Source organism: Dermochelys coriacea, chromosome 7 (genome assembly GCF_009764565.3).
Source record: "Dermochelys coriacea isolate rDerCor1 chromosome 7, rDerCor1.pri.v4, whole genome shotgun sequence".
Lineage (NCBI taxonomy): Eukaryota > Metazoa > Chordata > Testudines > Dermochelyidae > Dermochelys > Dermochelys coriacea.
Genome location: NC_050074.1, coordinates 57,184,478 through 57,256,566, shown reverse-complemented (window position 1 = coordinate 57,256,566; position 72,089 = coordinate 57,184,478). Strand labels below are relative to the sequence as shown.

Genomic DNA, 72,089 nt, shown 5'->3' with positions numbered 1-72,089 from the left:
AGAGAAAACCCAGGCACAGATCCTGCGGAGGTTCTTCTGGCCAGGAGTACATGAAGATGTCCGGCGATACTGCACCTCTTGTCCAGAGTGTCAGTTACATAGCCCTCGCCTGCACTTGCGGGCTCCTTTGATACCTCTTCCAATAATAGAGGTTCCTTTCGAATGGATAGCCATGGATCTGGTAGGGCCCCTAGAGAAGACAGCTCAGGGCCACCAACATGTGCTTGTTGCACTGGACTATGCAACCCGGTACCCGGAAGCTGTTCCCCTGCACAACACAGCTTCCAAGACAATAGCTAAGGAGCTAGTACAGATCTTTGCCCGGGTTGGGCTACCTAAGAAGATATTGACTGATCAAGGGACACCTTTCATGTCCAAGTTGATGAAAGATCTCTGTTCATTGCTCCATGTACAAGCCCTACGGACCTCTGTATACCACCTGCAAACAGATGGCTTTGTGGAAAAGTTCAATAGGACCCTTAAGGCCATGATCAGGAAAGTGGTGAGCTGGGATGGGGAAAGATTGGGATATCCTATTGCCTTACCTCATGTTCGCCATCTGGAAGGTTCCACAAGCCTCCATGGGTTTCTCTCCATTCAAACTACTATATGGGCACCACCCTCAGGGCATATTTGATATAGCCAGAGAAGCCTGGGAAGAGGAGCCAAATCAAGGAAGGAACATAGTTGAGCATGTACTGCAGATGAGAGATCGGATAGCCCGAGTTACATTCATTATACGGGAACACTTGGAGAGAGCACAGGAGACCCAACGAACCCATTATAACCACCAAGCGAAGCTTCGACGGTTCCAACCAGGGGATCGGGTGATGGTACTGCTGCCCACAGCAGAAAGTAAACTGTTGGCCCAGTGGCAGGGACGCTACGAAATAATCAAAGCCGTGGGAGAGGTGAACTATAAGGTGCGGCAGCCAGGCCGCTGGAAATCGGAGCAAATTTACAACATCAATCTTCTAAAACCTTGGCATGATCAAGAGACATGCTTAGTCATGCAGGAGACCTTTCCCCAGGAGGATAACTTACACGAGCAAGTGAGGATATCATCCGACTTGACGCCGATCCAAAAGATCGAGGCAGCCGACATGATTAATCGCAACATAGATGTGTTCTCTACAAAACCAGGGCGGACGACTGAGACCTATCACCATAGCCGCACGATCCCCGGAGCCAAGGTAACATTGAGACTCTACCGAATCCCAGCAGCCAAAAGAGGCCAAAAGAGAGGAAATCAAGGCCGAAGTAAAGAAAATGTTAGAATTAGGGGTTATTGAAGAATCTTACAGTCAGTGGTCCAGTCCAATTGTTCTAGTGCCTAAACCTGACAGAACCATGAGATTCTGTAATGACTTTCGCCGACTGAATGAAATATCCCAGTTTGATGCATATCCCATACCACGCATCGACGAACTGGTTGACCGACTGGGTAGTGCCCAATTCTTGACTACACTGGATCTGACAAAAGGGTATTGGCAGATTCCTCTGACCAAAGAAGCTAAAGAAAAGACAGCATTCTCCACCCTGGATGGGCTATTCCAGTACACCGTCCTTCCTTTTGGGCTACATGGGGCCCCAGCCACAGTCCAGCGCCTCATGGATAAGCTGCTGCGCCCCCATACTAGTTATGCAGCTGCATACCTGATGTCGTCATCATCCATACACCAGACTGGGGAACCCACTTGGAGAAAGTTGAGGCAGTACTGCGCACCGTAAGGCGGGTTGGCCTCACTGTTAATCCCGCTAAATGCGCCATAGGGCTAGCAGAGGCTAGGTACCTGGGATATATTGTGGGAAGGGGCATAGTGAAGCACCAAATGAATAAGCTAGAGGCAATTCAAAAGTGGCCCCGGCTGACCCGAAAGAAGCAGGTCCATGCGTTCCAAGGTGTGGTAGGCTACTACCAATGGTTTATTCCCCACTTCGCCACTAGGGCAAGTCCCCTAACAGACCTGCTGAAGGCCCAAGGTCCAGACATGGTAAAGTGGACTGACGCAACAGAGGGGGCATTTACAGACCTTCAGACGCTCTCTGTAATGACCCCGTACTTATAGCCCCAGACTTTAACAGGGAATTTATTTTACAAACAGATGCTTCTGAGGTGGAATTGGGAGCAGTTCTGTCGCAAATGGTGGGAGAAGAGGAACACCCCATCCTCTACCTAAGCAGAAAGCTTCTCCCAAGAGAACAGAAATACGCAGTAGACGAGAGAGAATGCCTTGCTGTCAAATCGGCTACGGAGACACTGCGTTATTACCTCTTAGGTCAGCAATTTACTCTTGTGATGGACCATCCACCCTTCCAGTGGATGCAGCGGAATAAGGAAAAGAATGCAAGGGTCACCAGGTGATTCTTATCCCTCCAACCATTCCAGTTCCGCATACGGCAAAGGGCTGGATGCCACCATGGCAATGCTGATGGTCTGTCACAATCATACTGCGTGGTGTCTCAAGTTGCCCAACTCTATGGTGTTGAGCGGGGGGGGGGGGATGTGTGACAGGGCAAGGCCAGATGGCTATAGAAAAGTAGTGGGAGATAGATACATTAGCTCCAGGCTAAACAAATCCCTGGTACCAGGTTAAGTGAAATGGAAGCTGCTCCAGGTCAATTAAGATACCTGGGACCAATTAAGAACTTTCCAGAAGGCAGGGAGAATGCTATGTTGATTGGGACACCTGAAGCCAATCAGGGGCTGGCTGAAACTAGTTAAAAGCCTCCCAGTCAGTCAGATGGGGGTGCATGTCAGGAGCTGTGGTAAGAAGTTGCGCGGTTGGAGAGGCTGAGTAGTACACACCATATCAGGCACAAGGAAGAAGGCCCTGAAGTAAGGGTGAAGAGGAGCTTGAGGACTGCTGTGGAGGAAGTAGCCCAGGGAATTGTACATGTCATGTTTCTAAAAGGTCAGCTACCACAGCTGATACTATTAGGGTCCCTGGGCTGGAGCCCGGAGTAGAGGGTGGGCCCTGGCTCTCCCCCCACACACACACACACACCTTTGCCCCCTGTCTAATCACTGAGACTGGGAGACAACAGAGACTGTGCAAGGAATGATAACTTCTCCTCACCTCCCTTGCTGGCTTATGATGAGAATGGCTCAGTAGACTGTGACCCTTGTCTCTAGAGAAAGAAGGGTTACGTGGAGGGTCACAGTGAACCTCTGAGGCTAGCGAAATCTGCCAGGAAAAGCGGGATTCACGTAGGCAAGGACTGAGCTTTGTCACACTGTTTCAGAGTAGCAGCCGTGTTAGTATGTATTCGCAAAAAGAAAAGGAGTACTTGTGGCACCTTAGAGACTAACAAATTTATTTGAGCATAAGCTTTCGTGAGCTACAGCTCACTTCATCGGATGCCTTTTCTTTTTGTCACACTGTATAGATCATTTTTGCAACCAAGGTCCTATAGTTGCACCAAATCTTTTACAATGGAGGTCAAGTAAGGTGTCTATGAAAAGTTTGTAATTTGCTGGTTATGATTATGCTGTCTGTATGTGTGTATCATTTTTATATTTGAAGTTATGAATATTGGCTATGTACTTGTATTTCAATGTGTTTGATTCTAAGTATCATCAGTGAAGCATTTAGTCAGCTTCTTGAGAAAGAACTATTCTGAGAAAGTTCCCAATCAAGAAAAACTTAACTGACAATAGACCCTGGGAGACTCCAATCCACATTTGAGGAGCTTTCCTGGGAACATTCAAGGTAACATGTGAGCAATGGCTGCCGCCTGCAAACTGAATCATGCATGGAGATGTGACTTGCCCATGTGACTCCAAACGCCATCTTTTTGCCGTGATTTTCCACAGTAAGAACAAAGGGGTTTCCTTCCACATGTCAGAGGATATAAAAGGCCCTGGAAACCCCTCCATTTTGTCTTCAATCCTGCTTCTGACCTTTGGGAGAACTGTGCTTAAAACTGAAACTCTGAACAAAGGACTGAACAACCCATCCAAGCTGGGATGTTTGTACTCCGGAGACTTGATTGGTTTAAATCAGCAGTAATCCCATCAAGCCTGAACTAAAAAGTTTGCAAATGTTGTATGTATTTGATTCCATTTAACCAATTTTAACTCTCTTCTATATTTCTTTCTTTTTATGAATACAACTTTAGATTTTAGATTAGAAAGAATTGGCAACAGCATGATTTGTGGGTAAGACCTGATTTGTCTATTGACCTGGGTCTGGGGCTTGGTCCTTTGGGATTGGGAGAACCGTTTTTTCTTTTACTGGGGTATTGGTTTTCATAACCATTCATCCCCCTAAGGAGTGGTGCTGGTGGTGATACTGGGAAACTGGAGTATCTGAGGGAATTGCTTGTATGACTTCTGCTTAGCCAGTGGGATAAAACCGAAGTCCTTTCTGTTTGGCTGGTTTGGTGTGCCTTAGTAGTAAAGGATCCCCAGCCTTGGGCTGTGACTGCACTGCTCTAAGCAATTTGTTCTGAACTGATACTCTCAGTAGTGTCCGGCCAAAGGCCGCTTTATTACACCCATCAAGATCAGTTGTCATTGTAAAAAAGTGTCCTGTAATTCCTTGCACTCATACAGCAAGCAGTTTACCTAAGGCAATAAAAAGAACGTTAAGAGCAACAGCAGTGTTCTTTCATAGGAGATACGAAGTTTGTTGGCCACGTGGTAGGATGAGAGAGAAGCAGATTCTATGTTCATATTGAGCCCAAAGACCGTGCATGCAACTCCTACTAATACTAATGGAGGTTGTGTGCAGAATAAGGGCACAATGATGGACAGATTTAGAGGGAAGAGACTTATCAGGCCACTTACTCTATCTCCCTGCCAATGCAAGTTTGTCCCAATGTTATGTCATGATTGCTTTGCCCAGTTAAAAAAGCTAGATTGACTCAAGTGGCAGGCCTGCCAGAGCTTTCTTTAAGAGATTTATATAGATTCCTAGATTTTAAGGCAAAAAAGGACCTTAGATCATCTAGTCTGACCTCCTGCAGAACACAGGCCAGAGAATTTCATTCAGCTCCCCCTGCACTGAAACAAATAACTTACCTTTAGCAAAAGAAAGAAAGAAAGACATCCAGTCTGAATTTGAAGCCATTGAGAGATGGGAATCCACCCCTTCCCTTGGAAGTTTATTCCAATGGTTAATCACCCTCCCTGGGAAAAATGTGTCTTGTTCTAATTTGAGTTTGTCTGTGTGACGCTCTATACGTTGGGGGGACCCCAGCACCCCCATGTTCATCCTTGTAAAATGACTGTGTGGTATCCAATGCAAAGTTTGTCATACCGGGTATCTTTGGAAGGTTCATGATTCACTGAGCATGGTTGTTATAGTAACATTATAGTTATGTTATAGGTTATAATTTCATGTATATAGTTATGAGGCTGAATATGTATCCTCATAGCTAAAGCAAGCCCAGTCAAAAACTCTCCAGAAGCAGAGGGGTAGTTCACACTCCATCGGAGCATGGATGGGACAAACCCAGCCCAGCCTCAAAGGAACAATGGATGCTGGCCTAGGCACCAATAAAAGAATCTGTTAGACTCTCAAGGGAATCACCCCCCTTCCTTTGGTCAGTTTGAAACTGCGATGAGGTAATGCTCATGTGACTCTGAAGCGGGGGGTGGGGAGCAAAGTCAAGAGGGAAGATAGGACATAATAAAAGGGAGAGACATTTGTCATGCTCTCTTTCTCTCTCTTCCACCTACATCTACAGACACCACCACCACCAAGCGACTGAAGCCTGATCAAAGGGGAGAGTCTGACTGAAAAGCAACCTGCCAGCCTGTACTGAGAAGCATCTAAGTTTGTAAGGACACTGAAAGTGTTAAGATCAGCTTAGAATGCATTTTGCTTTTATTTCATTTGACCAAATCTGACTTGTTATGCTGTGATTTATAATCCCTTAAAATCTATCTTTATAGTTAATACATTTGTTTGTTTATTCTACCTGAAGCAATGCATTTGGTTTGAAGTGTGTTAGAGGCTCCCCTAGGGATAACAAGCCTGGTACATATCCATTTCTTTGTTTCATTGACGAACTCATATAAACTTGCAGCGTCCAGCGGGCATAACTGGACACTGCAAGACAGAGGTTCCTAGGATTGTGTCTGGGACTGGAAATATTGGCTAGTGTCATTTGTTTGCAAGTAGCTGGGAGCAGCTTACATGCCAGAGGCTGTGTGTGAACAGCCCAGGAGTGGGGGGAGGGGGAGGGGGTTCTCACAGCAGAGTAGGGTAAGGCTGGCTCCCAGAGTCAAGGATTGGAGAGGCCTAGCATATCACCAGTCCAGATAACACCAGAGGGGAACATCACAGTCTGGCTTTAGCTTCCAGCCCTAGGCTCTTGTTATACTTTTTCCAGCGAGGCTGAAGAGACTTTTGGTACTTTGTACGTTCTTCACGTGAAGGTACCTACACACCTTAATCAAGTCACTGCTCAATCTTTTTTGGAAAGCTGAACAGTCTGTGCTCTTTAAGTCTGTCATTGTAAAGCATTTTCTCCAGCTCTCAAATCATGTTTGTGGCTTTTTGCTCTACCCTCTCTAAATTTTAAAATGCAGACATCATAACTATATGCAGTATTCCTGTATTGGTCTCACCAATGACATATACAGACGGAGAATTATCTCCCTGCTCCTGTAATTGACATTGAGGGCATATTCTTCCTCTTGTCGAGGCAAGTGTCCCTATGATCATCTTCATCGCTCTTCTTCTAGTTATTCTTCTCTGATCATCATCATCAACCATTCTTTTTCCTTTAATTTCAAATCCATCCAAGCATTTATAAACTTAGGAAAGATTTTCAAAAGCACAAATAGCAGTTTGGCCCCTAATGCCACTGCCATTTGTGCCATTGAAAATCTCCCTTATTAATCACATATGTAGCCATGTTTTCACCACTTATGGCTGGAAGTCTGTGTGGCACCTCTGGGTGTATAGCCCAGAGAACCAAAACCCAAGGGAAAGTGGGACCAATGTGGCTTGGAGCCAGCTTTGCACCCCCAGGACTCTAGGCTGTGCTGGAGGCCAGTGTGGATCCCAGTGTAGATCAATCCCAGAGTGCTCTAGTGTATGGACACCCTCCCAGGGGATGCCTGTGGCCTGCTCTTCTGCATGCCATCTGCCCCCAGCATGGCCCTGGAGGTTGAATGCATATGCTGCTATGGCAGCCCAGTGCAGTATCTGCGCTGGGGAATTCTCCCTAGTCCACTGCGGACCTTTTACAGCCCCTGTGCATGAATGTAGTGGCATATGGGGGCCATAGGGGAATCCTGTTCTGAGTGTTTAGTTTTTAAACTATCCTTGTTAGTCGTTTCTTCTAAAACCTCAACCATGTTTGTTATGTCCTTTGACCACAATCTTACTTTAGGATGCTATAAATCCCCAAACACTTTACAGACATTTCATTTTTATATATAAAACTACTTCCTCCCCTTCTCTCCCCCCTAAAATGATATTCTGCCACCCTTGGGGTGGAATAGGGGAGCTTTTCATCAGTACAAAACATTGAACAATTCAAGATAAGAAATAAAGACAGCTACTCAACTGATATTACAAAGAGAGTTAGACAAAATATACTGTAATTACCAAAACTGAAACTTGGGCAGGACACCTGGACTAACATTTCTTCCTTTTGCTAAAGTTTCAGCAAAGGAAGCTTTCCAACCACACAGCCCCTGTTCTGGGGTGTTTAAGAATTGGCAGAATGCCAGCCATTGTATCCCCAACACCAGTTCTCGCAGCACCTTTGGAAAGCTCCCATCCAAGGACTGACCAAAAACAAGTTTGCCCAGCTTGCGATAACTGACAGGATCAACAGGCAGATATGGTTTTAGATTGTGAAAAAATGTCTTCACATATTATGTATTTATACAACAGAAATGCACACATTGGTCACATGATTGCTATACAGAGGGATTATTACCTTCTATATATGTTAGACTATGAGCACTGAATTGAAAATAGTCATTTTAGCGGCTTAACAGTATTGTATGTATATTTTCCCTATTAAGTCCACTTTCATGTTATAGTGTTACACATTTCCATGTAAGGAAGCCAGCAGGTTCTGTATCTGTTTGTTCACTGCCTAGCTCTATTGGTCTGAACTTGTTTGGCTTCTAGACACTACTGCAATGTTGTTGTTTTTTTTAAATAAGGTATTTTGTTTTAAAAGGGGCAATGTTATCCCACAAAGGTCTAGTTATTTCTGTTAAACTGTAGAGTTTTCACAATGTTTTTTTCTCTTTCATCTTCACTGCCTCTAGTTTCTTTCTCCTGGACTCAATTTTCAATTTTTTAAAAAGTAACCAAGGGGAGCTAGCAAACAGGAGGTTGAGAGGAGGCCCCCTGCTGAAGGAAGAAGGTGTGAGTACTAATCTCGGGGTGAGTGAGGCTGTTTGTGCTTTTCTTTCTCTTTCAGGTTATTTAAAGTTACAGGGTCAGTTGGAATTGTGTGTTTGGGGACTGTAGGAGTATTTGTTCCCTGGATCATCCTTGATCACCTTTGATCTGCCTCCATCAATCAGCCTTATCACCCTCTTCCTGTGTGATTAATGAGGGTGCAGAACTGACCTAGGAGAGAAGGCCTTAAAAGCCAGATGCTATGGTTAAGAAACGCCACATCACCAGTGCCAACGCTGCTCCTCCACCTGCACCTGTATCCAGAGAACCTAACCATGGATCCCTCTACTCAGATTGGTTGGATTTGCAGAGACTGTGGCCTGCATTTCCCACTCTCAGAAAGCCAGGTTGGAGGGATCATCCAGTCTGAAAGGTGTCTGCTGGTGGATTCTCTCAGGAAGCAGGTAGGAGAGCTACAGGAGGAGGTGGCTAGGCTGAAGAGAGAGTACTGTATCCATATGGAGATGTCCAAGGTTGAGGAAGCTATCCAGCTAGAGACCACTGCCATCAAGCCACTGGGAGAGGAGGATTTGGCTCTGGCTCTGTTAAAGGGAGGACACTGACTGCTGGTTATTTCTGGCAGCAGGTAGTGCTCCACTCCTACTCCCAACCTATCCACCATAGTAATGAAGAACCCCTGGCAATGAGCAATGAGAAAATTCCCCCAGAGGTGGAGAAGGAGAAGCCATATACCCTCAAGGCTAGGAGGATCACAGGCACCAGTCCCAGAAGCAAATGTAGGGTAGTAATGATTGATGACTCTTTTGAGGAGGACGAGGCATCCATCTGGTGGCCTGAAATGGCATCCCAGGAGGTATACTGCCTGCCAGGGGCCCATATCTGAGACATTATGGAGGGATTCTCGAAGATCATCTGGACCTCTGACTATTACCTCATACTCCTCATCCATGTGGGCACTAACGATACTGTGAGGTATGACCTGAGCAGATCAGAAATGACTACAGGGATCTGGGAGTAAGTGTGAAGGAGTTGGGGGCACAGGTGGTGGTTTCTTTGATCCTTCCAGTCAAGGGTAGGGGCCCAAGCAGAGAGATGGATCCTGGAGGTGAATGCCTGGCTATACAAATTATTTTACCAGGAGGGCTTTGGCTTCCTTGACCACAGGATGCTGTTTCAGGAAGGACTGCTGAGCAGACACGGGGTTCACCTATCAAGGAAGGGGAAGAGCATATGTGGATACAGACTGGCTAACCTAGTGAGGAGGGCTTTAAACTAGGTTTGTTGGGGGATGGTGACAAAAGCCCACAGGTAAGTCAAAAATATGGAGACATGGGAGAAGGGTCAGTATCTGGGGGGAGCAGGGACCGTTATAGCAGGGATAAGGAAGAGATGAGAGAACATGGGGGGGGGGATCAAATTAGTATCTGAGGCGTCTGTATACCAATATACAAAATACAGGGAATAAGCAGGAAGAACTTGAAATGCTAGTTAACAAAACAACTGTGACATAGTTGGCATCACAGAGACTTGGTAGGCTAATGTGCATGACTGGAATATTGGTATAGAAGGGTACCGCTTCTTCAGGACATACACGCAAGGAAGAAAGGGAGGAGGTGTTGCTGTATGTATTAAAGTATGAACTTGCATTGAGGTTGAGATGGAAATAGGAGACAGATTTGTTGAAAGTCTCTGGGTAAGGATAAAAGGGGTAAAAAATAAGGGTGATGTCATGGTAGTGGTGTACTATAGACCACCTAACCAGGAAGAAGAGGTGGATGAGGTTTAATAAATAAATAAACAAATCATCCAAAGCACAGAACTTGGTGGTGATGGGGGACTTCAACTACCCAGGCATCTGTAGGGAAAATACAGCAGAGCACAGAAAATACAGCAGAGCACAATACATTCCAGTAGGTTCTTGGAATATATTGGAGACAATTTTTTACTTCAGAAGGTACAGAAAGCTACTAAGGGAGAGGCAAATAGGCAAGAACTGCTTGAGAATTTGAAAGTGGAAGGCAGTTTAGGTAAAGGTGATCATGAAATGGTAGAGTTCATGATTCTAAGGAATGGTAAGAGGGAAAACAGCACAATAAAGATAATGGATTTCAAAAAGGCAGACTTTAGCAAAGCCATCAGGTTGGTAGGCAAGATCCCATGGGAAGCAAGTTGGTGTGGGAGGGAACTAGTTCTAGAGAGTTGGCTGTTTTTCAAAGAGACATTATTAAGGATACAAGAGCAAACTATCCCATTGCACAGGAAAGATAGGAAGTATGGCAAGAGACCATCCTGGCTTAGCCAAGAAATCTTTAATGATCCGAAACTCAAGAGTCCTACAAAATGTAGAAATTAGGTCAAATTACAGAGGATGAATATAAACAAATAACACAAGTATGGAAGGACAAAAGTAGAAATGCCAAAGCACAACGAGAGATTAAACTAGCTAGAGACATAAAAAAAGTAACAAAAAACAAACATTCTACAAATACATTAGAAGCAAGAGGAAGACAAAGGTCCGGGGAAGGGGAGGGGGAAAACGATAACAGAAAATGTGGAAATGACAGAAGTGATAAAAAGCTTTTTTGTTTCGGTTTTCATCAAAAAGATTAGTAGCGATTGGATTTATTGTGATGGATTCAGTCACAGAGACCCCCTTGGGACTGTCACCTGATGTGCTGAAATTACCTCAGAGCCCATTTTCCCTGCCAGCTTGGGACTCCAGAACCCTGCCTTGTTCAGCCAGACTCACTAGCCTACTGCAACATAGACCCAGGTCTGGTCCACACCCCAAAGCTGCAGACTTTAACCCAAAACTGCTCAGCCGGTTACTTATCTCTGGGTAAATTATTACACATTCATTGGGCCAGAGAGTGAGGGGATTAGGTCTCAAGGCCAATACCCCATCCACAGTTTGTACACCATCACACCGACACTGGTCTGCAGCTCCTCTCATTCCAGGACCTGCAAAGTCCTCTGAGTGACTCAGCCCTCTGGCCAAGTCACTCAGTGGTTTCCCCCCCCTTCAAGGGTACAGTCCATCAGTAGGCTTTTTTTGTTTTGTTTCAGACTGTCTTTAATAGGCTCCGTAAAGCCAAAGAACTGAATACAGGAATTCCTTCACCACTTCAAAAACACAGTATCAATGGAATTATGAGCGCTTCTTCAAGTTAAAAAAAGGAACAATATAAACATTTGAGTACCTCTGGCGGAAAGCTTTTGCAAATCTAAGCTTGGGCTCGGTTACATCTCACAAGAAAAATACCTTTTGCATACGAGTTGAGAGTCTCCCTTTGTTCTACTTGAGAGATTTGCCTCTCCCCTTCCTACACAGTAAAGAAAATTTACAAAAGTACAAAGGTGTTATTAAAAAAAAAAAGTGAAAACTCCTCCACAGCTCATGCTCTACAGGTCAGTCAGGCCCCACCTCCCATTCTGGCTAATTAAAAGAAGCAGAATTGAAGAGAACAGATAAACAGATCCCCAAATGCTTAAGAACTCCTGAAACCAGCCTGATCTTTGCTTTGCGGGGGAATGGGAGGTGGACAGGAGGAGGGCCCCTGGAACAGGCCTCTCCTCTTGGGGCTGCATGTGACCAGGCTACAAAAGGGAAAGCACAGGTGGATGTAACTAAACAGGAAGATTCAGTGAAGCTCCAAAAATCTTTATAAATATGGCTATTGGAAGGACTATCTCGGTTCAGGAAGGGCTGTTGTCGTAGCTGTCTCCATAGGAGCCTCCGGAGTAGCAGTCCCCATAGCATCCCTGATTCCGGCTGCCATAGTAATCCCTGGGCCCGCCGTAGCCTCCACTTTGGCTGTCGTAACAGCCGCCACCATAGCCTCAGTCCCCGGGGTAGTCCTAGGCAGTCTTCCCATTCACTGCCTCTGTTCTATGCCACACCTTCAGTAGCTGATAGGGGAACCCAGACCCACCCTCTTCTCTGGGTTCCAGTTCAGGGACCCTCAGCTCAACAGTTCTGGGCTCTATCTTCTCAGCCCTCACTGCTCCTTCCCTGCACTGCTTTCTGAGCTCCACCCACCCCCACACCTTTCCCTGGAGAGACTGCAGAATACCTTCCTGCAGCCCCCAAACACTCCTTTCCTCCTTCCCATAGAATAGCTGCTTCCTGCAGCCTTTTCCAGTGGCCCCTGCCTGTTTCCAGCTACCTGGCTTTATACAGGCCCTGCCTGTTCCTGCACAGCTGAGCCTGCTTTCAATTAGCTGCCTCCAACCTAAAGCGCCCCTCTCAGCAGCCTAATTAGCTGATTGGGCCCAAATGGCCCAATTCAGCTCTTGCAAGGCCAGTGTGGGGAGCACTCCCCATCACACCATCTATCAACTTTAGCAGTTCTTAATTTTAAATATATCAGCCCATAGGTTGCCACAATTAATTCCAAAAGACAAAAAAGGGTTAATCTATTTCAATACTTAGTGAAGCAAGATGGACACTTCCCTGGAGTATGTTTCAGTTTATGTCCTCCTCCACATGAGTTCCACAATGGCTTTCAGACTCACAGCAAAATATATGTTCTTCAAGGAGTGCCATTTTCTCCATGTCGCATTCTGTATCGGCAAGTGAATTAGCGTTCAGCGCCATGTCTTGCCTTTTTGGTTCTGCTTTAGTTGTTTTACACACGGTTTTGTCTGTGCTGCTCCAACACAGTTTTGGCTTGTCCACTAATCCACCATCTTGTACAGAGCATATGCAAATGTTTCTATCTTGATGTTACTGTGGTTAGCTTGCATCTGGACCTGTACAGCTGATTGTGGTAGAGTCTCAGGACATGTTATGAGACTATATGTGGAGGATCCTAGAAAATCACACACAAAGAAGGGTCAGCTATTTTATCATTGTGCACCATTTTGCTGCTTGATTTAGGACAAGAAATTTATTGAGCTATGCTAAACATAGATTTTTCTTTAATACATAACTAGGGCCCTACCAAATTCACGGCCATGAAAAATGCATCATGGACCGTGAAATCTGGTCTCCCCCTCACCACCCTGTGAAATCAGTTCTTTTGTGTGCTTTTATCCTATACTATACAGATTTAATGGGGGAGGCCAGCGTTCCTCAAATTGGGGGTCTTGACCCAAAAGGGAGTTGCGGGGGTAGGGGGGAGAGGTTATTTTAAGGGGTTGTGGTATTGCCACCTTTACTTCTGTGCTGCCTTCAGAACTGAGTGGCCGGCTGTTGGCCAGGCATTCAGCTCTGAAGGCGGCGCTCCGACAGCAGCAGCGCAAAAGTAAGAGTAGCAACACCATACTATGCCAACCTCACTTCTGTGCTGCTGCTGGTGACAGCGCTGCCTTCAGAGCTGGGCTCCTGGCCAGCAGCCGCCGCTCTCCAGCTGTCCAGCTCTCAAGGCAGTGCCGCCACCAGCAACAGAGCAGAAGTAAGGGTAGCAGTACTACAACCTCCCTTGCAAAAACAACCCACAACTCCTTTTTGGGTCAGGAACCCTATAATTACAACACTGTGAAAATTCAAATTTAAATAGCTGAAATCATGAAAAGTACAATTTTTAAAATCCTATGACCATGAAATTGACCGAAATGGACAATGAATTTCATAGGATCTTATACATAACTATGGAAATATTTGTCCCATATATGTGCTGAAATGCCACTTCCGGGCAGTTTAGTATTATTTCAAAATTAGCACTGAAAAGCAAGTGAAGGTGCAGATGTCAATCTCAATGGAAAGCATTAAGAAAGTGAAATAGCTTTAACAAATGTATTAGAAAATATTTTAAATAGAGCTCATTTCTTCCACAGAGAATTGGAGTGCAATGATTTCACTTACAAACACCAAACAGTAGTCTTTTTGTTGCTAACATGAATTTTCTAGTCAGTAAAGAGTATTGTGTGTAAACCTACTAATATTCCTCTAGTCACACAAGAGACCTGCATCCCCCTCTTTTAAGTTGCCATGTATTCAGTCTGTAATATGATTTCTGTGTGGGTCCTGCCACATTCTTTGTGAAAAGGATGAGTGAGAAGATATGTATTTTGATGATCGAGCTCTTAAATAGTGTTCAATATTTCATGCACCTCAACAGGAATGAGGTAGAGTTAAGCTATAAGTTCAGCCAACAGCAAAACAGCAGTTTTATAAAAGCCAATATAAGATTAAACCCACACCACAGTTATCTTGCAGCCTGAATGCTCCCCAAAGCACCACAGGATGTGCATTGTTACTGAAGATACCTGCTCACAATTCATATGCAGCCTAGTTTAATGTCAGTATAGCTACAACAGCTGCTCTTCAGTAAACAACTCAATATTAGTCAAAAGTAAAAAACGTTCCATGCTATGAAGGAAATGCTGAGAAGCAAAAATTGTGTAGTTACTACTGCTGATATCTTTGCCTGCATATAATCATTTCAGGGTGGATCCTACAAGATAAAACAACACAAGAGTTAGAGGCCAGACTAAATATGACAGGTCTGATGGACAAGAGTCTGTATGTTTAAGCAATCAAAAACTAATCATTATGCAAGGAGAAGCAGACAGAAAGTCTGCAGTTTCAAGTGAGAAAAGGTAAAGTTCAGTCACAGAAAAACGTTAAAAGGCATAATGGTTCGCCAAGAGTGAGATTCAGTAACTTGAATATGCTTTTTTTTAAAAATCACCTTAGCTTCCAAAGAGGGGGCTTTGATTCCTACTCAATTTAAGCAGGAAATGTTAATGTACTTCATGATCAGATGCCAACCATTCTTTCAGGAACAAGTAAAGCTAGCCTGGCTGCAAAGACCAACTGTAAAACAACTTCAAAAGTCTTGTTCTACGTGTCTAAACATATATATTGTTCTGTAGGCCTGAGCTCAATTTTTAAATTAGTTTCTTAATAGGATTTGTGTCTGAATGCAAAAGTCTGAATTGAAAAAAGTGACTAACTAGTTTCCCTTTTGTGTCATTTCAAGGTGCACAAAGACAGTCCAGCAGAATAGCAGTTCTCATTTACTCACAATATGTATTTTTCAGTATCACCTTATTATTATATTCTCCTTCACTACTGTTACATGTTCAGCTGACTATACCTCAAATAATATCAGACATGTACAGGTAATCCTATTTGAGTATTAAGATTTTGCTAAACATGAGCATGATTTCCTATCTGAGTGTCAAGGTTCCTCAAAGATATCTCGGATTTTGGCCTGAGGAAAAATCTCATTATCGTATGCAACGGGCTGAAACTGGGCAAGGGGCATGTGAAAACTTACTGCTGAGGAGGATTTCAATATACAGTATAAGCAAGTCCAGGTCAGAGCTGAAACTGAGACACAATGTAATTCTCCTGCCTGGTGGCATGGTGTCAACACTATGATATCGTGTATGAGACCCAGCTGAAGCTCAGAGTTCTTGGTTCCAAGATAATGGCAATTCTGAGTTCGAAAAACAGACAGGAGACAAAGTCAGAGGACTGACTGTTTTCACTGTCCAGACATTATTAGCCTGTGACAAAGCGTGGCTTTTGTAGCAACAGACATTAGAAAGCCACTCAACTGGCTTTTGTAGCAACAGACATTAGAAAGCCACTCAACTGGCTTTTGTAGCAACAGACATTAGAAAGCCACTTAACTGCATTTGAAACTCAATAAAGGCTCTTCTAACAATAAAGGTTGAATCTAACTGAGGGAAGGAGGGTGTTTGGGCTCCAAGGGGGAGTTGTTATATTTATTCAAGGGATAACTGGAATACTATGTTCTTAGACAAAAGATCATTGGCTGGGGGTGCAGATGCCCTACATACCTTCTACTGTAAGTAACTATAAAGACACTGCAGCATTTTCCCCTCACCGGCACAGCTGGTGTCACGCACCTACTTTTTCAAAATATAGAAGGGTCAGGGATGAGTGTAAGGCCACGGTTAGTCCGATATTTTGTTTATGTCCCTCTATCCCTCCTAAAGGAGAAAAAGAGACTAAAAAAAAAACCTCTTTAAAGCAAAGGCTGCCTCTCATTCTGTGTCTATGCTGTGCTTAGCACAACAGATCTGTACCCTCAACTGAGGTCACTACGTGCTACTGTGCTATAAATAATAAAAATAAACACTCCAACTCCCTAACTCTGCTCAAATACCTTTTCCCTGCCCCCAAACTGGAGGCCTTGGTGCCACAGAGCTCATTAGTGCAGCTGCGCCGATACAGCATGTTAAGTGTAGACCTGCCGTAAGCGACTGCTGCCCAAGTTGAGACTGAGAAAGGGGGACTTGGCTCAGAAGTTTCCATTTGTAGGGGAGTGATATGTATTATTTAAATTATTTCCTGCTGTGACCCCCCCAAAGTTCTAATAGCTTCATCTGTTCCTGTCCCATTTTATGCCCTTCAGCTGGTCATGTCTGTATGTGATACACGCAGGGCTGTCCTGAGGCATACACAGCTGCATAGGGCACGGCAGAATTTGGGGCACCACCGGGACCATAGATGCCATCTTCTCATCTTGCCGGGGGGTGCTCAATCCCCACCTCTGCTCCAGGCCCTGCCCCCACTCCACACCTTTCCCTAAGTCCTGCTCCTCCCCTTCCCCCCCCCAGTACACCCCATCCCCGCTCCTCCCCCTCCCTCCCAGAACTTGAACGCCACAAATCAGCTGTTCGTGGCGCTCCAGAAGCACTGGGAGGGAGCGGGAGGAGTTGGTAAGCATGGGGCTGCCAGCGTGCAAGAGGAGCGGGGGAAGGGGTGCAGGGTGGGGAACTTGGTACCAGTGGGTGTTCCGCACTCATTACATTTTCTCCATGGGTACTCCAGCCCCAGAGCACCCACACACGGGGTCTGCGCCTATGACCGGGACAGCAGGTAAAAGCGGGTCGGCTCCCACACACCCAGCGCGTGCCACTATCTCCTTACTAGGCAGAAGACAGGGGCCGTATTCACAGAGCCAAATGCGCCGGTGTAGGAGCACCAGTTGCGCTGGCATAGGGGCACCAGTTTAATAATACTGCATAGGGCCCCACATATCTTAGAAGCAGGGAAACTTCAAAGTCTGTTACATTGAGATATGCCAGATGCTACAGGTGGACCGGATATTCTTAGACTACCATATCAATACGCAGTGTATATATTTTTGTGTTCCTGGCTTGCTGAATGGGTTTCTTGTGGAATCTGGAATCATTAGAAGTTAGTTAGTCCAAATCCCTAGAACAAGTAAACAAGTCAGTAGAAATTCCAGTTGTGTGGGTGAGTGCATACTGTAGTTTTCACCTATATAGCGTCAAAGTTAAGCGTCAGCCTAAATTGACTTAGAAGTGAGGCATTCTGGCATAAAGGACTGACATTTTATGTATAGACTTACTAGGATCCCATGAAGCTGATGGGTAATACCTGGTAACGCTAGCATGTGTGTACACTCTTTATTGTTTTATGGAATGTTTTCTCCATAATATTTTTGTCCTAAGTGCTCTGTGCTTTCTGAAAGATGGCTGGTCCTGGGTAAACCCTGTCATAGCCCCTAGGAGACAGCAGAACTGCAGGCGCTGGACTGAAGTCAGATGTGCTGGGATAAGTATAGCGAATTACAGCTTAAACCTTCGGTCTGGGAGGAGAGGGACTGGAGTTCCCACCCCAAGGAAGATGATGCCTAGTCCTGGGTGCAGGTGCCCACAAGGAGGCTAGGTAGGAGCCAGAAGAGGTGCAGTTACACAGGAACTGAGACAATACACAGTTAGAGTGTGCTTTCCATTGTCTGTTGCAATGTTTCTGTATGCCTGCTTCCAGCGGGTACAGAGTTGTGCCCAACAGAAGAAGAGGAACCAGGTAGAGATGGAGCAGCTGTTGGCTCAGCATGGCTGAGTTTCCAGTGACGATCTTAATGCTCGTGACCCTGCCTTTTGCAGAGAGAAGCTCCTGTTTTATGTGGAACGGGTTAGGTCTTGGAAAGAAGGCTCCAGCTCATGGTTTGGGGTGGGGAAGCCCTCATATTAGGGTACTAGCAGAGCTGGGGAGGAAGAGAGTGTTCCCAGGAAGGGGAACTGACTGCGTGGAGGGTTGTTTCATTTCTGAGCTTTCTTTCCAACTGCCTCTCAAAGCATTAGTGAGACAAGGGTGAGATAATATCTTTTATTGGACCAACCTCTGTTTGTGGGAGAGACAAGCTTTTGAGCATACACAGAGCTGTTCTTCGGGTCTGGAAAAAGCAACTCAGTGTGTCACTGCTAAGTAAAAGTGGAACAGATTGTTTAGCGTAGTTAACACATTTCAAGGGACCATTCAAGGTGAAGTGGCCTGTTAACACCCCTTCAGTCACAGGGAAGAAAGTAAAGGAACGGAGGAGCAGAAGTAAATGTGGGCCGGTACAGCATACTGGTAAGAAGTGGCTGCCAGTACGGGCCCATACACAGCCTATGGCAGCACTTTAACATCGCTGCCCCTTTTGTGTCCCCTGCCCCAGGGCCGCTGTGGGGGGAGGCAAAAGGGGCAGCCGCCCATGGGTCTGGCGATTTAAAAGGGCCCAGGGCTCCCAGCTGCTGCCGCAGCTACCCAAGCCCTTGGCGGCGCAGGTCAGGCAGCGCTGAAGGGCTGGCAGGGGGAGGCAGACCCCCCCCAGCCTCACCCCTTCTGCCTGTGACCCCACCCCTTCCAGAGGCCCGGAGCCAGGCCCCTGTACCGGTAAGACTTTTAAGTTACTTTCACCCCTGCGGAGAAGAAAGCAGTTGCGGGAGGTTGTTAGTGGTTTACAGATTGTTGTAAATAAACAATAAATCTAGTATCTTTATTCAGTCTATGATTTTTAGTGTCTAGCAAAGTTATGAATTTAAAGTCCCAGGTCCATCTTTAGAAAGTATTGTGCAGGTTTCCTTTGAGGATGAAGGCTGATAGATCACATACAAAAGTGATTGCTCTGTGAGAAGTGCTCACGCATAGGTGATGTGGTGTTCTTGTCTTATTATATTCTTGTATGAGTTCATTTGAGAGCATAGTGATTGCCTGGTTTCACCCACTGTAACACTCTGTACCTCAAAATAGCACCCTCTGACCCCCATATTCATCATTCATACATGGTAGTGATATTTCATAAGAAGAATGCCATGTAAGATATCATATGAAAGGCCATGATTTGCTGATACCCACTGTTCTGTCCAAATATGTACATCATTAGTGTGTCTGAAGTAATGGGATTTAGCTGTAGGGTTGTTACTGAAATACATTATAAGTTTGGGAGTCTCTCCTGCTAGGTGATGAACCACTCCCAGGAGGGTGTTAAACGGCCATTAATCAACAGGGGAGTAGTAATCAAGGGGTTTACAATTCAATGACAATTGTGCAAGCACCACACAATGGGAACCGCTCAACTCTATGACTCAGTTGCACAAGATCACATTAGGGGAATTGCTCAACCCTGTGACTCAGCAAAGCCCACCAGGACGTGTCTGCGCAAGTGCCATCTAAGCACGTGGACCGAGGACATAAAATAGGGGACAGTGGCATCATGCTTTAGCCTTTCTCTTTCCCCATCTACATTAGAAGCAACAAGAATGCCAGAAAGACAGAAGACTTCAACTGAGGAGACTGGTCCCAGGTTAAAGAGAGAAATCTGTGTATTAAGAACTGTAACATTCATTGGGGTGAGAAAATTGCTTGATTTAAATACTGCCTAGTGTAATAAGGTTGTGTGCTTATCTTTTATTTTCTTTGGTAACTATCTCTGACCTTTTATGCCTACCACTTATAATCACTTAAAATCTATCTTTCTGTAGTTTATAAACCTGTTTTATAGTTGACCTAAAACAGTGTGTTTTGCTTGAAGTGTTTGGGAAATCTCATCTCAGGTAGTGCATGTCTTCTCCACATTGAAGGAAGGGCGGACTGGTAACAAACATACTCTGGTCAGGCTTCTGACCAGGGCAAGACGTTACAGCTCTAGACTGTAAAGCTGTGGGGAATTGGCTGGTGCTTTTATCTATGTGATTCGTGAGTGGCTCTGGGAGCATTCATGCAATATAGCTGGGTGTGGGGCTCCACATGCTGTTGTGCTGAATGATAACAGCACCTGGAGGGGTTTGCAGATTCTCACAATGCTTTGCTAGTGACAGACAGCACAAAATTGAGAATTAAGAGGGCACAGCAGTACCCCAGTACCAGGTGCCAAGCATTGGCAAACATTGCATGTACTTGCTTGTCCAAAGGGGAGTGGGTGGGGTGGCACCAGTGGGTTTTGGAGTTCAGAGAATATCAAGTGGGTGGGGCTTTTGGCACCTTCCCCTTCTTCTTCCCAGCTTCTGTTTCTCTTCACCCTCCCCCGCAGAGCGGCCATGCACCCACACTCTCTTCCCGCAGAGCCCAACTGCAGGGCAACCTCCAGCCCAGATACTCAAACCCCCACCCCACCAGAGCCCAGCCACGCTCCCCCGCCCCCAGCCCAGACACTTCACACCCCCTATCTCCAGAGCCAAGTGAACCAGAGGGAGAAACAGCCTGACACTGGGTCTCAGGCTTGGAAGGAGTTTCCTGCATACCGCCTCCTTCTTTCAGGGCATGCTGGGAACTGCAGCTGCCCAGAACCCTGCAGTTCCCTCCCCCAACACTGACTTCTATTTGCAAGGTGGGTTCTGCTGGGTCCCGTGCGCCCTAGTGGAGGGCTCTGCAGCCCATTTCTTGGGGGAGGAAGGGGAAGGAAATTCTGCACCTAACATTAATTTCTATGCAAATTCTGCATGATGCAGTGGTGCAGAATTCCCCCAGGAGTAAAAGTTAACAGATCAAAATGCAGTTTGGGAAGGACACTGAGGATGTGTTCAAGCTGTGTGGGTCATCTAAAAATGAAGGTACCCAAAAATAAGTGGACACTTGGCAGAATTGCCCAGCTGCCCTGAAATATTATTGGCCAACAGTTGAACTCAAATTGCAGGGTCAAGGCCAATTAGAATTTAACTCCTCATCCTTTGAATTCAACTGTTGGCAATTCTGCCAAGAGTCCACTTATTTTTGAGTATCTTCATTTTTGGATCCCCAACTTCTGAGGATTTTGTCCAGATTTCCCTTTTTTTGAGGTTTTGCTTTTATATATAAAATGCCTGCATTGAAGTTCAACAGCTGTAGACATTACCTGAAGGCATTTTTAAAAGCAAAATCTGATGACTGATCTGCTCCAGGCACGATCTCAATCAAGATTTGCGGGCCTATAATTCTATGAAGGTTTCCCATCTTCCAAGCAATATTCTGTAAAAAAAAAAAAAAAAAGGCCATATTTTTGTGGTTCACTTTTCTAATGTTGGTGTTTAAATACCCCTCTTTCTTGTAAATACTTAGGCATGTGAGTAACTTTAAAACTCAATGGCCTAGATCAGGGGTCGGCAACCTTTCAGAAGTGGTGTGTCAAGTCTTCATTTACTCACTTTAATTTAGGGATTCACATGCCAGTAATACATGTTAACATATTTTAGAAGATCTCTCTCTATAAGTCGCTATATTATATAACTAAATTATTGTTGTATGTAAAGTAAACAAGGTTTTCAAAATGTTTAAGAAGCTTCATTTAAAATTAAATTAAAATGCTGATTTTATGCTGCCAGCCCGCTCAGCCAGCTGCCAGCCTGGGGTTCCGTTCAGCTAGGCCAGCAGCAGGCTGAGTGGGGCCTGTGGCCGGGACCCCAGCTGGCAAGGGGCCGGCGGCCGGGACTCCAGACCGGCAGTGGGCTGAGCTGCTCAGCCCACTGCCGGTTTGGAGTTACATCTGCCAGCTCCCACCAGCCCGGGTCCCGGGAGCCAGGCCGCTTCCAGGATCCTGCTTCTGGGATCCCAGCCCTGCCCACATAGAGTGGGTACCTGCCTTGTCCCTGGTTCTAGCCCATTCTCTTCCTCTCTCTCTGCACTGAGCACAGGGCTGGGGGTGAAGGAGCAGGCTGGGGGTCGGGGTGTAGGGTTTGGCCTAGAATGAGGGAGGGGGCTCAGCGTTAGGGCAAGAAGTTTGGGTGTGGAGTGCTTACCTGGGCAGCTCCCATTTGGTGCGAGGGGTGCAGGAGCTCCAGTTTGGTGCGAGGGGTAGGGGTGGGAATGTGGGGGGTGCAAGAGTCAGGGCATGGGGGGGGGGCTGGGTGTGTGTGTGCGGGGTGCAGGAGTCAGGGTGGGGGAGGGCTGGGTACGTGTGGGGGCTGCTGGGGTCGTGGGGTGCAGGGGTCAGGACAGAAGGCTGGGTGTGTGTCTGGGGGATGCAGGGGTCAGGGCAGAGGGCTGGGGGCCCCGGCTAGGGTTGGGGAGGTGCCGGAGGGGGTATGCCCTGATTCCACCCCCCTTCCCCAAGGCCCGGTCCCCGACTCTTCTCCGCCTGCTCCCCGGAGCAGGGAGCGCCGCGGCTCCCCCTCCCTCGCGAGGGCCCATCAGCTGATCGGCGGCGGCGGGGAGGGGGGAACTTGCGGGCCCTGCAGCAGCGACCGGCAGGACCAAGCTTCTTCACCCTGCCCCGGCAGGAGTTTTAATGGCAGGCTCCTGCCGGCCGGGTCCCAGCCGCTGCCCGCCCGTGCGTTGCTTGTGCGGGCGCCCTAAAGTTGACACGGCCCCCAAGCTGGCGTCTTGGGCGAGGCTTTTTAAACCTGGTGCATCTGCGCATGTGCGGCAATCGGCGGCCGACTTGATCCCCCCCGTCCCCCCCCGTCCCCCCGGAGCCTAAAACAAAAGTTCTCTTGATCGCGCCCCTCGGCTAATTCGACCCCGTGTCGGACGCGACTGATTCTGCAACGTGCGGAAGCGGGTGAAGATAATGACAACGCCATTCGCGGCCCCCCCGAGCCCTTTCCAATGAGCGGCGCTGGCTGGGACAGCGGGCGCGCGTCTGCCACCCACCACCGCGCTGGCCACACCGGTGCTTCGGTCTGGGAAACAGAAAAGCAGGACTTGTGGCACCTTAGAGACTAACCAATGTATTAGAGCAAAATGCATCGGATGAAGTGAGCTGTAGCTCACGAAAGCTTATGCTCTAATACATTGGTTAGTCTCTAAGGTGCCACAAGTCCTCCTTTTCTTTTCGCGAATACAGACTAACAGGGCTGCTACTCTGAAACCTGTCTGGGAAACGTATGTCGGTCGGGGGTGCGTGTGTGTGCGTGCGTGTGTTTCACACTCCTGACCAACGAAAGTTCTACTGACAGCCGTGCTCGGGCAGACATAGCCTCAGTGAAATGCAACCCAAGCTCTGTTTCAATTACTTGTATGTGCGACTTGTATCTGCCTTTTACATATTAAGAGTGGAGTACTAAAATACTGGTTTTGCTTATTTATTTATTCCTTTAGTGCCTCGGGGCCCTGGTCAGGGAGGAGGCCCCCATCGTTCCAACACAGAACAAAAAGACAGTCCCGGCACAGAGGCCTTCCGTACCAATCAGGTCTGACACTCCCTCGGTAACAGCCTGCTGACCATCATCCCTCAGCTGTGTGGAGCGAAGAGACATAATCCTGCAGAGACTCCCATCCTCCCTTGTGCCCATTTACACCAAAACACAAACCTCTCGTTCCTCTTTCTCAAAATTGTCTCTCTTCTGCGCTGGGACTGCAGACTTGTTGGGGTCGGGTGTACAGGATCAGGCACTTGAGCAGGGTAACTCTCAGGGCTTAATTTGTGCCAGGGCTTTCCAGGGCTGAGCCCCAGGACGTCTAGGCTTGGCAGTTTATAGTTCTGGCATTTCTGGGATTGCTGCATCAATGATGAATGTAAAAAAAAAAAAAATTGCGTGAGTCAGGTGTGCTGCAGGGGGCGCGAGCAGGGTACCAAGTCTAAACTTGCAACGATAGGGTTAGCAGCCCGATGTCGTCAGCACGTTGCAGGTTCATGGAAATCGAGACTATCAGGCAAAGAAACGAGTGACAAGGCGCCAGTTAACAAGGTGGAGGAATTAATTCGTTTTGAAGCTGAATTTTCAGGCAGGAGGCGGTTTGCTTTGACTGGTAAAAATGGAGCGCTAAGGCAAAGGAAGTAGGAGTAGATTTGATGTGGTCAAAGAATTGCTATGGCGTCAGTGCCACTCAGTGGCATCTGTCACCGTCATGTAGAGACCTATAGGAATGGGAGGGCTGCATAATATTTTAGCAAAAAAGTATCGCTTCTCGGCCTTTTGGCTAAGATCAAGTGTAGTATCTGTTCTTATCAGGTTAATATCTGATATGTTCTCTATTTGAGGACTATATATTAAATAGATTTTTTGAACAGGAAGATGGAACAGGAGCTTGCTCTGTCCACTTCACGCATTGACCTGGTATTGCAGTACTTCCAGGAACGGTGCACCTCCCCTTAGGGAGACTGTTGTGGTTGAAAAACAGAATCAGTGGAGCTTATTCTTGTAAGCCAGTCTTTATAATGGTTTTATTCTCAAGCATTCAGTCTTTTGGTTTATTTATTACTCTGTTGTAATTTTATGAGTCTGGAGATGTGAGCTTTTTTGTGTTACTAGAGAATTATTTAAAAAGCTGGGACTCTACTTTGGGCAGTGAGTACTTTTAACAGGAGGGGGCATGAATAAGGGTTTATCAGGGAGATACTTCTTTATATACATGTCACCTTCAATATTATAAAAAAAACTGCATTATGATTATGTAGACAGGTTGTATTCTTCTCCCCACCCAACAGATGGTCTATGTGTTTTGGTTTGTGGCTGGAAGCATGGATGCTTCAGGCCCACCTATACTATCACAGAGGATTCCGAGCAAGGTCATCTGCAAGTGCACAGGAATAGTGGGACTGGGGTAGGTGAGACTCCATCTATGGGATGGGGGAAGATACCTCTCCCCCGGTCAACATAAGACATCCTTGCATAGGACAAGAGGCCCCCATTCACTGTTTATTTTCCCCCATACTATCTCTCACCCAGAGTCCAGTCTCCCTCCGCTGCCGTGCAGCATCATTTCCTTCACTGTCCAGCCTTCAACCCAGGGGCTCAGAACATCCTGGCTTCTTTCTCCACCATGCAGGAGGGTTTCCTTTTTCTTGGGCCAGCACCGCCATCTGGGCTCTGCCCTGTCTGGGGCAACTGCCATCATTCTATAGAGACCAGTTACTAAGGGACCCCTTCTGCCAGGTGTTGTCAGTAGCAGCAAGGACCCAGTTGAAATATGAGGAGACTCCTCTTGAAATTAACAAACACACTGGCTCAAGCTCAAGAAGTCTGGGGAAAACTAAATCCCCCTCCTTAAGTACCCTTAACAGGCAAATCTTCTCTCGCAAGCCCTCAGTAACTGTGTACGAAACAAAGAAAACTAATAAGAGAAAAGGAACAGCATAAATGTAGGAAACAATAAATCAACTGCATGGTGAATGAATACTCAGCAAAACCCCCACTTCCACAATATGTTGGGCAATGTCCTTTGCCTCTGTTTCTCCACCTGCAGATCTGACAATCCTGTGAACAAATATTCCTTTAGCATACCACTTCCCTCCTTTTCCTGCTACTGTCCTCTACTCATGGTTTGCAGTCAGAAGTTAGTACTGCTCCCAGGACAGCATCTCTCACAGCCACTACTGTCTTCAGCCATAACATAAAAGTTGAGTTCTGAGGCTCTATTACATAACCAAGCTCTCAGTGATTCCAGGTCCGGTCGCTGGGAGGCAGGAGAAGACTCGCTATGGAGTGCACTCAGCTATATTATTATACTATCCAGCCTTAGCAGAGAAAGGCTCAAGCAATCTGCATGAAGCTAGCCCCTTCACTACAACGTGATGATGACATTAGACTGTTAACCTCTACTGTTGACAGTAGAACCTCATAGTTATGAGCACCAAACTGAGCAGTCAACCACACACCGCATTTGGAACCAGAAGTATGCAATCAAGCAGCAGCAGCGACAAAAAAAAAGGGGTGGGGTGGGGGAATAGCAATTACAGTACAGTAGTACTGTGTTAAACGTAAACTACTAAAAATAAGAGGGAAAGTTTTAAAAAAAAGATTTGACAAAGAAAACTGTTTTTGTGCTTGTTTCATTTAAATTAAGATGGTTAAAAGCAGCATCTTCTCCACAGAAAAGTTTCAAAGCTGTATTAAATCAATGTTCAGTTGTAAACTTTTGAAAGAACACCCATCGTGTTTTGTTCAGTGTTACAAACACTTCAGAGTTACAAACAACCTCCATTTCCCGAGGCACATTTCTAACTTTGAGTTTCTACAGTATTGCGTTCCCGGGACCAGTGGCAGACCTCCCCCGAGACTAAGGGGAGGAGCTACTGGACCCGGGGTCAAATAAATACAGGGGAGCAACAAAAGAGAAAACAGGAACAGGAGTGAGGTCATAGGGTCAAAAGCAGGGATCCAGAAGGGAACTGTCAACCCTGTCAATTGCAAATTTACAGTGTCCCACTATGGCACACATCATTTTCTTCCCTGTATCAAGGAATGAATATTTGTATTCAAGGGCCTGATCTCATACTCCTGACACAATCAAGTCCCTTCAGCCAAGACTTGTCAGTTGAAAGGAGAACTGGAAATACTGCATTTCACAAAGCACAGACAGAAGTATGCCCAGCCAAATCCCTCCCCTTTTCATTCTTGCTAGCAGAGCAGAGCACACCAGAGTCAGAAGGGCACATATTCTGCATGCTGATACCTGTTACAGATGTTTGTTCCTATCTCCTGAAGCTATCACCATGTGGCTGTTTCCAGAGCATTTACAAGCACATCCCCATCACTGACCCAAGAGTCAAGTTCAGTTTCCACACCCTGATCATGTGATGTGTTGGAGAGTCCCTCACCCCTGTTCCTGGGCTGCATGGGATCTGAATGGAGATCTGCCTCTGAGGAGATTAGAATCCAAGTGTTTCTGAGGGGCAGGTCTGCTCTACCTCAGCAGAGAAGAGATAGACCCAGTGTTAAGATTCTGGGGATTCCAAGTTTAATTACTTAAGTGCTGAAAATGTGCCATTTATTGGGGAGGGACTGTCATCTCAAACGTTCCTTTGCCACCTCCCTTCCTTTCTCTAGGCAAAGCTGCAACAATGGCTTCCTAGACTTTAAGGGCAGAAGGGACAATGGGATCTTTTGATCTGACCACCTGTGTAATACAGGCCATAGAATTTCATCTGTTTGCCCCTGTACAGAGCCAAATAACATATGTGGGACTAAGTCTTATCTCCCAGAAAGGCCTGCAGACTTGAAGACATCCAGAGCTGGAGATCCACCGCTGCCCTCGGTAGTTTGTTCCAATGGAGCACCAATGAACATGTTAAAGATCTCACTCCCATCAACTTGGATCACTGTATATCTACGGGAGCCTCAGGGCCTGTCTACATGGGGAAACTGACCAGCATGGCTATAGGAGAAAAACTTTGGAAGTGGAGTAAGTAGTTGGGAATAGAACTGCTTTTATTTAGAACAAGGGGAGTTATACTGAAATAGCTACAGCACAATAAAATGGTCCCTTAGATTATGTGCTAGCTACTTACACTAAACTCTCTGTTCAATCTTGTATTTTGCTGTGACACCAAGTACCTTTCTCAGGCTATGTCACACTAGCACTTTTGTTGGTAAAACTTTTGTCAGTCACGGGTGCAAAATAAACACACGCCTGACTGACATAAGTTTCACTGATAGAAGCACCGGTCTGGACAGCACTATGTTGGTGGGAGACGTTCTCCCGTCGACATAGCTACTGCCACTCATGGGGATGGTTTTATTATGCTGATGGGAGAGAGCTCTCCCGCCAGTATAGAGCGGCTACACGGGAGACCTTACAGTGGCGCAGCTTCAGTGGTGCAGCTGTAATGTCTTTAGTGTAGACATAGCCCCAGACCTGGGGAAGAGCTCTGTGTAGCTTGAAAGCTTGTTTCTTTCACCAACAGAAGTTGGTCCACTAAAAGATGTAACTGCACCCACTTTTGTCTCACTAAGGCCCTTCAGTCTGGCAAGTAGTAGTTAACCAGACTATTGAAAGTATTTATAGCACAGAGTGGAATCCCACATTCTTACTTTAGTCAGCTTTTTAAAAATCCACCAGTACCAGACAAAGAAGTTCATTTTTATCCACACAAACATCCCCCGGGATGTTACATTTTATGTTATAGTCACTGTTACCAAGCAGTCCAGATCCTGTGTTCCACTTAGGACTAAATCAAGAATTGCCTCTCCTCTTAGGGGTTCCAGGACTAGCTGCTCCAAGAAGTAGTCAGAGTGGGGAAGGAACCTTGATACCTGTTATATCTATATCCTCATTTAATATGAGGCACCCTAGTTCACCTATCTTAGTATTTAGACTTCTATCATTTGTATATAAGCACTTTAAAAAATTGTCACTTTTTGGCTGTCTGCCATTATGTGCTGTAATTGAATGGAACTCTTTCATTTCACCGTTTCTCATCAGATCCTATCCATATTTTAACATATTCCATCCTCTCCTCCTTACTTGGATATAGAGAATTTCCATTAACAGATCCTCCCCTAAAGCATTGGCTCTCAACCTTTCCAGACTACTGTACCCCTTTCAGGAGTCTGATTTGTCTTGTGTACCCTCAAGTTTCACCTCACGTTAAAGCGTACTTGCTTACAAAATCAGACATACAAATACAAAAAAGTGCCCCAGCACACTATTACTTAAAAAGTTCCATCCCATTCAATTTTGGTTTAAGGGAGCCCATCCTTCCTGTATAGGCTCCCCCTTTCCCAAAAGGCTTCCCAGTTCCTAATAAATCTAAATCCCTCCTCCTACACCATTGTCTCATCCACGCATTGAGACTCTGCAGTTCTGCCTGTCTAACTGGCCCTGCACGTGGAACTGGAAGCATTCAGAGAATGCTACCTTGGAGGTTCTGGACTTCAATCTCTTACCTGGCAGCCTAAATTTAGCCTCCAGGGCCTCTCTCCTGTCCTTCCCTTTGTCATTGGGACCTACATGTACCACAACCACTGGCTCCTCCCCAGCACTATACATAAGTTTATCTAGATGTCTCGAGAGATCTGCAACCTTTGCACCAGGCAGGCAAGTCACCATGCAGTTCTTCCGGTCATCGCAAACCCAGCTATCTATGTTTCTAATGATTGAATCTCCCATTACTATTACCTGTCTCTTCCTAATAACTGGAGTTCCCTCCCTCAGAGGGGTATCCTCAGTAGGATACCATGACATCATCTGGGAGGAGGGTCCCAACTATGGGATCATTTCCCTCTGCTCCAGTTGGATGTTCTCCTTCCCTGAGACTTTCATCCTCCTCAACAGCACAGGAGCTGTCAGACTGGGGGTGGGACCATTCTACTGCGTCCTGGAATGTCTCATCTATGTACCTTTCTGTCTCCCTTAGCTCCTCCAGTTCAGCCACTCTGGCCTCCGAAGCCCATACATGGTCTCTGAGGGGCAGATGCTCCTTGCACCAAATGTACACGTACACCACCTACCCATTGGGCAGATAATCATACATGCTGCATTCAGTGCAATAAACTGGACAGCCCCCACTCTGTTGCTGGACTTCTGCCTGCATTCTCTTTTTACTCCTGCAGCTGTTTCCTTTATTGTTGTTTTTATCGGAGCTGTTTATTGCCTTAAGTTTAAAGAACATTAATGAAGTGTATCTAGCCCCCCCGTACACACACTCACAAAACTCCCGTTAGCTGCTTCTGTTTGCTAGCTCCTCTGGTTGCTCAGGAACAGTTTTTTAAAGCCCTGTTCTCCCTGAGTAGCCCCGCCTCCCCGTTAAGGGGTGATGAAAACTAAAGGACTTGGGGGTCCAAGTCTGGTAAAGAAGCTCTCAACCTTGCCTAGCAGACTGCTAGGCACAGCACATAGTGCCCCAACCAAACAGAGCACACTATTGTGACATTCTATATCTCGGGAGGAGCACTCTGTAACTCCCATATTCAGCATGTATATGTAATTGTGATATTTCATCAGAAACCTTCATGCCTTGGGAACCTGAAATGTCACATTTGGGCAGTTTAACTGAAGGTATTTGAATATTTCCACTTGAACTTTTGATGCTGACATCTGGTGCTTCCACTCCAACTTTTGGGCCTTTAATATCACCAGCAATATTAACATCACCCTTTAGGTTTGGTCTTTTTAAGTTAAAGTCAATGTCAGGTGCAGAGAATTTTGGAGTTGAAACCTTAAGTGGTTGCATTTTAAATATAGGCCTTTTCAATTCTCCATCAATCTCTGAGCCAGTAAGGTCTCCTTTAATTTGTGGTCCTTCAATATTAACACCCATGTCAGACCCCTCAATATGAGGAGTAGAAATGCCAAATTGGGGGAGCTTCAGTGAAGGAAGTTTAATTGCACCTCATGGACCTTCCAAGTTAACATCTGGTGCATCTACAACCACCTTTGGGTATTTAATGCCACCAGAAAGATCCAGATCTCCTTTTAAGTTTGGTCCTTTCAAATTTACATCAAAATCTGGGGCAGAAATAGCTACTGATGGCATTTTCACTGTAGGCCCTTTAATATCAAGGTCTGGGGCACCGAGATGTACATCTATGCCTGGCGCTTTCATGCTCCCCTCAATTTGCAGGGCAGAAAATCCAATGTCCGCTTTCATGTTCAGATCTGCTTGAGGTCCCTCCAAAGTTGGAGATTTAAACTTGGGCATTTTAAGCTTTCCTCCAAAGCCTTTCATATCAACATCTGGTGCATGTATGTCCACTTTTGGACCTTTAAGGTCACTAGAAACATCCAGGTCTCCTTTTAGTTTTGGTCCTTTCACGTTTACATCAAAATCAGGTCCAGAGACTTGGGGCATTGAAAGGTTTACTGATGGCATAGTCACCTTAGGTCCCTTCAGTTTTGCATCTAGTCCTTCAGCTGCAAGAACACTCACACCTTCTTTAATACTCAGAGCTGAAACATCCACACTTGCCAAGGGGAGCTGCACATCAGTTCCTTCTAAATTCAGACCTGGTTTCCCAATCTTGGGCAGTGAGAACTTAGGAAATTTTAATTTTCCTTCTGGACCTTCCAGTTCTGCTGTGGGAAGATTGACATCACTTTTACTTTTGGTCCTTTGAAGTTAATATCAAGATCAGAGGCAGAGAATGAAGGAGCAGAAATGTCCACTGAAGGCAGATTCACTGTAGGTCCTTTAAGTTTCACGTCAGGAGCATTAATGTTTGCGTCAATACCTGGGATTCTCAGATCACCTTCCATTTTTGGACCAGCTATATCAATATTTCCACTTGGAAGTTTGACCTTAGGTTTCTTAAGATTGATATCAGGACCTCCAATGTTAACATCAGGGAGATTTGCGCTGATATTTGGGTCTCTAATGTCAAGACCTGATGACTTTATATCACCTTTGATACCTGGTGTGGAAACCTCCAAATCAGGTGCTTTAAATTCTCCTTCCATTTTAGGAGCTGTCACAGAAGCATCAGCTTTGAACTTAGGTGATTTAATATCAAGCTCAACATCTAGAAAAGAAATTTTCCCAAACGTTGGTTTCTTTCCTTTGTGGGATTTGACATTAATATCTCCTTTTATTGTTGCCTCTGGGCCAGTTACATTCAGATCTAAATCAGGAGATTTTAAATTTGCATCAGTCTCTCCACTGGGTAGATTCATATCAAATCCACCCTTCTTTCCTTTAATTTTAGGGCCACTCATATGAAGTTTAGGCATTTTAAATTTGCTTTTCTTTCCTTTGCCAGAAATGCCAACATCAGGAGACTCCACATTCAGTTCACCTTCTGGGACAGCAATATCCACTTCAGGAGATTTGATTTCTGCCTTAGGACTTTTAATTCCAAACCCAAATTTTGGTTTCTTAAATTTGGGAAGTTTAACATTTCTCTCAGAGCTCTCAGTGGTCACATCTGGACACTCAACACCAAGTTCAGGACTTCTAACCCCAAATTCTGGGCCTTTGATATCAACTTCAGGACCTTTAAGATTACTCTCCATCTTGGGAACAGAAACATCAAAGTCCCCCTTCATTTTATGATCTTTCAAATTTAAGTCAATGTATGGCATTGAGATTTTGGGTGTCTTAAAATGCATCTCAGGCATCTTAAATTTTGGCCCTTTCAGTTTTCCTTCGGGACCTTCAATGTCCAAATCAGGAGCGCCAATGTCTATCTTAGGACCTGAAATATCAACCTCTCCCTTTGGAAGACTTACATCCACATCTGGGCCTTCCCCTTGGAACCCAGGCATACTGAATTTAGGCAGCTTCATTTTGGGTAACTTCAGTTTTCCTTCAGGGACATCAATATTGATGTCTGGTGCATCAATATCCACTTTGGGACCTTTGATATCAAATTCAGGACCTTTCAAATCACCCTCTATTTTTGGACCAGAAAGATCTATGTCTCCTTTCAGTTTAGGTGCCTTTAGATTCAGGTCTACCTCTGGCATGGAGATTTTGGGTGCTTTAATGTGCATTTCTGGCATCTTAAATTTAGGACCTTTCAGTTTTCCTTCTGGACCTTCAATGTCAAGATCAGGAACATCAACAGACATTCTGGACCTTTTAAATCACCTTCTATCTTAGGGACAGAAACATTCATGTCTCCTTTAATTTTAGGGCCTTTTAAATTTAAATCAATTTCTGGCATGGAAATTTTAGGTGCCTTGATGTGCATTTCAGGCATCTTAAATTTGGGACCTTTCAATTTTCCTTCAGGCCCTTCAATATCCAAATTTGGGGCATCAATGTCTACCTTAGGACCCGAAATATCAACCCCTCCTTCTGGAAGATTTACATTCACATCTGGGCCTTCCCCTTTGAACACAGGCATGCTGAATTTAGGAAATTTCATTCTAGGCATTTTCAGTTTTCCTTCTGGGCCATGAATATCAATGTCTGGGGCATCAATGTCCACTTTGGGACCTTTGATATCAAATTCAGGACCTTTCAAATCCTCTTTTAATTTTGGAACAGAAAAATCCACATCCCCCTTCAATTTAGGGCCTTCCAAATTGAAATCAATGTCTGGTATGGAGATTTTAGGGGCCTTAATATTCATTTCAGGCATCTTAAATTTAGGACCTTTCCATTTTCCTTCTGGTCCTTCAATCTCCACATCAGGAGCATCAATGTCTATTTTAGGTCCTGAAATATCAATCTCCCCCTTTGGAAGGCTTACATCCACATCTGGTCCCTCTCCTTTGAACCCAGGCATTTCGAATTTGGGCATTTTGAATTTAGGCATTTTGAGTTTACCCTCTGGGCCGTGAATATCCACATTTGATGCACCAATGTCCACTTTGGGACTTCTGATATCCATTTCAGGCCCTTTCAAATCTCCTTCCAGCTTAGGGCCAGAAAGATCTATGTTTCCCTTCAGTTTAGGGCTCTTGAGGTTAAAATCAATGCCAGGCATTAAGACTTTTGGTGCCTTAATATTCATTTCAGGCATCTTAAATTTGGGGCCTTTCCATTTTCCTTCAGGACCTTCAGTATCAAGATCTGGAGCATCTATGTCCACTTTGGGACTTCTGATTCAAAGTCAGACCCTTTCAAATCCCCTTTTAGTTTTGGTACAGAAACATCCACATCCCCCTTCAATTTAGGACCTTTCAAATTCAAATCAATGTCTGGCATGGAGATTTTAGGAACATTGAAATGCATTTCAGGCATCTTAAATTTGGGGCCTTTCAGTTTTCCATTAGGACCTTCAATTTCCAAATCTGGAGCATCAATTTCTATCTTGGGACCTGAAACATCCACCACCTCTTTCAGATGTTTTACATCCACCTCTGGTCCCTCTCCTTTGAACCCAGGTGTGCTAAATTTAGGCATTTTCAATTTGGGCATTTTGAGTTTACCCTCTGGGCCATGAATATCAACATCTGTACATTGATGTCTATTTGGGGGCTTTTGATGTCAACTTCAGGCCCTTTTAAATCCCCTTCTAACTTTGAGCCAGAAACATCTAGGTCTCCTTTCAGTTTAGGCCCTTTCAGATTTAACTCCACATCTGGCATTCATACTTTAGGTGATGAAATACTTAGGAAAGGCATTTTAAATTTAGATCCTTTTGCTTTCCCCTGAATATCCACATCTGGAGCACTCACATCCACCTTTGGTCCAGAAATATCAATATCAGATTTCTTAAGTTTCACATCCACATCAGGGGTTTGAACTTTTGGGCCAGAAAAACTGAACTTAGGAAATTTAAATCTCGATTTTTTTTGTCTTTCCTTCTATATCAAGTTTTGGAGCATCAAGATCAATATCTGGTCCTTCAACTTTGGGAGCTTTCAAATCACCCCCTACTTTGGGAGAAACATCCACATCTCCCTTCAGTTTAGGACCTTTCAAATTTAAATCGATATCTGGCATGGATATTTTAGGAATGTTAAAATGCATTTCAGGCTTCTTAAATTTAGGACCTTTCCATTTTCCTTCTGGTCCTTCAATAGCCAAATCAGGAGCATCAGTGTCTACTTTTGGACCTGAGAGATCAATCTCCTCTTTTGGAAGGCTTACATCCACGTCTGGTCCCTCCCCTTTGAACCCAGGCATTCCAAACTTGGGCATTTTGAATTTAGGCATTTTGAGTTTACCCTCTGGGCCATGAAGATCCACATCTGGTGCATCAAAGTAAACTTTGGGGCCTTTGATATCAAACTCAGGCCCCTTCAAATCACCCTCAATCTTTGGAACAGACACATCCACATCTCCCTTCACTTTAGGGCCTTTCAAGTGTAAATCAACATCTGGCATGGAGATTTTGGGTGCCTTGATGTGCATTTCAGGCATCTTAAATTTAGGACCTTTCCATTTCCCATCTGGCCCTTCAATTTCCAAATCAGGAGCATTAATGTCTACTTTAGGACCCGAGAGATCAATCTCCCCTCTCGGAAGGCTTACATCCACATCTGGTCCCTCTCCTTTGAACCCAGGCATGCCAAATTTGGGCATTTTGAATTTAGGCATTTTGAATTTACCCTCTGGGCCATGAAGATCCATGTCTGGTGCATCAAGATCAACTTTTGGGCCTTTGATATCAAACTCAGGCCGCTTCAATCACCCTCAATCTTTGGAACAGACATATCCACATCTCCCTTCACTTTAGGGCCTTTCACATTCAAATCAATGTCTGGCATGGAGATCTTAGGTGTCCTCATGTGTATTTCAGGCATCTTAAATTTGGGGCCTTTCCATTTCCCATCAGGGCCTTCAATCTCCACATCAGGGGCATCTAAATCCAATTTAGGGCCTTTGATATCAACCTCAGGCCCTTTCAAATCCCCTTTTAGTTTTGGAACAGAAACATCCACATCCCCCTTCACTTTAGGTCCTTTCCAGGTTCAAATCAAGATCTGGCATGGAGATTTTAGGTGCCTTGACGTGCATTTCAGGCATCTTAAATTTGGGACCTTTCAGCTTTCCCTCTGGACCTTCAGTGTTTAAATCTGGGGCATCTATGTCTACCTTGGGCCCAGAAATATCCACCTCCCCCTTTGGAAGTTTTACATCCACATCATGGTCTTCCCCTTTGAACCCAGGCACACCAAATTTGTGCATTTTGAATTTAGGCATTTTGAGTTTACCCTCTGGGCCATGAACATCCACATCTGGTACATCAATGTCAACTTTGGGGCCTTGGAGATGAAATTCAGGACCCTTCAAGTCACCTTCCAGCTTTGGAACAGAAACATCCACATCTCCCTTCATTTTGGGACCTTTCACATTCAAATCAATGTCTGGCATGATTTTGGGTGCCTTGATGTGCATTTCCAGCATCTTGAATTTGGGACCTTTCAGCCTTCCTTCAGGACCTTCAATATCCAACTCCGGAGCATCAATGTCTATCTTGGGACCAGAAATATCCATTTCCCCTTTCGGAAGCTTCACATCCACGTCTGGTCCCTCTCCTTTGAACCCAGACATGCTGAATTTGGGCATCTTGAATTTGGGCATTCTGAATTTACCCTCTGCTCCATGAATATCCACATCTGATGCATCAATATCAACCTTGGGGCCTTTGAAATCAAAATCAGGACCTTTCAAATCTCCTTCAAGTTTAGGAGCAGAGATATCCACTTCTCCTTTTATTTTAGGGGCTTTTAAATTCAGGTCTACATCAGGAACAGAGATTTTTGGAGCCTTCATGTGCATTTCAGGCATTTTAAATTTGGGACCTTTCATTTTTCCTTCTGGCCGGTCAATGCTGATGTCAGATGCATCAATGTCCAGTTTGGGGACTTTCATATCAGTCTCAGGTCCCTTCAAGTCACCTTCTATCTTTGGGACAGAAACATTCAAGTCTCCCTTCAGTTTGGGCCCTTTCAGAGTTAAGTCCACATCTGGCATGGATATTTTTATGGTGACATTTTCCAAGGAGGCATTGAGAATTTGGGCCCTTTCAGTTTTCCTTCAGGACACTCAAGATCCATATCAGGTGCCTAAATATCTAATTTTGACCCTTTAATATCAATTTCAGGTCCTGTCAAATCATCTTCTATCTTTGGAACAGTAACATCCATCTCCCCCTTCATTTTTGGTGCCTTGAGATTCAAGTCTACATCCAGCATGGAGATTTTAGGTGCTTTAATATTCAGTTTAGGCATTTTAAATTTAGGTCCTTTCCATTTGCCTTCTGGGCCTTCAATGTCCAGCTCTGGAGCCTCTATATCTACCTTGGGAGCTGAAATATCAACCTCTCCCTTTGGCAAGTTTACATCTATATCAGGTCCTTCAAGTTTAGGGCCTGACACATTAAATTGAGGCATCTTCATTTTGGGCATTTTCAGTTTTCCACCTGAACCCTGCAACTCAATATCTGGTGCATTAATATCTATTGAGGGGGCTTTGATGTCAACATCAGGACCTTTCAAATCACCTTCTAGCTTTGGAATAGAAACATCCACGTCTCCTTTTAGTTTGGGACCTTTCATATTTAGGTCAATATCTGGCATGGAGATTTTAGGAGTCTTGATGTACATTTTAGGCATCTTAAATTTGTGACCTTTTATTTTTCCTTCTGGTCATTCAATATCCAAACCTGGAGCATCAATATCCACTTTGGGACTGCAAATATCCACCTGTCCCTTAGGGAGTTTCACATCCATGTCAGAGCTCTGTCCTTTGAATCCAGGCATGCCGAACTTTGGAAACTTCATTTTTGGCATTTTCAGTTTGGCTTCTGGACATTCAAGGGTCAACATCCGGAACATCAGCGACAACCTTGGGGCCTTTAATGTCAATGCTGGGTCCTTTAAAATCACCTCCCATCTTTGGAACAGAAACATCCATTTCTCCTTTCAGATTAGGTGCCTTTAGATTCAGATCAACATCTGGCATAGAGATTTTAGGGGCCTTGATATTCGTTTTAGGCATCCTAAATTAGGGGCCTTTCAGTTTGCCTTCCGGACATTCCAAGTCCAAGTTAGACACGTCAATATCCATTTGGGGACCTTCAGTATCAATTTGGGGCCCCTTAACATCAATGCTGGGTCCTTTCAAATCACCTTCCATCTTTGGAACAGAGATATCCATATCTCCTTTCAATTTAGGTGCCTTCAAACCTAGGTCCACTTCTGGCGTGGAGACTTTGGGTGTCTGAATATTTAGCTCAGGCAGTTTAAACTTTGAACCTTTCACTTTACCTTCTGGCCCTTCAATGTCTAAACTTGGGATATCAATGTCCACTTTGGGACCGGAAATACCCACATCCCCTTTTGGAAATGTTATATCCATGTCTGATCTCTCCCCTTTCAGCCCAGGTACACCAAATTTAGGCATTTTCAGTTTAGGCATTTTCAGTTTACCGTCTGGGCTGCAAACATCCACATCTAGTGCTTCAATGTCCATTTTGGGGCCTCTGATATCAATTTCAGGAGCTTTCAATTCCCCTTCCAGCTTTGGAACAGAAACATCCACATCTCCCTTCACTTTAGGGCCTTTCAGATTCAAGTCAATGTCAGGCATGGAGATTTTAGGGGTCTTGATGTGCATTTCAGGTATCTTAAATTTGGGACCTTTCAAGTGTCCTTCAGACCCTTCCATGTTCAAACCTGGAGCATCTATGTTTATCTTGGGACCAGAAATATCCACCTCTCCCTTTGGAAGTGCTATATCCACATCTGGTCCCTCCTCTTTCAGCCCAGATACACCAAATTTAGGCATTTTCAGTTTAGGCATTTTGAGTTTACCCTCTGGGCCATGAAGATCCACATCTGGTGCATCAATGTCAACTTTGGGGCCTTTAAGATCAAATTCAGGACCTTTCAAATCACCTAGTGTCTTTGGAACAGCAACTTCCACGTCTCCCTTCAGTTTAGAACCTTTCAAGTGTAAATCAACATGTGGCATGGAGATTTTGGGTGCCTTGATGTGCATTTCAGGCATCCTAAATTTGGGACCTTTCAGTTTTCCTTCTGGCCCCTCAATATCCAAATCAGGAGCATCAATATCTACTTTAGGACCTGAGAGATCAATCTCCCCTCTCGAAGGCTTACATCCACATCTGGTCCCTCCCCTTTGAATCCAGTCATTCCAAACTTGGGCATTTTGAATTTATCTTCTGGGCCATGAAGATCCACATCTGGTGCATCAAGGTCAACTTTGGGGCCTTTAATATCAAACTCAGAACCCTTCAAATCACCTTGTGTCTTTGGAAGAGAAACATCCACATCTCCCTTCAGTTTAGGACCCTTCAGATTCAAGTCGATATCTGGCACGGAGATTTTAGGAGTCTTGATTTGCATTTCAGGCATTTTAAATTTGGGGCCTTTCAGGTGTCCTTCTGGCCCTTTGATTTCAATGTCAGGAGCATCTATATCTAGCTTGGGGCCTTTTATGTCAATCTGAGGTCCCTTCAAGTGACCTCCTATTTGTGGGACAGAAACATCCATGTCTCCCTTCAGTTTAGGCCCTTTCAGATTTACATCCACATACGGCATGGATACTTTTGATGGTGAAATTTTCCAAGTAGGCATTGAGAACTTGGGCCTTTTCAACTGACCGTCAGGACTTTCAAGGTTAGCAGGAGCTTCAATGTCTAGTTTGGGGCCTTTAATGTCCACAGTGGGTCTTTTCAGATCCCGTTCGATCCTTGGCCCTGAAATACCACCATCTCCCTTCAGCTTTGGGGCTCTTAGATTCATGTCCACATCTGGCATGGAGATTTTTGGTGTCTTGATGTGCATTTCAGGCATCTTAAATTTGGGACCTTTTAGTTCTCCCTTGGGTCCTTCAATGTCCAATCCTGGAGCACCAATTTGTATCTTCGGACTGGAAATATCTACCTCCCGCTTTGAAAGTGTTACATCCACATCTGGTCCTTCCCCTTTCAGCCCAGGCACACTGAATTTTGGCATTTTCAGTTTAGGCATTTTCAGTTTACCATCTGGGCTGTGAATATCCACATCTGGTGCATCAATGTCCACTTTGGGGCGTTTAATGTCAATTCCAGGAGCTTTCAACTCCCCTTCCAGCTTTGGCACTGAAACATCCACATTTCCTTTCAGTTTAGGATCCTTCAGATTCAAGTCAATGTCTAGCATGGAGATTTTAGGAGTCTTTATGTGCATTTCAGGCATCTTGAATTTGGGACCTTTCAAGTGTCCTTCTGGCCCTTCCATGTCAATGTCAGGAGCATCTATATCTAGCTTGGGGCCTTTTATGTCTACAGTGGATCCTTTCAGATCCCCTTCAATCCTTGGCCCTGAAATACCCACATCTCCCTTCAGGCTAGGGCTCAGGTCCCCATCTGACATAGAGATTTTTGGTGTCTGACTAATTAATTCAGGCTTCCTAAATTTGGGAACTTTCCATTCTCCTCCAATGTCTATATCTGGTGTGCTAATGTCTACCTTGGAGCCTGCTATAGCATCCTCCCCCTTAGGAAGCGTCACACCCACACCAGGGCCTTCCCCTTTGAAACCTGATGCAGTAAATTTAGGAAATTTCATTGAGGGCAATTTTATTTTTCCTTCACCACTTTGAATATCAACATCAAGAGTCGCAAGATCAATCTTGGGACCCTTGACACCAACTTTGGGACCTTCTAGTGTTGGAGAGGACACTTCCACCACTCCCTTCAACTGAAGTCCTTTGAGAGCCAGGTCCACATGTGGCTTTGCAACTTTAGCACCTTCCACTGAAGGCACTGTAAATTTCAGTTTTTCCTTTGGACCTTCCATATGAACAGATGGAGCTGTGATATCCAGGTGAGGAGCCTGTATCTTTGGCACAGAAACATCTACACCTGCCTGTGGTCCTCAAACATCAGTATCAGAAGCTGAAGGTGAGAAGCCAAATTTAGGCATCTTCATTACAGGCATTTTTATTTTTCCTGGGTTTTCAATGTTAATTCCTGGAGCTTTAATGTCCTGCATATCACCTTCGATGCTTGAAAGAGGAATGTCCACCCTTGGAGCTTTGATATCACTTTGAATCTTAGGGCCAGAAATATCAACTGAAGGACCCTTAATTTTTGAAAATGATATATCAACTTTGGGACCTTCCATATTACTTTTTATCTTAGAGCCTGAAATATTAAATTGCGGCAGTTTGCCTCCTGGAACTTCAGTTTTAACAGCTATGCCTGAAACACCCATTTTTCCATTTAGTTTAGGGCCAGTAATGTGAATATTTGCATTCAGGTTTCCCCTCTGTCCATTTGCATCGATTCTGGGCAAGCTGCTTTCTGGGCTTGTGACTCTAGTGCCAGAAACATTAACTGATTTGACAACGTCCACACCTGGAACTTGAATTTCTGCTGGTTTAAAGTCTGTCTGGGTTCTCGGTGAACGCCTGTGACTTGAGGTCCTGAGACATTTATCTCAGTATCCACCTTGGGCTCTCTCATGTGCATATCAGGGGCACCAAAGTCCAACTTTTTGGTGAATAATTCAACTGTTGGTCCAGAATATGAGATGCCACTAGGTCTACCTCTGATCCCCATACTGAAGTCTGTTGATCGGGTGGTTTTCCCAGACAAATCCACCTGTGATATTTTAATCACGGTTTTCCCAGGTTCTTTTTCAATTTATGTTGTTGTTATATGGGTGAGTTGATGGCTTGGAATCTTAACTTTAAATTCTGGGCTGCTGATGTCAATCTCTCTTGCTCCCTCATGTCCAGTGACATCTACGGTATAAGCTGTGACCTTTTTGGTGACAGTAATAGTTCTGCTTTCTGTGTGTTCAGCTTCTCCTGCATCTTCTGACTTCAGACGTGGTTTAATTTTCCTTGTGTATATTCTCCTGTACTCTTCATCATCCCCACTCTGGAAATAAGAGACATTGGTTAACACCAGAGTGTTGTAAAGAGAGATTTGAAGGAGAAGGGGGAGATTGGCTAGTGCTGCAGTAAATTAACGTGTGAAATAATCACTGGCCTTGACTCCCTCCTGAAGGGTTGCAATTTGCATCTCCTTCCTTCACGGGGGCTGCTGTGACAGAAGGTCATGTCACTCTGGGCCCTGCTGCTCTTTTCTATGGGCAGCTTTACATTCATAGGAGCTGCTGCCCCACAAAGATGCTTACTCAGCATTCCTGGCCTGTCCCCATCCCTGACCATCTCTGCAGTGGCTGACTCCAGGCTCTCAGGGGTATCAGGTATCTTTCTGCAATGCCCTCTCTGGCCTGGAGGATTTCCTGACATAAGGGATGGCAGCCAGGGTTCTGCAGTGGAATAAATCTGCTCCAGTCTCCACATGGAGTAGTTTGAAGGAATGTTTGGGCTGCTTTCCCTCCCTCCTGGAGCTTGCATCACTCCCTCACTCACCAGAACAACTTCTGGGCTCCTGGATGAGAACATATTGTGTGACCATGATTGTCCCAGCAATGGAGACTTGTCCCCCTTTCGCTGCAGCCGCAGCCCCACCATGTGGTGGCCCATGCTGTTCAACAACTGCGTGACCTCTCCGGACTGCAGGTTGTCAAAATATATGGTGGCACTCACAATCTGATCCCCTACAGGTGCAGAGAGAAAGGAGTGAAGCCAAGCTGATGACACTGGCAATCCAGGGCCCAAGCAATAAACAAATCTCGTTCAGTTACACATACGGTTGATTAAACTAATCAAAAGCCTCTTCAATAGCATTGCAGCCTAAGCAGGGGCAACTTTGCCAAATGCTTTCCAGCACTCAGCTAATGGCTGTGATCTGCTGGCAGGAACATAGAGGGGATAATCTGGAAGGTCTTGCTGCCCCACATACTGCTGATTCCCTGTTTCATTCCCAGGGTGGCTGGAGGAAAGAGACACATCCCTGTTACCACATATATCTCTGTGGGCTCCCTCCTGCCCCCCACAGCACCACATGGAGCCATCAGCGATTGAATCCCGCCTCCAGGCATAGAGAGTCAGTGAGACAGCTCTGCAGCAAGAAAGGAGAGAGTGTCAGCACCTTGGAGCGGGCCTCAAACACACTGTGGAGGCAGCACTGTCCAATGTGTAAGGCACTAGACAGGACCCCTGGTTCTATTCCTAGCTCTGAGAGAACAGTAGGGTCCAGTGGATTAGAGCAAGGGGCATTGGAAGCCAGGACTTCTGGGTTCTATTCCCAGCTCAGAGAAAGCAGTGGGGGTCTAGTGGGTTAGAGCAAGGGCACTAGGTGCCAGGACTCCTGCCTTCTATTCCCATCTCTGGGAGGGCAGTAGGATATAGTCAGGTTGAGCAGAGGGTGCGGGAAGTCAGGACTCCTGGGTTCTATCCCTGAATCTAGAAGGACTGTGGGGTCTGGCGGATTAGAGCAACGAGTACTGGGAACCAGGACTCCTAGGTTCTATTCCAAGCTCTGGCACTGACCTTGGGCAGTCCCTTCCCATCCTCGGTACCTCTGTTTCCCCTTCTACCCTGTGTCTGTTTAGCCTGTGAGTTCACTGGGGCAGGGCCTGTCTCCCATTGTGAATCTGTGCAGCACACAGAGCATCTTGGTGCTACCGTAATGCACATAATATATGGGCTGTGCTGCCAGCACAGCTCAGGAAGGAGAGAGAAGCTGAGTGGCAGGAAAAGCCTCACCTCAGGGAAGAGGCAAAGAGACAGGGAAAGATGGAGAAAGGAGTCTCCATCAGCAAAGAATCAGGACAAGGAGCCCCAGGCAGGAGGAGCCGTCTCCATGGGAGCAGGGAGGGAAAACCAGCTGCCTTAAAGCTACAGAAGCAGCAGAGAGAGAATTACGACAAAAGGGTTGCAAAGGAACAAGGGAATGGAGTCAGAATTTCGCATAATCCTCATTCTCTCCCCAAAGTGATAAACAAGCACAACCCCACCACCCTCCCACAACAACATGTGTTGCTCCCGAGCTGGTGCGCTGCACCTTTCACAGTTTTGGCAGCAGGGGAAGTCTGCACCACCTGCTTCACAAAGACTCCATCTTCCGTCTGGTCAATGGTGATACCATGAGACCCACTTCCTTGCTAGTTGGGGAGCAGGATCTCCTGTGTTTCCTCCTCTTCCTTCTCTATCTAAATGAAACAAAACTGGAACTGAGTTCAGAAAAGAATGAATTAAGTTTATGGAGGATAGGTTCATCAATGGCTATTAGCCAAGATGGTCAGGGGCACAACCCCATGCTCTGGGTGTCCCTGCCACATGCTAGGATTGGACAACAGGGGATGGATCACTTGATAATTGCCCTGTTCTGTTCATTCCCTTTGAAGCATCTGGCATTGGCCAGTATCAGAAGACAGGAAAAGGGACTGGATGGACCATTGGTCTGACCCAGTAATGGCCATTCTTAAAACAACATGGACAGAAAAGTTTACAGGCCAAAGCTATAATCTTTGGGCCAGATTCTGTCTTCAGTTCCTGGGGTGCAGCCCCATTGAACTCCAGTGGTCAAAGCAAGTGGGCTAGACCAAAGCAGTCATGGGCCTTTGTGTTTATCTCTGTATTTTAGCTTTGGAAGCTGACAGTCTGGATGGACATGGGCTGGGCACAGTGTCCAGGCCCCTAAACCATAAAGCATAAATTGCAGAGGTGAATCATCCCTATGCAGAGGGCTTGGACAATGGGGATGTAAGGGCTTGCACAGGCTTAGTGCTTGCCTTCTGCACAGGCTGGATTTCACTCAGCATGGATATTGCAGGAGGTGTAGCAGAGAGAGCAAGAATCAAGCATGTTTTATTTTTTGAGGGATGAATGGGCTGATCCTCTTTGACTTATCTTGTTGGGACTTCGGTCCTGGCTGGAACCGCCCCAGGAATTCCTGTCTTCACTTGCTGACCTTCGGTATCAACTTCCCAGCCTAGCAGAGAATTCAAAGAGTTCTTAATAAACCACCTGTTTGTATGTTTTTTACATTTAGCTTTTTCTGGTCCATTCTAGGATGAGCCCAGTAAGATAGTTGTAGGATCTAACAAAAAAAAAAAAGACACTGGTATCTGAACTACTCATGCTGTTACAGAAAACAATCCAACACAGAAGACACTGAGGTTTGATTGCCAGTTCTTTAATTGCTTCAATGGGGAATGATTTGAAAAGCTGTACATAAGAGCTAAATAGTATTCTTTAAAATTGATAAATGTTCATAAAGTGAAAATAAACTTTGAGAGGGAAATCCTGGCCTCACTGAAATCAATGGGAGTTTTGCCTTTGACTTTAATGGATTTCACTGTAAAAGAACACAGAGGTGTTTAAAAAAATAAAAAAGAGATGCAAAGCCAGGAAATGTGTATCACAGTGAAACTTTAAACAAACCCCAACACTTGGATAGGCAGGAAATACAAAGTTAAGGTTTTCTGGAGGCTTTAACTATGCCCACAGAACCTCACCCCAAATTCCTGAGACCAGCCCGTGCCTGCATGCCATGCATTTGTGCACCACACTGCAGCTAGAGCTTCCCAGCACAGAGTGCAGTATGTGAAGAATGGCACATGTCAGAGAACATGAGAGCCCGGGTGGGGAGCAGGGATTGTGGTTCATGGCCAGCACCAATGAGCTCAGTAAAAGAAAAGGTTTCTTTGAATGAATTGTTCCTAATCAGGCCAATGGGAATAGCTGGACACCTCCACCACGATGGTCTACAAAACCATTCTTTGGTCAGAGGCTTTCCAGAGCAGGAAGGGGTTAACTAGGGGCAAGGAATGAGACTGGATGTAACAAGTTGTGGGGGGAGGGGGGTTGCTTGGGCCTGGCTGCCCATGGGACTGTCACCACCAGGGGGCACTGTGCCAGTGCTAGTTCTGCCTGATTGGTGTTTGTTGGCAACACCCACGCCAGCTGCCCCACCTTTCCTCTTCCCTAGCTAGCAAGGTAAAGAAACTTTCCCATTTCCAGCAAGCACAGCTCCCAGGCTGGAAGCGCTACAAGGGACCCAAGCCTGTGAGGGACTGAGTGCTCAGTGATGTGTCAGCTCTTGCAGAATCAAAGGCATCTGAATTCAGGAGCCAAAATTGCAACCAGAAGCATAACACAATTCAGGAAATGTGCCCCGGAGTGGGGTGCAACCTACAGGCCACAGCCCTTTCTGGCTTTAAAATCTGTGAGTGGTTGCTGCAGAGCTCAAAAATCAATGGAAGCAACCATGAAGCCGGAGATCTGGTGCTAGGGGCTGCCTGGGGAGTATGCAAGGCTAAAGTGGAGACTTCCCTCCAGGAGAGCTGCCAAGATGCAAATCTAAAGGAGATCGTGGAATTGAGTGAGCCAAAGGCAGTCCAAATGTTTTGCTTAAAATCCGAAGAGAGGCAATAATGTTAACAACAATGTGAAGGGAGATTGGCTACCACAGAATCTGCTCCCAGATCCATGATGTTGGGCACTGCTATGTCCTGCCCCCAACGAGCTGTCCCAGCATGCAGCCCTCTGGGACACTGCGCTCAGTCATGAAATCCACTGAGCACTCCTCCCTCCCCCTGAACTCCATTGGAGAGGCCAAGGCTCAGTATCTCTCCAGCTCAGAGCCCTAGATGCAATGGGAACTGGCCTATCCAGCCCATGGTCATCTGCAGGGCTGGCATTAGTGGAAACTGCCCAAGCTGCAGAGAATCGGGCCCAAAGTGTTTCCTTCTAAGTCCACAGCTCCCAAATGGCCACCAGCGGCAGTCAGTCTGTGTCACCAAGGCACAGAGCTGTCTGGGGATTAACCTGCATCTGTGCTTAAAACAAAACCCACCACCCCCAGCTGCTTCTGAAGGACACAGATCTGAACATGGAGTGTTCAAAAACATCACTAGGGAAAGGAATAGCAGCAGCTGTGCAACACATGGTCAAATGTAACCCTGATTGCCCCTCTCCTTTAACTGCCACACCCTCCTTGCCAGCCAGGGGCACTGGCCAGCTGAGTCTGGAAGCATCACAGGTAATATTCAGAGCCACTGGACAGCTTTCTAAAGGCAACTGCTTAAACCTGAGCCCCTCCAAGCTCCCCAGACCAGTTCCTAGGTCTCCAGTCCAGATGTACTTTCAATACACTCCCCAAGTCAGGAGAAGGGCAGCCCAGGACAGGGGGAACAGTGGTACCACTTGCCATTCCAGCATTTACACATTTTTAAAACAATAATTTAAAGAAAAATTAACGGGATGTTGTCAGGCAGGTTAAACCCACACTGGATCCACTTCCCCGGCTTAAAACTCAAACTGGGTGAGTCCTCCAGCATCTCAAACACCTGGGGAGGTGGGTTGTCTTTGCAAATCCATAGCATTCTTGGAGGAAAATAGTAAATAAAAACAATTTTAGTGGGTCACACACAATTATGGGTCAGGCTCCCTTTCTAACAAGAATGGTGTATGCACACGCACTCACCTGCACACACCTGTGCCCTGGCAAGGCGTGTGCATACCCACCTGTGCCTCAATCGCTATACGTCATCCCATTCTATCACCCTTCTGCTCTGCAGCACCTTACTCCCGGGCAGCTGCACGGCTGTTCACAGACTATGGTGCTCTGCACGGTAAGGCACAAGCTTACTCCTGGAGTTCTGACCAGCCCCAGAAAGCAGCCTGGTGGCTCTGCTGTCCTGCAGGTTCATTCAGGGTACCCGGACCCGAGAGGCGATGTCTGTGCCACACAGGGTCACACAGGCTGGAACCACTCCACTTGTGTGGTTTCTGAGTAATTTGGAAACTGCAGTAAAGTGAAGAACAAACTGGTTAGTTCCTTTCAGGTGGCTCAGGAGAGAAGCCTGTGGGGTGGGTGTGGAGGCCTCCGAAGTGACTCAGCATGCACCAGGGCTGCTATGAATGGAGGGAGAGGCCAGAAGTCTTGAGCCGTTCAGTCCCAGATGCCAGCCAGCACAGGGCCCAAAGTCCAGCCCATCTGAGACCAAAACAGAGAAAGAATCACATAGCCAGCTTGTTCTGCCCACTTGAAGGAAAGGCCCCAATGGTCTTTGTGCCTAACCCTCCTCTCTCCCCCACCACACACTACCTCCCAGCCTCATCCCACAGCTGCTATCTTCCCCTCCCTGTAGGCCATGCCCTTGCACTCTGCTCTGTGGGGTGATCTCCCAGCATTACACTAAGCCTGTAGCCCTGAGAGCCCTGGGGAGCAGGGCACCTCCATATCATGGCATCTTATCCGCCCATGGCAACTATAGACAACATGGCAGGGAAAAGCTTGGGGATTCCCTGTGCCCCCAGCATGGCCCACGGGAGTTTTCCCCAAGGGAACCTGGCATGGAGAAGGCCTTAGGCCACGGTAATACTTGTAGCACCAACATCTGAGAGTTCACAGCCCTATTCACCATGAAACAAGCGGTGGAGAAGTATCCATCTCCCACTAGGGCACTCAATACATGTCAGTTCCACCACAGACCCGGCAAAGGCCAAGCTGCAAGAGGGGAAGGTTTCCAGTGAGCGCAAGACCACTTGCCCCTCCAGCCTGGCAAGGGGAAACCCTGCAGGCATCCTGCACAGCAGTGCCAGCCATGTAGTCACCAAACTGCTGGTGCTATTCTCAGGTTCACCACGTGTTTAATCCCTTGATATTTTTAGATGCATCTGCCCTGCACACAGGTCTTTTGCTGGGCAAACTCATACTCCGCGAGGAGAGCATTATTCCTCCCCTAGGCGAAGAGTACACACAGCAGCTATGAAACAAAAATCCCTCCCGAGTCTTGCTGGGGCTTTGCAAAGGTACAGTCTCTGTCCCTCCAGCTGCAGCTCCCCTACCCACATAGATGCACCTGGGCATGCTGCAGTCCCTCTGCTTCACAGGAAAGGTGACAAAGGCTCAGCTCCTAACCCTGGCCTCCAGCCCTGCCTCCTTGGGCTGTTGTGCACATGTCGGACATTTCAGCTCCTCCTCCCACAAGTCCCAGCCCCTGGAGAATCTCGCAAGTGACTGTCTTTATTTCCACGCGGGGCTGCGAATGTTCAGATTCCACAGAAACTCCCAGTGTCCCATCCTCCGGGGACAAGCAGCAGCCAGGCAACTGGGTGCTGAGACCACTGCCTATCATGCTGACCCACCCCATTTCCTTGTGTTCCCCTCTTGGTCTGTCTACATTCACCGCTCGTCCCCTGTCTTACACTTAGGCTGTGAGCTCTCAGGGGCAGGGACCATTCTTTTGGTCTGTGTTTGTCCAGCAGATAGCACAGTGGGCCCTAGCTTATGACTAGGGCTCCCAGGTGCCTCCACAATATACATCCTACAGAAGAAACCTCCAGCAAGGGGAGGCTGAAGGCAGGAAAATGCTTCAGCGACTATGTGTCTGTTTTAGCCTCCGACTTCAAGCAGAGAGAAAACTGGCTGCAAAGAGATTGTAATCCCTTGTCCCCAGGGAAAGGGTCTCTGCCCCAGCAGCCAGGCACAGGGACAGCAGGACAGCTGGAGTTCTTGATGGCTCCCTGTTAGGGCCAGGAAGATCCCTGGGGATTCCTTCCGTATGGCAAAGGACAGGCCTGAAGCACAGGGCTCCTTGCCTCTAGATTCTAAAGTGGCCAGAACAGAACTTAAAAGGCAGGAGCAGGGGACTTATCCTGGTGTGTCCTGGTATCAATTCCAACAGGGACAAGCAGAGGCAGGGAGCAAAGCTAGGAAGCTCTGGGCCTAGGAAGACTAACCTGTCATCTCTGTTGTGGCATCACAGCCCAGACCATGGAAGAAGCTGGGACCTTCCTGCAGGGCATGATGGCCCAGGCAGCCGCAAGTTGGGATGCGTGACACCCCCCACCCAGGACATTATTCCTCCCCGTATTGCAGAGCTGGGTCTGAGATGGCTTGGAGAGTGCAGACTGCACGATCCCACTCTGTGCTCACCCAGTGGCACACATACAAGGCTCAGCCCAGCCCGGCCTCTGCACTTTTCTTTTCTTGCACTCGGGTGTCAGCTCAAGGGCCAGTTCCACTCCAGGTCACAGCAGCCTTCACTCCTCCCCCATCTCCAGGCGTTTGGAAAGAGGGAGCAGCTTGTGGCCAAGCAGCTGTGCGCGCCCAGATAGCTGCCCCACCCTGCCGCAGAGGCAGCTGCATTTCCCAGCTGGCTGACATGATCCCTCTGCATCGGTTTGTTACATGTGCAAAGAGCTGGTTTCACAGCTGGCTGATGGCAAACAAGAGAGGTTGCTGCCAGGCCCACATAATTTGTGCTTTGGGGGTTTCCTCCAGACATCAGTGATCCTTAACGTCCTCTCCTCAGCGCCTCCACAGGCTGAAACCCTGCCTGCTGCATAGCCAGGTCATTACACCAATTCACTCCAAACACACTGAGATAATCATCCCCAGGCCTCAAGAAAAAGGAGAGCCGCACACTTCTCCCAGACCAGAGGATAATCTATGATCCCAGGCCACCGGTCAGCACCTCCAGCCTCCAATCTACAATCAGGAAGGGTCCCGGGCAGCCACCTCCTGAGCTCCAGCTGCCATCACCATCCAAACCATCTCCAGGAAAGGGAGCTCCGACAGAGACTGGAGGCAGACCAGAGACAGTTAGGTGTCTAGGACACACAGAGCGTGGGGAAGGCATGGGGCGGCAAGAGCACTAATCCCCTTACGCCCACTGGACACTGTCAGTTACTGTTGTGTGCACAGAGACGATGGGCTGACGCAATCCCAAACCTCCACTCAGGACTCAAAGGGAAGATCTGCTGAGCGAAGCTGAGGCTGCAGTGGCAGCTGATCTCGGAAAATCCATGGCCAGCACATAGTCAGACAGCCTCAGTGGAGCCCGAGCAGAGATTTCACAGGGTGAGTGAGGCAGACTCCAAGTTCAGCACCAAACCGCAAATGCATCCCCTCTGTTCTAGCACAGCACCCGTGTTAAACCATGTGCTATACAGTTTGAGACCTTTAGAACAAGGCTCTGTGGTTTTCACTCTTCCTGTGCTTGTGCCATGAATGCAGAAGCCTCCATACTACACCCCTGTGGCAGCAGGACACGTGTTAGGCTATCCACATAAGCGCCAGGCAGCTAGCAACCAACCACTGGGCCACCGCACACACCCAGCATCCAACCACCCACCCCGATAGCTCCCACTCTGCAGCCTCTCAGCTGAGGAAAGATAAAGGCTCAAAAACTCACTTGGGGAGATTCCTGCTCCCCTAAGTCCTCTCTTGCAACCCCTTCAGGCTGAGTCTCTGCCAGCACTGCCAGGGCTCAGGGGGAATTGCTCAGGATGCCACTCCCTCTGGCAAAGTCGCTCTGCTTCATATCGACTTAATTGTACATGGCAGCAAATACAGATAAATGGCTCCTGTAGCCGCTGCAGCCAGTTCTCAGGAGATTCCCCAGAGTGTTCCTCCAGCTACAGCATGGGTGATCACATCCCATCACACCCAGGCACTGGGGTGCACATGTGGACACACACACACACGAGTGCACACACGCATCCCCAGACAGGTGCATACACATGCACAGACAGATGTACGTGTGCACACCCACACAGACTGAGGCTTTCTTAAAGCATAGTGCCCAGAACTGGACAGGGCACTTCAGCTGAGACCTCACCAGTGCTGAGCAGAGTGGGATGATTACCTCCGTGTCTTATATATGACACTCCTGTTAATACACACCAAAATGTTATTAGCCTTTTTTGCAACTGCATCCCATGGTTGACTTATATTCAATTTGTGATCCACTGTAACCCCCCTGGATGCTTTTCAGCAGTACTACTGTTTAGCCAGCTATTCCCCATTTTACAGTTGTGCATTATAAATGTCCATATATTATAAGCATATTCTCCAATCCATCATCCAAGTCATTAATGAAAATATTGACTAGTACTGGACACAAGAAAGGCCCTTCCGGGACCCCATTATATACACCCTCGCAGTCTGAAAGCAAACCATTGATAGCTACTCTCTGAATACATTTTTTTAAACCAGTTCTGAACCCACCTTACAGTAATTTCATCTTGACCCTATTTCCCTAGTTCGCTTATGAGAATGTCATGTGTGTCTGCGTCAAAAGCCATATTAAAACCAAGATATATCACATCTAATGCTTCCCCTCTGTTCTCTAGGTCAGCAACCCTGTTAAAGAAGGAAATCAGGATGGTTTGGCATGATTTGCTCTTGACAAATCCATGCTGGCTATTCCTCATAACCCTATTATCTTCTAGGTACTTACCAATTGATTGTTTAATAATTTGTTTCAGTATCTTTCCAGGCTGACGGGTCAACAATTCCCCAGGTCCTCTTTGTTCCCCTTGTTAAAGCTAGGTACTATGTTTTTCCATTTCAAGTCTTCTGGGACCTAAACCTTCCTTCATGAGCTCTCAAAGATAATTGCTAATCGTTCTGAGATTGCTTCAGCTAGTTCCTTAAATTCATTGGCCCCTGCTGACTTGAATATGTCCAACTTATCTAAATATTCTTTAACCTGTTCTCTCCCTATTTTGTAGTGTGTTTCTTTCCCCTTGTTGTTAATATTAATTGTGTTGAGTATGTGGTCACCATTCACCTTTCCAGTGAAGACGGAAGCAGAAGGTGCATTAAATACCTCAGCCTTCTTGATGTCATCAAGGGGCTACTTAACTTCTCTATTTGAATTTAAGCTACTTAGCCTCCCTGCCACTCTGTTAACAGTGCCTTTGTCAAGGTTCCTTCCCCACTCTGAACTCTAGGGTGCAGATGTGGGGACCTGCATGAAAACCTCCTAAGCTTACTTTTACCAGCTTAGGTTAAAACTTCCCCAAGGTACAAACTATTTTACCTTTTGCCCTTGGACTTCCACTGCCACCACCAAACCTCTGGGTTTATTTTTGAGAAAGCATTGTTTGGAAAAGTCTTTCCCCCCAAAATCCTCACCAAAACCTTGCATCCCCCATGCCTGGGGAAGGCTTGGTAAAAATCCTCACCAATTTGCATAGGTGACCACAGACTCAAACCCTTGGATCTTAAGAACAATGAAAAAAGCATTCAGTTTCTTACAAGAAGAATTTTAATATAAGAAAAGATAAAAAAGAATCACCTCTGTAAAATCAGGATGGTAAATACCTTACAGGGTAATTAGATTCAAAACATAGAGAATCCCTCTAGGCCAAACCTTAAGTTACAAAAAGACACAGAGACAGGAATATCCATTCTATTCAGCACCGCTTATTTCCTCAACCATTTAAAGAAATCATAATCTAACGCATATCTAGCTAGATTACTTACTAAATTCTAAAACTCCATTCCTGTTCTGTCCCCGGCAAAAACATCACACAGACAGACAGACCCTTTGTTTCTCCCTCCCTCCAGCTTTGAAAGTATCTTGTCTCCTCATTGATCATTGTGGTCAGGTGCCAGCGAGGTTATCTTAGCTTCTTAACCCTTTACAGGTGAAAGGCTTTTTCCTTTGGCCAGGAGGGATTTTAAAGGTGTTTACCCTTCCCTTTATTTTTATGACAGCCTTTCAGCCTTCTTCTTCCACCCTGCTATTCAGGACACCCACACTTCTCTACTTGTTACTTCTCCCCTTCTACTCAGTCAACACCGTGTCACTCCCCCAGAAAACTGTTTAACTCATTTGGAAAGTGGATAATCTATTCCTCAATCCCCACATCTTCCCACCCTTCACCCCCAACTGCCTTTAAAATGGCAATATAAGGAACTCAATTCTTCAAATTATCTGTGAGTGGCTTCTTAAACCAACGTACACTTTCATATCTTACTGAACTCTGATAGATAGCCATTATCCTCCATGCACTTGCCCTGAATCACTCTGTGCATCTAACTTTAATCCTGAGGTTTTGCTTCCTTAATAACCATATTTAAAATGTGCTACAAAAAAAGATCTCCAGCATCAACTCAAAATTCCTTTTTCATTGCAGGGAAGCGGATTTGCGTGGGAGAGGGTCTGGCTCGGATGGAGCTCTTTTTGCTACTGACAACGATTTTGCAGAACTTTACCTTGAAACCTGTCATTGACCCCCAAAATTCCCAAGTCGAGCTTCATGTCACATGCACCAAAATCATACCAGCTTTGTGTTCTTCCTCGATAAAGACCATGAAAAGTCACCTCAATACCTCAATACCTTAGATCTGTGCATTAATTTGTTTGTCTTTGATTCTGAACTCATTTACACAGTGACAGAAATGAACTCATTGTCTTCAAACAGACAGATCAATTACTAGTTTTTTATGTAACTTGGATTTAACAAAATTATGTGTGGTATCAAAAAATAACCATACAATTGACTCAAAAAGCCATGTACAATAATCGTGTAGAGTTCTCAGAAAGGCTCAGGTTGGAACAGAACTTGGCTATATTTTCAGTTCATTTATGGTTTGGTTGACAACTATGGAACTTCTTTAGGCAGCTCTAAGGCTTCTTTATTGACAAAGAGTTGGTAACAGTGTACCAGCCAATGAGAATAAATTGTGATGATGTAATACTTTTGGCTCAATATCCTACTTTGATAGGCAGAGTTTCTGTGGTATTGGACTGATCTAGAGTTCTCCCTCTCCCGCTTGTTCATGCAAGTTAAATTAAGCACAGTGTTAATAAAGTTGCTCCTCATTAATTTTCCAACTCACCTCAACACTTCTATATATTTACATATTTATGTAGTTTTGTGATACATATTCCAGGGCTGGAACCAAGCTGGGAGGTGCAGATTCATTCACCAGATAGTCACTGAACCAACAAGACATGATGCCAATTTAGATTTGGTATTGGGGGGTAGTGAGGACCTCATGGAACAACTGGTTGTAGGGGACAACCTTGGTTCTAGTGATCATGAGCTAATTCAGTTTAAACTACAGGGATGGAAAAACAAAAACTGATCTGCAACTAGGGCCCTTGATTTCATAGGAGCTAACTTTAAAAACATAAGAGAATTAGTTAGGGAAGTGGATTGGACTGAAGAACTCAAGGATTTGAATGTGGAAAAGGCTTGGAGTTACTTTAAGTCAATGTTACAGAAACTATTTGAAGCCTGCAACCCAACCAAGGGGAAAAAATTTGTAGGGAAGGGCTCCAGAACAAGCTGGATGAGGAAGCATCTCAAACAGGTGATTAAGAGAAAGCAGAAAGCCAACAAGGAATGGAAGATAGGATGGATCAGCAAGGAAAGAAAGCTACCTCTTGGAGGTCAGAAAGTGTAGGGATAAAGTGAGAACTGCCAAAGGCTAAGCAGAGATGGACCTTGCAAAGGGAATTAAAACTAATACTAAAAGGTTTTTTTGGCCATAATAATAACTGGAAAACAATGAAAAAAGAAGTGGGACCGTTAAATTCTGAGGGGGGGAGACGGAGAATGAAGATAATCTAGGTATGGTCCAGCCATGTCCGGATTAACAGGCTTTAGGGGCTTCAGCGCAGGGCCCCGGGCTAAGGGGGCCTCAGACTAAGGGGGGGCCCCGGCACAGCAGAGTTCAGGAAGGCTGCCTGCATGCTGTGGCCCCATGCTGCTCCTGGAAGTGGCCGGCTGCTGGCACGTCTCTGCAGCCCCTGGTGGGGGGGGGAGGGAGGCGGCTCTGCATGCTGCCCTTGCCCCCAGCACCATCCCCGCAGCTCCCATTGGCCAGGAACCAGCCAATGGGAGCTGCGGGCGTGGCGCTTTTGGGCATGGGCAGCGCATGAGACACGCTGTCCCTCTCCCTCCAGGGGCGTGCAGAGATGTGCCAGCAGCCGGCCGCTTCTGGGAGCAGCATGGGGCTATGGCAGGCAGGCAGGCAGCCTGCCTGAGCCCCGCTGTGCCGACGGCTGGGAGACGCCTGTGGTAAGTGCTCCCAGCTGGAGCCTGCACCTCGCACCCCCTCCTGCACCTCAATCCCCCGCCCCAGGTCAGAATCCCCTCCTGCACCAAACTCCTTCCCAAAGCCCACATCCCTCACCCTCTCCTGAACCCCAACACTCTGTCCCAGCCTGGCGCCCCCTCCTGCACCCAAACTCCCTCCCAGAAAGAAACTAATATAACAGCTGTTCTAAGGTGATAAATAGGCTATTTTGAATTAACTTAACTATATTCTACACGTTTTAAGACTGAAATGTAACCACAGAACGGCTTTATGTTAATTGAAAGGCAAGTTTAGTATCACATTCACAGCCTTGATGCCATAATTGTGATAATTTTGTTTTAAATTAGGAAAAAGACTTGTATTCAGGGGCCTCACAAAATCTAATAGCCCCGGGCCCACAGGAGAATTAATCCGGCCCTGGGTCCAGCCACCTATACAATTACTTTGCTTCTATTTTTAATAAGAATAATGAAAAGCTTAGGGGTAGTGGCAGGTTGGCTAATGGGAATGAAGATATGGAAGCAGAAATTATCACAACCAAGGTGGAAGTCAAACTCAAACAGTTTAATGGGACTAAATCAGGGGGCCCAGATAATTTCCACCCAAGAATATTAAAGGCACTGGCACATGAGATTCCAAGCCCAATAGCAAGGATTTTTAATGACTCTGTAAACTCAGGGGTCATATCTTAGGACTGGAGAATTGCTAATATAGTACTTATTTTTAAGAAACTGGAAGAAAAGTGATTTGGGAAACTACAGACCTATTACTTTGATCTCAATTGTACACAGGTCTTGGAACAAATTTTGAAAGAGAAAGTTGTTAAGGACATAGAGGTAAATGGTAAGTGGGATAAAATACAACATGGTTCTACTGAAGGTAGATGGTGCCATACAAACCTGACCGCTTTTTTTGATAAGATAATTGATTTTTTAGACAAAGGAAATGCTGTAGATCTAATATACCTGGATTTCAGTAAGGCATTTGCTACAGTTCCACATGGGAATTTTTTAGTTAAATTGGAGAAAATGGGGATTGATATGAGATGTGAGGGTGGGGGGAAGACAATAACAGAAAATGTGGAAATGGCAGAGGTGAGTACTGACTTCTTAGTTTCGATTTTCACCAAGAAGGTTGGTGGCTATTGGACATCTAACATAGTAAATGCCAGTGAAAATGAGGTAGGATCAGAGTCTAAAATAGGGAAAGAACAAGTCAAAAATTACTTAGACAAGTTAGATGTCTTTAAATCTCCAGGGCCTGATGAAATGCATACTAGAATACTCAAGGAGATGACTGAGGAGATATCTGAGCCACTAGCAATTATCTTTGAAAAGTCATGGAAGACGGGAGACATTCCAGAAGTCTGGAAAAGGGCAAATGTAGTGCCCCTATATAAAAATGGAAATAAGGATAACCTGGGGAATTACAGACCAGTCAGCTTAACTTCTATACCCGGAAGGATAGTGGAGCAAATAATTAAGCAATCAATTTGCAAACACCTAGAAAATAATAAGGTGATAAATAACAGTCAGCATGGATTTGTCAAGAACAAATCATGTTAAACCAATCCGATAGCTTTCTTTGACACGATAACAAACCTTGTGGATGGGGGGCAGCAGTAGATGTGGTATATCTTGACTTTAGTAAGGCTTTTGATACTGTCTCGCATGACCTTCTCATAAACAAAATAGGGAAATACAACCTAGATGGAGCTACTATAAGGGGTGCATAACTGGTTGGAAAATTGTTCCCAGACAGTAGTTATCAGTGGTTCACAATCATGCTGGAAGGGCATAACGAGTGGAGTCCCACAGGGATTGGCTCTTGGTCTGGTTCTGTTCAATATCTTCCTCAATGATTTAGATAATGGCATAGAGAGTACACTTATAAAGTTTGTGAACAATACCAAGTTGGGAGGGGTTGCAAGTGCTTTGGAGGATAGGGTTAAAATTCAAAATGATCTGGACAAACTGGAGAAATGGTCCGAAGTAAATTGGATGAAATTCAATAAGGACAAATGCAAAGTACACTACTTAGGAAGGCACAATCAGTTGCACACATACAAAATGGGAAATGATCGCCTAGGAAGGAGTACTGTGAAAACGGATCTGGGGGTCATAGTGGATCACAAGCAAAATATGAGTCAACAGTGTAATGCTGTTGCAAAAAAAAGCAAACATCATTCTTGGATGTATTAGCAGGAGTATTATAAGCAAGACACGAGAAGTAATTCTTCTACTCTACTCCACGCTGATTAGGCCTCAGCTGGAGTATTGTATCCAGTTCTGGGCACCATGTATGAGGAAAGATGTGGACAAATTGGAGAAAGTCCAGTGAAAAGCAACAAAAATAATTAAAGGTCTAGAAAACATGACCTATGAGGGAAGATTGAAAAAATTGGTTTAGTCTGGAAAAAAGAAGACTGAGAGGGGACGTAACACCTTTCAAGTACATAAAAGGTTGTTACAAGGAGGAGGGAGAAAAATTGTTGTTCTTAACCTCTAAGGACAGGACAAGAAGCAATGGGCTTAAATTGCAGCAAGGGCAGTTTACATTGAACATTAGGAAAAACTTCCCAACTGTCAGAGTGGTTAAGCACTGGAATAAATTGCCTAGGGAGGTTGTGGAATCTCCATCATTGGGGATTTTTAAGAGCAGGTTGAACAAACACCTGTCAGGGATAGTCTAGATAATACTTAGTCCTGCCTTGAGAGCAGGGGACTGGACTAGATGACCTCTCGAGGTCCCTTCCAGTTCTATGATTCTATAAGGAACTGGTTAAAAGGGAGACTACAAAGGGTCAAACCAAAAGGTGAAATGTCAGGCTGGAGTAGGATGACCAGATAGCAAATGTGAAAAATCGGGACTGGAGTGGTGGGGTAACAGGTGACTATATAAGACATATTTCTGAATATTGGGACTGTCCCTATAAAATCGGGACATCTGGTCACCGTAGGCTGGAGGAAGGTTACAAGTGGAGTTACTCAGGGATCAGTCTTGGGGAAAACCTTAGTCAAAATTTTTATTAATGACCTTGGCACAAAAAGTGGGAGTGTGGTAATAAAATTTGCGGATGACACAAAGTTGGGAGGTATTGCCAGTACAGAGGAGGACTGGAATATCATACATGAAGATCTGGATGACTTTGAAAACTGAAATAATAGAAACGGGATGAAATTTAATAGTACAAAGTGCTAGGTCATGCACTTTGGGACTAACAACAAGAATTTTTGCTATAAGCTAGGGACTTATCAGTTGGAAATGACAGAGGAGGAGAAGAAAGACCTGGGTGTATTGGTTGATCACAGGATGACTATGAGCCATCAATGTGATGTGGCTGTGAAAAAGGCTAATGCAGTCCTGGGACACTTCAGGCAAGGTACTTCCAGTAGAGACAGGGAAGTGTTAGTACCTTTATACAAGGCACTGGTGAGACCTCTCCTGGAATACTGTGAGACCTCACTTGGAATACTGTGTGCAGTTCTGGATTAAAACGAGGAGTCCGGTGGCACCTTAAAGACTAACAGATTTATTTGAGCATAAGCTTTCGTGGGTAAAAAACCCACTTGTTCAGATGCACGTGGGTTTTTTACCCTCAAAAGCTTATGCTCAAATAAATCTGTTAGTCTTTAAGGTGCCACCGGACTCCTCGTTGTTTTTGTGGATACAGACTAACATGGTGTAACGATGCTGCCTTTGTTATGGCACTACTAAGAGTATCAATTCAGGACAAATTGCTTAGAGCAGGGCAGTTACAGCCCAAGGCTGGGTTTCCTTTAGAGAGGACTTTGGTCTCACCCCACTGGCTAACCATAAGTCATACAGGCAATTCCCTTAGACACTGCAGTTTCCCAATATCACCACCAGTGCCACTCATTATGGGGAGGAATGGTTATGAAAACCAATACCCCAGTAAAAGGAAAAAGGTTCTCCTGATCCCAAAGGCCCAAGCCCCAGACCCAGATCAATATACAAGTCAGATCTTACCCACAAATCATGCTGTTGTCAGTTCTTTAGAATCTGAAATCTAAAGGTTTATTCATAGAAGAAAGAAATATAGATGAGAGCTAAAATTGGTTAAATGGAATCAATTACATACAATGGCAAAGTTCTTGATTCAGGCTTGTAGCTGTGATGGAATAAACTGCAGGCTCAAACCAAGTCTCTGGAGTACATCCACAGCTTGGATGGGTCATTCAATTTTTTGTTCAGAGCTTCATTGCAGCAAAGTTCCTCCAGAGGTTAGAAGCGGGATTGAAGACAAAATGGAGATGATAATGCCGCCTTTTATAGCCCTTTTGCCATGGCTTGTGCTTTCTTTGTTCCAACCACAAGCCACCCAGTACATGGCATGGAAAAACCCTAGAGTTCTGTCCATAGGCATGTCCCTGCATGCCTTGCTGAGTCACAAGGTTTCAGAGTAGCAGCCATGTTAGTCTGTATTCGCAAAAAGAAAAGGAGTACTTGTGGCACCTTAGAGACTAACAAATTTATTAGAGCATAAGCTTTCGTGAGCTACAGCTCACTTCATTGGATGCATTTGGTGGAAAAAACAGAGGAGAGATTTATATACACACACACAGAGAACATGAAACAATGGGTTTATCATACACACTGTAAGGAGAGTGATCACTTAAGATGAGCCATCACCAGCAGCGGGGGGGGGGGGAAAGGAGGAAAACCTTTCATGGTGACAAGCAAGGTAGGCTAATTCCAGCAGTTAACAAGAATATCAGAGGAACAGTGGGGGGTGGGATGGGGGGGGAGGAATACCATGGGGAAATAGTTTTACTTTGTGTAACGACTCATCCATTCCCAGTCTCTATTCAAGCCTAAGTAAATTGTATCCAGTTTGCAAATGAATTCCAATTCAGCAGTCTCTCGTTGGAGTCTGTTTTTGAAGCTTTTTTGTTGAAGTATAGCCACTCTTAGGTCTGTGATCGAGTGACCAGAGAGATTGAAGTGTTCTCCCACTGGTTTTTGAATGTTATAATTCTTGACGTCTGATTTGTGTCCATTCATTCTTTTACGTAGAGACTGTCCAGTTTGGCCAATGTACATGGCAGAGGGGCATTGCTGGCACATGATGGCATATATCACATTGGTAGATGCGCAGGTAAACGAGCCTCTGATAGTGTGGCTGATGTGATTAGGCCCTATGATGGTATCCCCTGAATAGATATGTGGACAGAGTTGGCAACGGGCTTTGTTGCAAGGATAGGTTCCTGGGTTAATGGTTCTGTTGTGTGGTGTGTGGTTGCTGGTGAGTATTTGCTTCAGGTTGGGGGGCTGTCTGTAAGCAAGGACTGGCCTGTCTCCCAAGATCTGTGAGAGTGATGGGTCGTCCTTCAGGATAGGTTGTAGATCCTTGATGATGCGTTGGAGAGGTTTTAGTTGGGGACTGAAGGTGATGGCTAGTGGCGTTCTGTTATTTTCTTTGTTGGGCCTGTCCTGTAGTAGGTGACTCAGCCAGAAGAGTACCCAGAAGTCACCTACTACAGCCTACAGCCCCCCAATCTCTGTATTTTCCACCAAATGCATTCGATGAAGTGAGCTGTAGCTCACGAAAGCTTATGCTCTAATAAATTTGTTAGTCTCTAAGGTGCCACAAGTACTCCTTTTCTTTTTACTATTCCATACAGTTAGTCCCCACCTCAGTGACTGCAGCTGGAGTGAATACAGAAGATTCCCAGCCCCAGGGAGGCAGTTACGATTTTGTGGGTGATACCTTAACTCAAAATTACCTGGTTTTCACAAGTTTGCATTTAAAATACCTTCACTCTTCAGTGCCAGGTTTTTGAGAAGTTTAAGTTTCGCTGAACTCAGTGTTCTAGAAGGACACAATTGTTCACTGGTTCTTTTCCCCACTATCCAGCCTGCATAGGTTCACAGACCGGCTCTTGAGCTGAAGAAAGTATGTCATTTATTTGCTGCTTCAGTGAGTGATCAGTCCATGAAATAGGGCATAGCATAGGGTTAAATGCAAGTGCACCCCCATTTTCAGGTGTCTGCTTTACATACATTGTTACAAAGCTATTCTTTATATATTGTGTAGCCATCTTTCTGCCTAACACTATGATTAGTTTGTTAACTCGGTTGTTTTCCTGATCAAACTTCTGATGCAGGTGGCCACCTGATGAAGTTGCTAGCTCAGCTTTTTCACCTGGCTGTTCTCTTTACTTGCCAGACAAGTTGGCATCTTTTCACATGTTCTGACATCTAAATATACATTCTAAATATTACATATCCTACAACAGTACAACAGTATACTTTGGGACAACCTTAACAATGTGTTAACCAAGTTTTTTGTCAGTGTAAGTATGTAATATTGCAGCTAACAGCATGCTTCCATGCAATATTTATCAAAACTAGAGAAGTCCATGGAAGTCTGGACAGCTTTGGAAAGATTCACTTTATGATTAACTTTTGACCTCTTTGGACAAATACCTGGGAAACAAAGATTTGAGGGGCAAACACACATGCTATACAAATAAAGTTTCAAAGGAGATAATTCCTATTTTGATATCAGGTATCTTTTGCTGGACAGTGACTAATCTAGTTTACCAAGAGGAATTGAGATAGGCTATTGGCTTGCATGCTCTGTTCCACCGTACAATATATAAAGTGTGGATTCTGAAATACCAGTCAACTCCCTGCTAGAACCCAGAATAATTGCTACACTCTGTAATGGAGCCTCTGGGAGCAACAACTATTTTCCTGGCAATGTGCATCTCTTGCCTTCTTTTCCTTTCAGCATGGAAAAAGATGTCTGGAAGTGGGAAGCTGCCGCCTGGACCTGTTGCTTTTCCCATCATAGGAAATGCGCTGCAGCTGAATATGAAGAACTTGCCCCAATCAGTCCATGAGGTAAAAGTGCTTTTTTCTCATCCATTGTTTGGTTGTAGGTGGAGGTTAAGTAGAGCCTAGCTCAGGCAGAACTCTGTGAAATGTCTGGCGTTTACACGGTGGCAATCCCATGTCACTTAGCTCCTCAAAGTTCAGTCTTAATTTTTTTCCCCACAAAAACAATCAATCTTGAATGCTAGATATATACTGTTCATGTTAACATATGCCTTTTAATATAGGTGTCTCAGTCACAGGTAAGCCAGAATATACCTACCCAGCTTCATTGCAATCTGTATAGACAATCACACTGTTGGGGGAGTGGTCTAGTAGTGAGTTCTGTCAAGAAACAGCAGTCAGACCTGTTTTTTATTCCTACCTCTACAACAGACTCTGGCTCCATTTACACTTGGAGCTAGGGGTCTGTTTCCCATCTCATATGTACGGACATATGCCATCAGGCTAGTGTGCTAAAAATAGTAATAGCTGTGCAAGCATGGGCTAGCAACCCGAAGCATAAATCTACTTGTACCTCTTGGGTATGTACTCGGAGCAGCTAGCCCGTGCCACTCGCAGTGCTACTATGGCTAGCCTACTGTTCTTAGTGAGCTAGCTCAATGAGAGTAGGTCTGCTCGAGTTGGGAATCAAACCCCTGGCCCCAAGTGCAGATGTAGCCCATGTGTGCATCCAAGTAAGTCACCTAAGTGCTCTCTGCCTCAATTTCCCCATCTGTAAAAATTGTTGTAATAATATTTGCCTGCTTCACAAGGGGATGGTAAGGTGTCAACTGCAGGTCAGCTTTGAAAAAATGGCCTTGTTCTGCTCCATGCTATTGTTTCACTATAATTATCAATCATCTCACATGCAAATGGCAATTCACAGCCTGGGACCTGATGGCCACATTGATTTCTTTCCTTCTTGTTCACCATCGCAAATAATAAAAGTTAAACAGGAGAAACTCTGCCCCCAGTTACATCTGTTCAACCTCATTCTCATTGAATCCTACCCTAAAGAGTTACAGATATGAGATGATTTAGTTGGGATTGGTCCTGCTTTGAGCAGGGAGTTGGACTAGATGACCTCCTGAGATCCCTTCCAACCCTGATATTCTGTGATTCTATGATATGTAATCCCTTTGTGGTTGATTTGCACAGGTGTAAGGGATTGGAAATTAGGCAGTAAGTCTATTGATAATGTAAAAGAGGAACCAGAATCTCACTCCACTCACTCTCTCTCTCTCTCTCTCTCTCTCTCTCTCTCTGGTTTTGCAGGGCTGACAGGAATAAGGAAAAACTGTTTTGTCATTATAAAGTCAGCGGATGTTACTATGAATAAATGGAGGCAGAAGTTCTGTGGCATTAGAAGTGTCATTTGTACACAGTCATTTTTCAGAGTAGAACTGAATTGTCATTACTTAAATAATGCAAATTGCTAGAGCTCACAAATGAAAGGACCCGCAACTGCTAGCAGTATGAGATAATTATATAACACAGATAGAATGACCCTTCTTTCACACTCACTATATCTCTCTAGGAAAAACACAGTGTTAACAAAAAGAAAAGGAGTACTTGTGGCACCTTAGAGACTAACAAATTTATTAGAGCATAAGCTTTCGTGAGCTACAGCTCACTTCATCGGATGAAGTGAGCTGTAGCTCATGAAAGCTTATGCTCTAATAAATTTGTTAGTCTCTAAGGTGCCACAAGTACTCCTTTTCTTTTTGCGAATACATACTAACACGGCTGCTACTCTGAAACAGTGTTAACAGAACATCAAGATTAGAACGTGAAGCAAAAGTCAGGCAATTCCCAAGTCAGAATAGTAAACTCTGACTGGTATTATCTTAGCCGCATATGAGGTCTTTCATTAATTTGTAATTTGATCTGCTTACATTCTTATTCTTAATTAAGTGGATTTATGTTAAAACGTGCTGGCTTTGTGTGTTAACTTTGACAGCTCAGTGCAAAGTACAGCCCAATTTTCACGATATATTTGGGCTCAGAACGGGTTGTGGTGCTGTATGGACATGAGGTTGTGAAGGACGCGTTGATTGATCAAGGGGACGACTTCAGTGAAAGAGGGCGTATGCCAGTATTTGAAAGGTTGCCTGACAAAAAAGGTAAATTTCCAGTAACATCAGCATATAGAGCTGATGTTTGCTGTATGTGGAGAACACAACTGAGAAGTCAAAAGGGGAAGCAGCTAGAGTTTCATTGAGAACAGTAGCAAAGATTGGTCCATTCCCTGTTACTCCACTAGCTCCCTGACATGAATAGGTCGTAACATCTCACTAAAGGTGAGTGAGAGGCAGTAACTAGGCCATTGCACAAAAGAAGGGCCAGAATACAGCCAGGAGACCAGAGCTGGAGAGGCCAAGAGGGTCGGAACAAATCATGAATTCCTATCTCCTTCTTTCCCTGCTCAGTGGTGTAACAAGGCCCCAGAGGGTCCTGGTCCAAGAATAGATTAGGATGCCCTTTTTCCAATAACAGGCCATAGCATCCAACTTCCCTCACTGCCCACCTAACATCCCAGCCTACAACTCATCTCATCACCCCCAAAATCCCCTATTTCCCCCCACATCCCTCACATCTCACTCCACTTGCCCTTAATCCCTTATCCTGCAGCTCACGGACGCTCCTCACTCACCCTATAGCAGCTCAACGACTGGCCCTCCAGCCCTTCACCTACTGCCCCGAGACCTTCCTGGCCACTCACCGGTGCCCCCGCAGTTCAGCACTCCACTGCCATCCCAGGCTAGGGTGGCTCCTCCCAATCCTGGCTGCCCAGTGGTGCCCATCTCCCACCCCACACTCACATGGCCTGAATCCAACAGGAGTGATGAGTGGGGTCGTGACTTGGTGCACAGGGTTGCAACACCACTCAGGTTTGGGCTGGCTACTCCTCCTACATGACAAAGGGCAGCCAGTCCAAACCTGAATGCCCAGTTGCAGTGCAACTCAGAGCTGGCCCAGCTGCTCCTCCATCCGACCCCATGCTCCAGGTGCTGTGCTGAAGCACTGCTCCATCCGGTTGGGCTCCCATAAAGTCCTGGGCCCTGGTGACTGCACCACTTGCGCTGTTGTAGCTGTGCCACTGGCTGTCCTCACTAGACGAGGTACATCCCAGGAGCGGTGGAGGATTATTTTTATTATTGTTTCACTTTGTTGCCTGATTTTTAGATTATGTATTAATTATATAGATTACTTAAGAATTCCCAGTTATCACTTTGAGGGTTGCCAGGTTCTTCCTCCCAAGATCAGGCCCAGAATTATTAAAATTATTATACAGTTGGGAACCCTGATGTGCACAGTTGCAACACTCACACACTAGGAACTCTTTTATATTTACAAATATAGTTTATTAATACATTTAGTACTGTCACAAACACCCCATCTCAGTAAGGTAGATAGAGATACTACAGAATGTAGTCTTGCAGCCAGCAGCGATGAGCTCCCACTCCCTCTATTCTCTGGCTCCTCCCTTTCCTTCTCCCCTTGGCTCCCTTCCTGCCAGCCTTTATGTAGCCCCTAGCTAATGAGGCCGGTTAGCTGTTCCCCGTTTGCCACTCAGGCCTGGGCTTACTCAGCCAGTTCCAATTCCCCTTTCTTGGTTGGAGCGGGTATGACAGAGGCCTGGCTCAGAGTTTCTTAACCAGTACCCTGTCAAAATTAACATGTCCAATACCTGTAGTTTGTTCTCTAACAGAGCATGGCCCATCACAGTAATGAGAATTCTTCCTGTCACAGTAATTAGAGCAAAGTATGTGTACTGGCACAAACTAAAAATAAGAAGTAAACTGGGAAACACATTAGTTTACCAAATTTTAACTATTAGGGCTAAAATTTTTCTCTGTGTGTGTCTCAGGTTGAACGTTTTTTGAATATTTCAGCCAAAGTGTTCAGCCATTTCCACGAACAAGGTTAGGGGAAAATATGTTGTTCTGCCCATGTTAAAAAATGCTGGGACTTTTTTTTGAGATACTCTAGCACCCCATTTGTCAGAGCTGGGATTTGAAATTTGGCTAGGGACTGGCCTTTGTGTCAATGTGTGACTTTGCCATCCCCATGAAAATCTACCCAAATGTCACTAAGTTATAAGCCCTTGAAAAATCACATTTCACACATTGTCAGTAGAGACTTAGAGTTTAGTGACTAAAGTCTCCAAAGATACTGTCATCACTGGACATACACCAGCACCACTCAGCTCCTAGTGGAGGTTCACATGTAAAGATGACAACCTACTACTGTTATCGGTTACTCCATTAGCTCAAGTGGCAGAAGTCTGTGCAGTGGATCTAAAGGTTCCAGCCCTGCTGGTGACCCATGTAGATGTCAATATGATGCCACATAACGGAATTTTTGTTTTTCAGTTTGCTATTTTAAAAACCTAGGGAATTACATACCAAAAACTATGTTAAAAAAAATTAAGGTTTGCACATACTCAGTAGAGACCTTAGGATTTAGTGCAAGGGAGGGCAAACTAGGGCCCACAGGCTGGATCCGGCCTGTCAAGGCTTTCAATCCGGCCCACAAGATTGCCAGCCCCATGTCGCTGCGGGGCTAAGGCAGGGTCCCTGCCTGCCCTAGCCCCGTACCGCTCCTGGAAGCGGCCGGCACCATGTCCCTGCGGCTCCTGGGAGAGGGAGTGGCAGAGGGCTCCGTGCGCTGCCCTCATCTGCAGGCACTGCCTCCTGCATCTCCCATTGGCTGGGAACGGGGAACCATGGCCAATTGGAGCTTCACGGGTGGTACCCATAGGCAAGGGCAGCGCGTGGCAGAGCTGCCTGCCCCACTCCACCCCCAGGAGCCACTGCCAGACATGTTGACCACTTCCAGGAGTGGCGTAGGGCCAGGGCAGGCAGGGAGGCTGCCTTAGCCCTGCTGCATGCTGCTGCCACTCAAGGTAAGTGGCACCGGGCTGGAGACTGCACCCTGAACCCTTCCTGCACCCCACACCACAACCCCCTGCCCTGAGCCCCCTAACCCTCTACCTTGAGTCCCCTCCTGCACTCAGCACCCCCTCCTACACCCCAATTCCCTGTCCCTGCCCTACATTCATGCCCCAGAAACAATTTCCCCATCCAGATGTGGCCCTCAGGCCAAAAAGTTTGCCCACCCCTGGTTTAGTGGCTAACATAACATAACATTCTGACCTCTCAGCTCCTAGTGTGGAGCATTCTATGCATGCACCATGTTCACAGAGCAACTGAGCATGCTCTATTCCAGGACTAGAGGGGAAAGCCAGACTGTACCTCTAATTGCAGCTGGGGGGGGGGGGTCAAGGAGACTGGGACTAAGAGCCGGGGGAGGGAGAGAAGTCTGGGTCTGATTGGGCCAGAAGACTGGGACAGGGACCTGGGAAACAGAAGGGATTGGGACCTAGTTGGAGGGATGGAAGGAGAACTCACTCAGATCAGATGAGAAACTGGGGGATGAGCGGGTGCTGTGCAAGGAGACTGGGACCGTGTATCAGTGCAAGGGGGAAAAGGAAAGATGGGCAACCTCTCTGACAAGGAGCCAGGGTGCAGGGGGAGAACTGGGACTGGCTTGGCAAAGAAACTGGGAAAAGAGTCAGTGAAGGGGGAGACTAGGAGAAGGAAACTGGATTGGATGGGAATGATGAGAAGCCAGAGGGGGCAATTGGGACTGACTGGACAAGGAGATTGGCTCTGGGGGTAGGGAGAATGAGATGAGTTAGAATGAGGGCAGTGGGGAGCCTGGGCCTTGGACAGGGAGCCCAGAGGGGAGAAATAGGATTATCTGGGCAAGGAGACTGGGGCTGGGATGAGAAATATGAGTAAGGAAGGCAAGGAGAATGGGACTGAGAAGAGGAGCCAGAGTGGGACAAGAAAGGACTGGGGACAGGGATATAGATTGGAGGGGACAGGGAAAAAGTAGTCAAGCTTGGGGGGAACAGGCAGAAGGGTCTGTAACTAGTAGAGAGCACTCCTCTTAGAGCCTGGAATGGAACCCGACATTCCTGAGACTCACTGCTTGTCTACTGTCAACAAATATCTGTGAAACCTACTGGCAAAGTCTATATCTCATCTCCATCTACCACTGTTCCATACAGAAAAGGACAACCCACCATTAGTATCAGTTCCTCCATTAGTTCAAGGGGCAGAGGTCTGTGCCAGGCAGCTAAAGATTCCAACCTTGGTGATGAACGATGCGGGAGTCAATATGAGGCCAGATGATGGAATTTTTGCTTTTTGAAAATGCTAGGAAATTACACACAAAAAACTACTTTAAAACAACATTAACATTGCAAAGTGAAGCACTCAAAAGTTAGGAAATGCCAGAATTAAGATTGTGGCGGCAACCGTATCCTGTGCCTTTATGATGCAGTCATGAAGTCTATGAGACACACATTATTTTTTCTACAGGGTGCCCTGCCTCAGTCAGAGCAGAGGATGAACCTGATTTGTCAATGAATCGGGGTACTGTAGTGGAGGAGTCTGTTGTCTGTGCCTTATTTGTTGCAAAAGCTGGGAGAAGTGCCGTGAATGAGGAAGAGAACTGCAGGAAGAAAAAGGATGGTCTCATGAACGTGCTGTAGAATGCTGCCTCGGAAAACTGGTTACTATCCTTCTACCTGCCACCGCATTCCTATGTGATGCTACTAGACAGGTCCCTTCAACCAAATTTTTTTCAGGTAGTCACTATCCATGTGTTCCTCATTTTCTGGGTGCCCAACTTGAGCCCCTGGAGTGTTGAGCACCCCCACAGCAACTCAAGTCAATAGCTGTGCTTTGAACATCCATAAAGCTGAGTCCTCCAAAAAAATCAGGTCCTGGGCATCTCAAATGGGAGACCCAAAATTAGTGGACATTTTTTTAACCTTAATCTCTCTGCCTCAGTTCCTGAGCTGTAAAATGGGGATGATAATACCCCCTCACCTCCCAAGGGTTTCGTGAAGATAAATTAATAAATATTTGTGAATCACTCATGTGCTACAGTGATTAACTCCATAAAAAAAGCCCATGAGGAAGTTAATAATTCTGCCACAAGACAGCAGATTTAAAGTCACACGGGTCACCTTAATTCTGCATTTCCTTACGTTCAAGGACTTGACTTTGTGGCCTGCTTTCTTTTAACATAGTTTTTAATGTGTAATAAAGTAATTACACAAGTGGGTTTTTTCTCAGGCATTGTAACTGTAATGCATGAATGAAACAAACCACTTTCCGAAAGAGGACATCTTGGTGTTCCCCTAGTTATTACTCCCTCACAGCCAAAGAATCTCAAAAAACTGAGAGCCCCAAGTTGTAGCCCAGTGGGCTAGTTTGCCTTTGTTATATTCACTGCTTTGCATTATATTCTGCTTTGCATTATATTCAGCAGTAATGCAAGAAACCTACAGGCCTATATCCTGTAAGACATTAGCTTCAGCAAGTTAATGTAAGGCTTGAGGCCTATGAACTTTGAACAGATAAACTTTGCACAGATAAAGGGCACAACAGAAAACCCCAAGTATTCAGGGAGCTGAAAATAGAGTTTAAAGGGAAGTTCTGAACTCAGGTAAATATTTCAACCACAGAAGTGTCCTGGCGATGAACTGACGTACATAACAGGTACATGAGATACATCTTAGGCTAGCCTGCTTGCTTGGCTACCTATATATCTTTTCTTATGGGTTTGATTATTTGTTTTATTATAATAGATTTATAGGTCTATATTAGAGTATATTTTGTCTGCAACACAAGAGACCTGCAGGACACATCCTGTATGTTGAGCTAAGGCAAAGTTAGTATACATATGTTTGGGACCTTTCACCTAGATAGACTGTGATGAGCTAAAGCATAAGGTTCATGTGTGGCTGTGACCTTTAACTTAGAGGATGTGTTAAAGCAGATTGGCATAGGGGCTTTCCTAAATTCAGACCCTTTTAAACTTAAACAGGTACACTACAACTTGGAACTTGGAAAGAATTGAAATAACCAGTTTGGACAAAAATAACAAATGTGATACCTAATCACAAGAGGCCATGGTAACGAATGGAAGTTTATGATAATAAGTTGAGATCACTGATATACCAACCTATAGGGAAAAGACATTCCAACATTAGTGTTGTAAACATCAGTTTCTCATCTGATCTGAGTGAGTTCTCCTTCCATCCCTCCAACTAGGTCCCAATCCCTCCTGTTTCCCAGGTCCCTGTCCCAGTCTTCTGGCCCAATCAGACCCAGACTTCTCTCCCTCCCCCGGCTCTTAGTCCCAGTCTCCTTGACCCCCCACTCCCAGCTGCAATTAGAGGTACAGTCTGGCTTTCCCCTCTAGTCCTGGAATAGAGCATGCTCAGTTGCTCTGTGAACATGGTGCATGCATAGAATGCTCCACACTAGGAGCTGAGAGGTCAGAATGTTATGTTATGTTAGCCACTAAACCAGGGGTGGGCAAACTTTTTGGCCTGAGGGCCACATCTGGATGGGGAAATTGTTTCTGGGGCATGAATGTAGGGCAGGGACAGGGAGTTGGGGTGTAGGAGGGGGTGCTGAGTGCGGGAGGGGACTCAAGGTAGAGGGTTAGGGGGCTCAGGGCAGGGGGTTGTGGTGTGGGGTGCAGGAAGGGTTCAGGGTGCGGTCTCCAGCCCGGTGCCACTTACCTTGAGTGGCAGCAGCATGCAGCAGGGCTAAGGCAGCCTCCCTGCCTGCCCTGGCCCTACGCCACTCCTGGAAGTGGTCAACATGTCTGGCAGTGGCTCCTGGGGGTGGAGTGGGGCAGGCAGCTCTGCCACGCGCTGCCCTTGCCTATGGGTACCACCCGTGAAGCTCCAATTGGCCATGGTTCCCCGTTCCCAGCCAATGGGAGATGCAGGAGGCAGTGCCTGCAGATGAGGGCAGCGCACGGAGCCCTCTGCCACTCCCTCTCCCAGGAGCCGCAGGGACATGGTGCCGGCCGCTTCCAGGAGCGGTACGGGGCTAGGGCAGGCAGGGACCCTGCCTTAGCCCCGCAGCGACATGGGGCTGGCAATCTTGTGGGCCGGATTGAAAGCCTTGACAGGCCGGATCCGGCCTGTGGGCCCTAGTTTGCCCTCCCCTGCACTAAATCCTAAGGTCTCTACTGAGTATGTGCAAACCTTAATTTTTTTTAACATAGTTTTTGGTATGTAATTCCCTAGGTTTTTAAAATAGCAAACTGAAAAACAAAAATTCCGTTATGTGGCATCATATTGACATCTACATGAGTCACCAGCAGGGCTGGAACCTTTAGATCCACTGCACAGATTTCTGCCACTTGAGCTAATGGAGTAACCGATAACAGTAGTAGGTTGTCATCTTTACATGTGAACCTCCACTAGGAGCTGAGTGGTGCTGGTGTATGTCCAGTGATGACAGTATCTTTGGAGACTTTAGTCACTAAACTCTAAGTCTCTACTGACAATGTGTGAAATGTGATTTTTCAAGGGCTTATAACTTAGTGACATTTGGGTAGATTTTCATGGGGATGGCAAAGTCACACATTGACACAAAGGCCAGTCCCTAGCCAAATTTCAAATCCCAGCTCTGACAAATGGGGTGCTAGAGTATCTCAAAAAAAAGTCCCAGCGTTTTTTAACATGGGCAGAACAACATATTTTCCCCTAACCTTGTTCGTGGAAATGGCTGAACACTTTGGCTGAAATATTCAAAAAACGTTCAACCTGAGACACACACAGAGAAAAATTTTAGCCCTAATAGTTAAAATTTGGTAAACTAATGTGTTTCCCAGTTTACTTCTTATTTTTAGTTTGTGCCAGTACACATACTTTGCTCTAATTACTGTGACAGGAAGAATTCTCATTACTGTGATGGGCCATGCTCTGTTAGAGAACAAACTACAGGTATTGGACATGTTAATTGTGACAGGGTACTGGTTAAGAAACTCTGAGCCAGGCCTCTGTCATACCCGCTCCAACCAAGAAAGGGGAATTGGAACTGGCTGAGTAAGCCCAGGCCTGAGTGGCAAACGGGGAACAGCTAACCGGCCTCATTAGCTAGGGGCTACATAAAG

The 72,089-nt window shown here is 45.8% G+C and overlaps 1 non-coding gene and 2 pseudogenes across 1 annotated transcript; 2 read left to right on the top strand and 1 right to left on the bottom strand.

Moving 5' to 3' along the window:
- The first annotated feature begins 24,370 nt into the window (after positions 1-24,370).
- LOC119859576 lies at positions 24,371-24,561 on the top strand. The gene has a single exon (XR_005294247.1). It is a non-coding gene; the product is annotated as a U2 spliceosomal RNA (small nuclear RNA).
- A 4,937-nt stretch (positions 24,562-29,498) lies between these two features.
- LOC119858840 lies at positions 29,499-44,217 on the bottom strand (annotated as a pseudogene).
- A 17,720-nt stretch (positions 44,218-61,937) lies between these two features.
- The window catches only part of LOC119858531, a 23,043-nt pseudogene continuing 12,891 nt past the window's right edge, over positions 61,938-72,089 (top strand).